The sequence below is a fragment of the Prunus avium genome, chromosome 6, assembly GCF_965620075.1.
Source record: "Prunus avium chromosome 6, drPruAviu1.hap1.1, whole genome shotgun sequence".
NCBI classification, from domain to species: domain Eukaryota; kingdom Viridiplantae; phylum Streptophyta; class Magnoliopsida; order Rosales; family Rosaceae; genus Prunus; species Prunus avium.
The window spans coordinates 11,970,165-12,039,937 of record NC_142289.1 but is presented as its reverse complement, the minus strand read 5'-3'; the positions used below and the strand labels follow the sequence as shown (position 1 = coordinate 12,039,937).

Below are 69,773 nucleotides of genomic sequence, written 5' to 3'. Positions count from 1 at the left end.
CTTATGACTAGTCAACTGTCAGACATGAATAATCACAACCAAGAACATACATAGAGCATATCAATATGTACCTGCAAGCCTAGAGAATTACTAGTGACAACCTAGGCACTCAGAAGGACCCGTTAATCTAGGCATCCCCTGTGCTAGCAACAACTATGGTGGAAGTGTGTGAAATCACCATAATCAAGTAAACACCAAACAGCTGATAATGATGACTAGTCAACCACCAAGAACACAAACCCAGAATTCATACGATGACTAGTCAACCACCAAGAACACAAACCCAGAAAAATTACAGATATGCAAACCAGATTTTGTTCACCCAGAAACCTACCATTGGGAAAAACTGGAGGTCATCAACCGACCAGGCAATCCACTAAGTAGAAAAAGATTCTTACAAAGGAATACAAGCAAGCTCAAGCAAAACCTAGATCTATTTAGGAAGATGAGCTATACCTCCTTTGTGCAATCTTCTTCTCCAACTTAGCAAAGCTTGAAGCTCAGTTCTTCATGGTAATGGCAGCTCCTTCTCCAGCTCGTTCATCCCATGGCACTAGCTTGCAAGCTCCAACTCAAACAGAAACCAAATTTGGATTCAAAGGAGAATGACCAATTTCTTCAAGAAACCATAGTCTTGAAGAAATCAATCTTGAATCTGACCTGGATATATATATATGAGAGAGTGTTTGATCTAGCAAGATGAGGTTTTCATATTTCAAATGCAGTTTTCAAAAAGAAACAATTTGGAAAACTCAAAGATGAAAAATATGAAGATGGCTCTTGAGGAAGAAGCAAAAGTTTACAAAGAAACTTTCCAAAACTTGCCTACCCAAGTGACGGCTGCCAATTGAGGAATGCATTGCCTTTTACACAAAAATTCCTAGGTTAGAATTGTACAAGGCAGCAGGGAATTTCACAGAATAGGACAAAATAGATGGGTAGAGTCCAGCTGGAAACAGTGAGCTGGAAATCTCACTGAGGCAGAGGTTGACTAGTCATACAAAGGAAAGATGACTAGTCATAATCTTCAGAAGTTAGAAAATGCAATGCAATGCAATGCAAGATTTACCTTTTGTTGAACCCATTTTTGTCCATCATAATGTAGCCAAATAAGCATACCTAGAGATGTAATTCTTAATCCAAACTAGAGCTTGAGAAAATACAATGATTGTCCTATTACAAAATTGTCGAGGGAAGCTAAAAGAAATACTCAAAATGCGTACATTAACAGGATGGAATTGATTCCAACCACACTAACATAGACAAGATGAAGTGGGAGTTATGGGTTGTATTAAAAGAGGAATGGTGGTGTTGGATTTCATCATGATGTTCCTCCCTCTTAGCCCTATAAATAGAGAAGTCTTCAAGCTACAAAATTCACTCCAGCCATCCTCCACACTTCCATCATTCCATCAACACATCCAGAAACCATCCTCATACATTTCCATCAACCCCATACACTCTAGCAATCAACCCAATACTCTAAACTGCCCCAAATCACCAAAACAGCTCCAGAAAACCTCCCTTCCATTTCCCTACGAATTTCCTCTTTCTTAGCCATCACCACTCACCCAAACTCATCCCAAATCACCTACTAGCTGTCATACATCATTCTAGACGTGGGGAAGCTCTTGGAGAAGCATTAGATGTGGAGAAGCACTTGAAGAAGTCTTGGGCACCACAAGAACTTCAGAAAATGGGTTTTTCTACTCTTATTGCATTCCTTATGTTTTCTCATTTCTATATAAGTTTCTTTTCCATTATGAGCAGCTAATTTCATAACTAGGGCTTCGATGTAACCTAACATGAATATTCTGGGTTTATAAGTTTCAAGTTTGGAGTTTCAAGTTGGATTCATGATTCATGTTCTTATTCATTATGCTTATCAGTTAATATGCTTGTTTGAATGATTGATCACCATTAGAACTTGTATGTTAGCTATTTTGGTTTGAATCAAGAGTAGACACCATGCTTTGATTCAAATTGAACTATGAATAGGAAGAGTATGTATGGACATTCGACAATAGGGATTAGATACATGCTTGATTGTTTAAAATGTTCTTTTATGCTTAATGGGTTCCTAATGCTTAATTTTAGGTTAGACAACAAATGATCAAATCAGGGAATTAGGAACACAAGGTTAGAACCATACACCATGGCCTAATCATACTTTAGCCAGAATCAATCTTTGAATATGAATTAGACTTGTTACTTGACTCCTTATAACCCAGAATTGAATTGTTATTGTGATTCGAATGCCCTAGTCTCCAAATCTGTTTTCCATCTCTTAAAACCACTCTTTGTTACATTTGTTTACTTGTTTTTGTTTGCAATTTCATTTTGCTTCTTTTGTTCAACAATCACAACCACTCTTGCTTTAAATTCTGTTTTAGACATAACCTCATACTTTCTTGAATTTGGTAATCTAAGTACATAATTAGTTTTAACTTCTCAGTCTTCGTGGGTACGACCTTGTACTTGTCTTGCTATACTACTAATTGCCCCGTACCATTGCGAGTTAACATAATATTAACAACAAAGCCCTAGCATTAGGACTTAGAATCTGGGGAACTTTGTTTGTTTTTTCTCTCAGACAACATGAATGTGCTTGTAGAATGTCTTTTCTATACAAAACAAATTAGGCCTCTTCTGATTTAAATAGACTTCTAAAACCCCATTAGAAGAGTTATAACTATTAAAAAAAGTTCTTTAAACTAATCTGAATTAATTAAAAAATTAATTTGAAACTAAAAAAATTTAATTTAAATTTGAAGTACCCAAGGCCCATCTTTTTTATAATTAAATATTAAATATTTAATGCCAAAATCGAATTTGAAGCCCAATTGGCTTTTACTTGGCCCAAATTTCAATTACTAAGTGTGGGACTACCACACTTACAAAAACTTCACTCTTTCTTCTTTCTACCAATGTGGGACAAAAGTCCTTTAATTTCATTCAAACTTCCAACAATACCCCACATTTAAATCGAAATTCAAGACTCCACATTTGTAATGTTATACTTACAATGCTAAATGAATGTACGTAATGCATATGAGAGGAAGCAAATGTTATATGCACCGCTATAGTAAATCTAGACAATATGTCTCACACATATAACATTTTAACAAATGCTAGTTCACGCTTTTTTGACCATTTTGGTCCTGAACATGTCTCGGGTTTCATGAGAGCTTTAGAGAACTTAGCCTTTTTTTTTCTTCTCATAAATGTGACCCCTTATTTACTCTCATATAGGTAACATTAATTAAGAGTTTTATGCATAAACTCCACTTAATAAGATATTAGTGTCATTAAATGCAAAACATAACCTACATATCAGCAGACAACACACTAACCATTGAATTGTGTGTTCAACTTTTTGAATCTCACCCAACCAGTTTGCCTATTGAACCTAGACCATGGGATCTCCAATCAACTAAGTTAGGTTTCCGCCAGGTTTGATTAATTGGATTCTCTTTAATCCCATTCCCCTCGATGTATTTGATTTGCTCAATTGGTAGGCCTTTTGTCAAAGGATTTGCAATATTGTCATTTGACTTCACATAGTCAATGGATATAATTCCATTTGAGAGAAATTGTATAATTGTATTATGCCTATGCCTATTATGTCTTGACTGCCATTGTATACACCACTTTTGGATCTTGCTTATGCTGCCATACTATCACAATGTATACAAATTGTTGTCACAGGCTTAGGCCACATTGGAATGTCCTTTAGGAAGTTTCTTAGCCATTCTGCTTCTTCAGCAGCTTTGTCTAATGCTACAAATTCTGATTCCATTGTAGAGCGTCCTATACAAATCTGTTTAGAGGATTTTGTGGCTGTAGTGTCTGAAACCAATATGGTTTATGATACTAAAGATTGGTGGATTGATACAAGTGCTACTAGGCACATTTGTGATAACATAAATACGTTCATTGATTACAAACAAAATTCTGGTGGTGAGAAACTGTACATGGGAATTGCCTCTGTATCTACAATTGAAGGCAGAGGCAGTGTTGTGCGGAAGCGTCAACCAACAGTGAGTGAAAAATAAACAACAACTGGCAAGAGATAAAAGGAACAAAACAACACCAACAAGAACACCAAGATTTATACTGGTTCGACAATGCCTACATCCATTATAATCAAATGAGAGAATACAATAGTGTTTAACACTCAGAAAACTCAAGCCCCAAATATACCCAAGCTCACACACTCAAGAATACAAAGGGAATACAAATTGAGTACAATTTGAACAATGAAAAAATTCACCAATGGCAGCCACAATTTTTCTGCTGCACAACTCTGATTTTTCCTTCTTCCTACCTTCTCTCTCAGTCTACCTCTGCTGGAGCAAATGGAACGGCAATATATAACCAAGGATTGTCAAGACAATATTATTATACGTTAATATAATAATCAAAATGGCTCACGCAGAAACCAAAACATAATGTAAACAATTCCTTTGGTTATTATCACAAAGTGATATTCATCATGTAGTTGTCGGCAAGTGCTCCATTCAATAATTATGATAGCAGCCTACTTACCATGCAACGACAAGCCACTAATCATGATAGTAAACAAAATCACCGAAAGTGATTTCCACTTTTGACTACTGTTTGAGCCACTAATCATCAATCTCCACCTTGGCTCAAACTATATCATCCTTTTGTGATAATACTCCTAATGGTCGTCTCCCAATCTCCCATTAGGCATTACAAATTCCAATCAAGTCTAAGCAATGCTTAAACTTGAGCAACGAAACTGGCTTCGTCAACATATCTGCAGGATTGTCGGCAGTCCCGATCCTCTCAAGAAGAATATCTCCCTCTTCAATAATCTCACGAAAAAAAAAGGAACCATGCGTCAATGTGTTTCATACGTGCATGATGAACTTAATTCTTTGCTAAATAAATAGCACTCTGACTGTCACAATGAACATCCACATGGTCCTGTTGAACCCCTGAGTCATCAAGCAATCCTTGAAGCCAGATGGATTCCTTTATAGCTTATGTTACAGCTATGTATTCCGCTTCAACAGTCGACAAAGCAAATATAGATTGCAAAATCGACCTCCAACTAACTGGACCTCCAGCAAGAGTGAATACAAAACCTGTAGTGGATCACGCTTGTCCAAATCACATGCGTAAGTCTGCCACTAAGATGTATCCAATCTTTAAATCCCTCATTTGCTAACTGACTTTTTTGTGGCCCTTTTATAAATAACTTACAACAAAAACAAAATACTTTGTTAAGATCCTTTGAATACACTAGCCAATCTCTATCATGTTGCTCTCCATTTGGCAAATGACAAGTGTAAAATGTTGAAGAGAAACGTCTATGTAAATGATCTTTAGGACCTTTTCCTATTAATAGATCTCTTACAGGACCTTTTTCCACTAATAGGTCAGGGAATTTGGGATCAATATTATCCCAATTTCTTGGATAATAAATATCCAATGGAATGGACTGGCTTGGTTATTCATTGAATGAATCAATGACGTTCTCATTGTTATCATTTTCTATGTCTAGATCTTCAACATCTTCATTGTGATCATCAATATCAGCATTTTCATTGTCATCATTCTCATTCTGCTCAGCATTACCCACACATTCATCCATATTGTTTTCAATATCTTGCAATTCCTCAACATCATCTTCTTGTTGTTCATTGAAAACATTTTCATCAATTGTAGCATGTGATTCTTTAACAATGAATCTATCAAGAGCTCCTCTTTGAGATTGAGTCAATTCCTCGATTTTTCTTTTTCTAAGCCGTTTTGTATATCCAGAAATGTATTTTCTAGTAGGTGCACTACTACAAAAAATGAAATAGACGACGGGGATCCAACGTCGCTGTAATGATTTGAAAACCGTCGTTAAATCGACCGCCATCTTTTTGGGTGTCAAACTACGACAGCTTTTCACCGTCGTTGTTTATTGTAAAGACGATGGTTTTTAAAGAAAACCGTCGTTGTTGTTATATAAAGACAACGGTTTTGAAGAGAAAACCGTCGTTATTTTCCTATAAAGACTACGGTTTTTCTTAAAAACCTTCGTTATTTTCCTATATAGACGATGTTTGTTTTATAAAAACCGTCGTTAATTATTTATAAAGACCACGATTTATTATAAAAACTATCATCTAATAAGTTCCCAAGCTATTACATTAGTTCTTTTTGGTTTCCTATGATGCTATACAACGATTTTAACTAGAAAACCAACCGTAATGCTTTATTAATGAATATATACACTCAAAAATAGTTTCTTTCAGAAAACTTGAAGATTCAATAGTTATTACATGGTTAACCAATCTTTAGTCTACAACAAACATACTTTCCCACCAATTAAATATAAATATTCAATTGATACATGGTAATTGAGCAGTACAAGCTTTTCCTAACAAGACCTATGTACTCCTAATCCAAGCCTTCCTCATCCAAACATACAAATGATGCACAATTGAAGTCTCCTCCATCATCCTTGTAAATAAATCAAAATGATAGAAAGAAAAAAAAAAGCTAAGATTATAAACAAATAAAATTAGTGAAAGAGAAATTTTACCCTTGAACTATATTTTCATCGAAAACTTGTAAAAATGAGCATAAAAAGGACCATAGAGAACCTGCAAAAGAAAAAAAATATAAATAAAATGATGGTGAAAAGATATAAATCTGCAAATAAAAAAAGAAGAGTTAGAGCATGATCTCACAAAAGAAGCACAACAATAATATACTTGGATAAGCTATTACCTTCATGTGTTCATCAAGAGAAGAAGAGCAATACATATGGCTGAAAGTTGTCCAGGCCAACAAGTTTTGCTCTCAAGTGAAAGACCATAATTGACGTTCAAAAAAACTGAAGAATAATTCAAACACACAAGGACTTGTGGGATGAAACAAATACATTTGGTGCTATAAACAGAAATCTATAGAACCCCGAACCTATTTCAATTAACCCAATAATTTCAATCAAAATGTACCAATGACAAGAAATCTACAGAAAGAACAAAACAAAATAAATAAACAACGCATGAAAATAGCACCACAACAACCAAATCAAGCAAAATGAAGGAACATGAGTAATTCTTAAAATATGAACAACAGTATTTCTTAAGGGAGAAGCCTTCCAATCTAACCAAACAAGCCAAAAAAACATATCTCTGACTCAGAAGAGGGAGAAGCCCAAACCCAAATTCGTGATTGACAAAGTAAAAGGCTTAGCGAAAGTACCTGAGAGTGTTGATGAAGGGTTGCGAACTTGAGGGAGCTCAATGACCTCCAATGGCATAAGCCCAGGGAATGAGAAATCAATGGCAGCGAGCGTCAATGTCAACGACAGCCAAGTGCAGGGCAGTGAACGCCAATGTCGACGGTAGCCACGGCAAGACAACCCCAAATAGACGGAACCCACAGTGAACACGAAAGAGATGACGACCTTAGAGATATGATAGAACGAGAGAGAGAGAGAGAGATGTGAACCAAGTGAGGTCCAGATAGGGAGAGGTCGAGAGAGATTGGAAATTTTCATTGAGAGCAACGAGAGGTAAACTTAGAAGAGCAAGCGCGAGTCGTGAAAATTTAGGTCACTTGAGTGAACAGTGTTTAGCGTGTTTTGAATCCACGTCGCTTTGTCTTGACAACTGACGTGGTTTTGAAATATGTTTTCATAAACCACCGTATTAGATATCCTAGGACGTCGCTTCTATAAACCCTGACGTGATTTGTAGCCAATTTTAAAACAACGTCGTGAAATTCACTTTTCGACGTCTTTTAGGTGACGTAGCTTTCAATTTTTGGCGTAGTGGTGGCATGTTTAGATTACAAAGAAAAATTCCAAAACCCTATAACCTGGAAGAAAACCCCAGCAAGAAATAGATAAATATTTCTACAAACTATATTCTCATATAACCAATCATCAACATGATAATAATTTAATAAAATAAGTCATGTAATATGTGGAATAGATTGAAATTTAGATACATACCTGAATTTGAATTGAGATTTGAATCTGACTATTTGATTTTGAGTGGTCTTTATGAATTTATGAATTTAGGAATTAGGGTTTTCTCTCTTTGGTGTTGAAATTCCTGAAATTGAAATAATAACAAAAATTGTCAAAGGATTGAAAAAAGAACCAAAGAGATATCGATGAATAATGATGATTACCAGAAAATCAGAGTTTAAGAGAAAGAAGAAGCTATGAAGTTTTTTTCGTTTTGTTTTGAATGAAGAAAGTACTTTTCTTAGAGGAGAAAACCTTTTTTAATTTTATTTTTAAGAACGATAGTTAGGGGGATATATACTCCTCCTGTGGTGTGGTTAAGCTTCGATGTTTCCTGTTTTTAATTATGTAAAGTTCGAATGCAAAAATAATATAAAGGAAGGCCAAAAGATCAACCTCACGAGAATCGAACTCTGGTATTGTTGTTAACGAGATACGTGCTCTAGCCAAGTCCCCTAGACACGCTGTTGTGCAAATATCCAGATGCTATACTATATATATGATGCCTACAATAATATATATATAATATAAAGAATTTTTTTTTTTGGGGCCCTTAAGAATTGGGGGCCCTGTGCGGTGGTGCCACTTGCACCTATGGGAAGGTTTTAACCCTTTGGATGTGCTGCATGTTCTTGAAATTAGGAAGAACTTAGTGTCTGACCCTATTCTTAGTAAGAAGGGTTTCAAACTTGTATTTGAATATGACAGGTTCATCCTCACCAAAGGAGGACTGTTTGTAGGGAAAGGTACCTTGCTGATAGCTTGTTCAAACTCAATGTAACTGACAATGTTGCTTTTAATAATATAAATAAGGTTTATGTTTACTTTGTTGAGTCTTTAAATATTTGACATGTTAGATTAGGTCATGTTTCTCGCATGACAAAAATAGAGTAAATCACTGACTCCATATTTTCTGATAGGTATTAATTTCCTCACAACTTCAAAAATGATCTTTTTGACACATGCGCCAATTCAATAATGAGGAAAATTTATCAACTCCTATTAAAGAAACTCAATTCAACATAATAGTAAGTATATATGGCATATGGCCAACAATTTATTGTTATCTAAACTAAAACTATATATGCAGCCACGACAGATTAGTTTCTTAAGGCAGATAACATTTGAAAGCATAGCTAGAGATTATGATGTAGAGCCCAAAGAGGAACATTATGCTTGCATGATAGATTTACTTGGAAGAGTTGGGCTGTTGGAATAAGCTTATGAGCTGATAAATAAAATGTCAATGGAAACAGGTCTGCTTTGGGGTTTCTTGGGACTCATATGAGACTCTAGTTATGATGCTTTTAGACCTCATTTTGACGGCCAAATTGACAGACTATCACAAGAGGACTCAATTGTAACTACTTGTCGAGTCAAATGATGTAATTGCCTCAAAAAATAGTTTCAGAATTCAATTGAAATTCGAGGTGAAGTTTAGGGACCTCTACAGTTAAAAATCCCTAAAAATAAAATATTTCTACATATCCCATGTGCATTGGATGGTACGACAATGGGGTTTAGCTGCAATGGTTGAGCGGCAACTTTCCCCCCTCCCCCAATTGCCACTCGGGTTCGAACTAGTATGAGTTATTGAAATATTGTGATACCCATTTACTGTACAGTCCCCCTCCCTTTCCTACCTATTGGCAACAACAAAAAAGTATATTGGATGGTAAACCTGTACCCGCAACATACAAAAATTTCCCCTTTTTGGTCCAATCTAAGCAATTTGAACTGTCGAATCATTGGTTTGCTTGGCGGTGGTTTTGGGCAACCAACCTTATGCAGCCACCTATTATGCTATGCTCTATGTACTGCTCCTCTCTTCTATACTCTTCCTTCTCTTTGCTTTCTTTCGCGGGCGTTTCTCTCTCTCTTAGAGACTGCTGAGCTTAAAGGAGCTTGACCTCAAGGCTTTGAATGAATGACTTCCATAATTATCAACCCCTATTGCTCCTCAATCTCTCGGTCCCATTCTCGGTAAGCTCTCTCTCTCTCTCTCTCTCTCTCTCTCTCTCTCTTGCCTGCTATAGAGTTCGTAGTCCTAGTTTGTTGGTATTGCTATTTCCTCAATTCAGATTAGCAGGTGTATGTGTTGATGCCTAACTAATTCTTATCTTCAGAGGGCGCAATGGTCTATATTGTGGGACTTCATTTGCGGCAAATGGGTGCTTATATGATTTTGTCACGCCAAGTTTGACTTGAAAACTGATGATGGCTTAGGTGCAACCTTGTTTCAAGGTACCAAGTAGGAAGAAGGTTGCCGATGGGGTGTGGGAGTTATTCATGGTTGAAAAGGCAAAGATAATAAGTATGATTGGTGAGCAAAAAGTTAGTATCACAACCGATACTTAGACATCGATCCAAAACATAAATTACATGGTTGTGACGATCCACTTCATGGATAGTGATTAGAACTTGCACAAAAGAATTATTAGCTTCACAAAGATAACTAGTCATACGAGCATTGACATAGGAAAAACCCTATATGCAAGTTTGACGGATTGGGGCATACACAAAGTGTTCACAATTACCATTGATAATGCTTCCGCCAATGATGGGGCGGTTGAGTACATGGCACAAAGCCTAAAGGCAATGAACACCTTAATGTTGGATGGGAAGTACTTGCACTTGAGGTGTGTTTGTCACATTCTTAATTTAATTGTTAAGAATGGGTTGAAGGAGCTTAGTGCCTCAATTGAGGGTGTAAGAAATTGTGCGAAGTTTATTCTGTGAAACCCCATATTTTTAATATTTCATAAAATTAAATATTTACAATTATTAATCTTCAAAAACTATATAATTAATAATATATATATATATATATATATATTATTAATTGTACAGCAAGTTACGTAAAGTTAACTATTAACTAGTATAGCCTATCAAATGTTATTGCATGGTTTTAATTATTTCAATTCATTTCAGCATTAATTATTATTATTATTATTATTTATATATATATATATATATATATATATATATATATATATATACTTTACAAAAACTATTAGAAAAACATTTATGCTTACTAGGCATTGTTGAAGACTGACGTGTTGCAATGTAGTGTCCTCAAAACCAATTAAAGCATGAGATGTAAGAATGATAGTTATTCCTATATATATAAACTTGATAGGAGAGTGCTCACTAAGCACTCTACAAAGCCAACACAAAAGGTTATTTGGGAGTCTAGGAACCTATAGACTAATTAGGTGGCACAACATTAAGCTTCATCTAACCGACTCTAGCTTACTATAAATAGGTCTACTCGATAGTTCTTTGATCATAGGTACTTCAAGTGTGTTAGTTTCCTTAAAAAAAGAAAGAGTGAAGTGTGGTGAGATTTTGGAGAAGCTCAAAGTGTTTGGACTTACAACTAGGAGTTATACAATAGCTTTGGATTTGAGGTAGGGGTTCTTTCTTGGGGAGGTTTTGCAAAAATTGATTTAATTAAATATTGTGAACACTATATTATGCTTGGTAATATTGTTTGATTATTATCCTTGATATTGGGTGTTTACATGATTGTCAATTATCATTATAATTCGATTAATGTTGACATGTTCATATGTTATCGGTGGTGGTTGGAATTTTTGGGTTGATAAAGAAATTATGGAAAAGAGGATAATGGGAAGAATCTTTTGTGTAGTTGAGTCTAATCATTGTAGGGACCAAGTTCAGGCGAGCCCGTGTGCACAGTAGATTAGGAAATCGGTGGTATAATTGTCGATTGGGTGATTTGGGCTTGGAGATCAATGGTATGGACAAGATGACTAGCAAAAGGGGAATTATGAGATGATTGAAATGGGTGTTAGTTTATATAATGGGGCATTCGGAATCACAGTGGTAAAATGCATGGTATGGGACATGCAGATTTGCTTGCCCTATTATATAGATTAACAGGTTGGGTAGAATTGAAGTTCATTCATACATTGCATAAATTGTACATTAAAAATCTCACTAATCATATAGGGCCCTTACTGAGCATGTAATGCTCACCCCTTAATGAATTTATTGCAGGTTTTGAATCTGAAGTTTAGTTGTGACAAGGAAACAAGAAGAATGAGTTGCAGATAGTTTTGGATGTTTTGTTAAGAGTCTGTACTTTATTGAAATTTTGCTTGTAAAATTACAATGTAAATTACTTTGGTTTAAATAGAAGTTTTATGTTTAATTCTCATGTTTCTTGCTATTTAAATTCTGTAATTTTAGTTTTTTTTATTTTTTTATTTTACCCCACACTCTCAATAAATAAGTAAATAAATTGGGGTGTGACATATTCACTCTTCTTCGGCAAGGTTGGATAAGTTTAGAGAGTTTGCCATTGCATGTAGGATGGACAAGATGGCAAATGTGCCAATGGATATGCCTACAAGGTGGAATGCAACCTATAAAATGCTTGAAAGTGCATTCAAATATAGGCAAGTCTTTGACAAGATGGCATATTCTTGTGAGGTGTTTCAAGCTTACTTTCTAAAGGAGGAAAAAGTTAAGAAAGTGATGGTTAAGAGAGTGGGACCTCCAAAACATGATGATTGAGAGAAGGCATTAGCTTTTATGCATTTTCTCAAAAAAATTTATGATGCTACATTGAAGCTTAGTGCAACCAAAACTTGTACATCCCCAATAATTTTCCTAGAATTGGTTGCTTTACAAGTTCAAATAGAAGCGAAAATGAAGGATCCTAGAAATCCTACCATGCAACGGGTAGCATCTTTAATGAAGTTGAAATTTGACAAATATTGGGGGAGCTTTGATGTTGTGAATAAGCTTATATTTTTGGGCAATATGCTAGACCCAAGGATGAAGCTTCAAATGCTCCAAATAAGCTTTGGCAATCTTGAGGCAGATGCTAGAAAGCAAGATGAGATTTTGAAGGAAGTTGTAAAATGTTTGAATGAATTGTATAATGAGTATAAAGGGGTTGTGAGTGTTGTGAGCCAAATTGATGAGGATGAGGTTGATGATGAGGTTGCACAAATTGATGACGATGTTGATGTCACATTTCAACTAATGCAACAACTTGTGCAAAAGAGGAAGGATGAGCAATCCGTTGAGATATCCAATGAAGTGGATAAGTACTTGACGGATCCTTTTGAGAGCCCTTTGAGCAAATAATTCAATCTCTTGAATTCGTGGAAATGGAACCAAACAATATATCCTATTCTTTCACAAGTTGCCAAGGATATCTTTGCAATTTCAAGTTCTACGGTTGCTAGTGAAAATGCTTTTAGCCTAGGCAAGAGGATTGTGGATCCTTTTAGAAGTTCCTTGCATCCTAAAATGGTAGAGGCATTAGTGTGTACTAGTGATTGGCTTAGGGCAGACGAATTTTCCTTTTACAAGGAACCAACGGATGATGAGGTTGAATTCTACAAGGAAATGGAACATATGACAACTTGTAAGTAATTTGTTTATTTATGCTCATGTTATTTATGCTTCTTCTTATAATAAAATGTACTAAACTTATGTTGTTTTATTTGTAGATAGCATTGGTGCTCAAACAACGCAACCTAGTCCTTCAAATCCACTCACCACCACCTACACTTGAGTTCTCCTTTTGGTTTGTAACTTTAATTAACTTTGAAATTGATTTTTCCTTTGGATTGTAACTTTAATTCATTTTTCATTGCATTTTCCTTTTGGTTTGTAACTTTAGTTAACTTTGAATTTGATTTTTCCTTTGGGTTGTAACTTTAATTCATTTTGCATTGCATTTTCCTTTTGGTTTGTAACTTTACTTAACTTTGAATTGGATTTTTCTTTAGGTTGAGAATGCTTGAGAAGTTGAGGTTGAGGTTGTGAATTTATATATGCTTGAGAAGTTGAGGTTATGAATTTATTTCTTTAGGTTGTGAATTTAACTTTTTGGGTTAAAGTATGCTTGAACTCAAAAGGCTTCAAAAGAAGCATCAAAACTAGGCTTAAAAGTGTGGAAGATTGGATTTTTATGACACAAAAAGACTACACTTGAAAGACCTAAAACTATCTAATTTAGGCTCAAGATATCCGCATCGGTTTAAACTGTTAATTCACGGTAACCAACTAAAGCGGTCGGTTTGCGGTTTCAAAAATCACCTTACCGCATATAGTTGGTCGGTTTGCGATTCGGGGAAAAATTCGCGGTTACCGAACCGCAACCACCCCTAGTTTTGTCAACTCCCATGCTGCCAAACCAATTGGGGTTGAAATACAACTTGATGCATTAGGTTTTGGAACACTTACAGTAGAAACAACCCCTATAATTAGAGATTTCTCTTCTGAAAATGATGAAAATGATCTGGATCATCCTGTAGTTGCACCGATATGGATACGGGTACGGCGATACGATATGATACGATACGATACACCGATACGACAAATCTCCAAAAAGTAGGATACGGATACGACACCGATAAGGCGATTAAAATAATATATATTTTTAAAAATAATATAAATTAAAAAATTGAAAATTGATATTTCATCCATAATAATTTCAAAACATTCACATAACTTCATTCAAATCTCCATATGTATATTTTTTAAAACAAATTTGAAATTAAAGTATAAAAATATAGTGTAGAATTTTGGAAACATATCATTACCCAAAACTCATTAATACTATTTTAACGGAGGGCAGAGCATTTCCTAATTCCTACCCTCAGTCAACGGCCAAGATTGGATCTGTGATGAATCTAACGGTCAGCTCATCTCTACCTGTCCTCTTGTGTAGACGAGAAGCTCAAAGCCCAGCTCTCCTATCCGATAAAACCAAAGAGCCTCAAACGGTCCCACAAAGTCTCTCTCTCTTTCACTCTCTGTCTATCTCTCTCAGCCATAGCCAGAACCACAGGGCAAAAACCATGACTTCGTCTACATCTGTGACTCTGTCTCAAGCCCTCTTGGCTCGCGCCATTTCTCACCATGGCTCGAGCTCAACCTCAGATCGGGTCTCTCTCTCTGCAACCCTCACTCTACCCACTTTCTCCGGCCTCAAATCCACTTCATCGTCACCATCATCGTCGTCTTCGAAGTCATCGCCCGGAGCAACGTATCGCGACCGTATCGATAGAGTATCGGAGCCGTATCGTATCGGCGCCGTATCGGATAGGCTTATACCCCCAAAATCCCACGTATCGGTGCAACAGAGTGCAGAAGGATTTTCATCCATACCAGAGGCGATTGAAGATATACGTCAAGGCAAGGTTTGTCGTTTTCTGAGCAAGTTATTTTGTGTTTATAATCGATACATTTACTCTCTTTTTTCTTGTGCTTTTCTTTTTTGGAGGTTGATGAGATAACAAATTATTAATTCAAGAAAATATTGCAGATGGTAATTGTTGTAGATGATGAAGACAGAGAAAATGAGGGAGATCTTATAATGGCAGCATCCTTGGCAACGCCAGAAGCTATGGCTTTTATTGTCAAGCGTGGAACTGGGATTGTTTGTGTGAGTATGAAAGGAGAAGACTTAAAGAGGTTGCAACTTCCACTTATGGTGACACAGAAGGAGAATGAAGAAAAACTTAGTACAGCATTCACTGTCTCAGTGGTACGTAGTTTAAACTTTCCCAAACTAAAGTCAAGTGGGCACATTTAGATGTGCTATTAGGTGGCAAACAATGACCTTATCAATGATCACAGGCCTCTTGTTCCATGTCTTTTTACATTTTGGTCGAGTCATGCTTTGTAACTGCATCCAAGTTTGTTGGATCTCTCTCAAAGGCTAGGGAAAGAGTGAAAAGGATATTGTAGATATGTGGCCGGAATCCAGATTTTGACGCAAGTATTTTGACTCAATATTTTTGTCTGTATCTTGGGGATTGATAGTGAAGATAAACATATGAATGTAATAATTTTAGAATGTTTAATGTGTTTCTTTCTAAATCGACCCATTTTATGACTTGTTGTAACTCTTATGTGGGTGACTTCAATTGTATTGGACTCTATAGGATGCAAAACGTGGTACAACAACTGGTGTTTCTGCTCGCGATAGAGCTGTGACAGTCTTGGCTCTTGCATCAAGGAATTCAAAACCTGAAGATTTCAACCGCCCAGGACATATCTTTCCCCTTAAGTACAGGGAGGGAGGAGTTCTAAAAAGAGCTGGTCACACTGAAGCTTCAGTTGATCTTGCTATGTTGGCTGGGCAAGATCCGGTAGCAGTTTTATGTGAAATTGTGGATGATGACGGTTCTATGGCTAGATTACCAAAGCTTCGTCAATTTGCACAGGCAGAAAACTTGAAAATTATTTCCATTGCTGATTTGATCAGGTACTGTGGATGGTTATGTCTTTCCAGTAGGAGTCCAAAGTGTCCTAGCTGTAGTTACCTAATAAATCCTTGGTAATTGACAAGGTTAAACAGTTTTTACCTTACACAACTGTTTCATTAATGGATGAATGTTATTACATACTGAAACACTAGTGGATAATCTGAAATCCACTAGCTAGCATGTGTGTGAGTGAAAAATGTTTATTTGACATCTTAAATGTGCTTTAAATAATTATAGCTTATATCGCTCTAAATCAGTTCAGAACTGTCCACAGCGGCCAATAAATCTGCCACTCATTTTTCTTAACAGAATTAACATTTTGTGAAGTAATGAATAAATCTTATTGTTACTTCTTGGTATACTTTGTTAAAACAAGTAATTACTAAATGTTGATTCTTGCCCTGCTCTTTGAATTAGTGGAAGAAATTCGAATTTTGATATTGGTTATCAATTAAAACTTTCAGATATAGGAGGAAAAGGGACAAGTTGGTGGAGCGGGCTGGAGTTGCACGGATACCCACAATGTGGGGGCCATTTGAGGCCTACTGTTATAAGTCATTGCTTGATGGGATTGAGCACATTGCTATGGTTAAAGTAAGCAAACCATTGATGTAGAGTATTCTCCTCTTAAAACTGTCTACCCTTTATTAAAGAACACCAATAATAAATGGCAGTTGAATAATTGTCAATTTGTGAATTGTTAAATTTTACTCATGATATTCGCAATGCTTTTGTCTGTAGGGAAGCCCTGCAATTATTCTACAATGTTGATGTTCAGGAACTTGCTTTGACTTTGTTACCTGCAATTGTTTTTATAGCTATTTTATTGCTCACTTCTTAGAGTTGATTTTTGAAGACGCATACCAGACATTGTTGTGTACTTGACTTGTTAGGATGAATTTTTTGAATCAGTTACTTGGAATCATTAGATGTGTCTATGGAAACTGCAAAAGAATTGACAGAGATGACATGAAAGGGCTTTAAGCTTATTTTAATAGAGTTTCAGACTTTGGCATATTGATCTGATGATAAAGAACTAGGTTACCGTACCCCTTCCCTCTCGTTCTCCAACTCTCCTTTTCAACCTCTATTTTACTTTTTTCTCTCCCCTTTTAACTGTAGCAATTTCTCTGCCTAAACTGATATCACAAAAATCTTTGTCCTACATCAATCTTTCCGTATTAGGTTGTCTGATAAATGAAAACAAATTTTGTGTTTGATCAATGTTATTCATGTAAGTAACTGTTTGCAGGGTTTTAATATGAACAGGGTGAAATTGAGGACGGGAAAGATATACTTGTGAGGGTACATTCTGAGTGTCTCACAGGTGACATATTTGGATCAGCCAGATGTGACTGTGGAGACCAGCTATCTCTTGCAATGATGCAAATTGAAGCAGCTGGTAGGGGTGTTTTGGTGTATCTCCGTGGACATGAAGGTAGAGGAATTGGTTTGGGCCACAAGCTCCGAGCTTATAACCTGCAGGATGATGGGAGTGACACGGTTGAAGCCAATGAAGAGCTAGGATTACCAGTTGATTCTCGTGAGTATGGCATAGGTGCACAGGTACTGGTTTCTTAAAAGTCAATCGTATCCTACATGCGTTGTCATTTTCAGCATGAAAGTATCTATTCTTGGCAATGTAATGTCCTACTGCTGAAGTGTTGTACACATGAGCCTCTCTGAACGTATGATTAATTATTTTGGCAGATACTACGAGATCTAGGTGTTCGAACAATGAGGCTGATGACGAACAATCCTGCAAAGTATATTGGACTCAAGGGTTATGGTTTGGCCATTGCTGGCAGGGTCCCATTATTGGCACCAATAACTAGGGAGAACCAGAGATACTTGGAGACCAAACGTGCAAAAATGGGGCATGTCTATGGTTCCAATTCTAATGGTAATGTAAATGGCACCACTGATTAAAGTAGTTCAAACATTGACAACCCATCTACCGGCATGTCGGAGACATGAGCACTTCAGGTGTGTAACCTGCTGTCAGAGTTATTCAGATATATAACTTTGGCTACAATCTTTTTGTGAGATTTCAAATGTGTGTGGTGCTTTATAGATACATCCAGTCCAGTCATAATGTGTTTGGCACACTGGATAGTAAAGGGCGGGATTGGATTGGATTGAATTATCTTGGGAGAATTATAAGGATATGGAAATCCTATTGGATTTTTATATTCGTCCATGTGAATAAATTGAAAAAGATTGGATTGGATTGAATTATCTTGGGAGAATTATAAGGATATGGAAATCCTATTGGATTTTTATATTCATCCATGTGAATAAATTGAAAATGATTGTACGAGGGCGAGATTATTATATTCATGGGTTTTACTTGTCTCTCTTCTCATCAACATTTATTACCACTGCTGTGCCTGTGTGTGACTAAAATGCCCCCTTTTTCTTATTGCGGCTACCACAGCAAGTACAAATAAATATCAAGTAAAATGTTTATTTATTTGTCAGACTGGATCACATGCTATCTAAAAAATAATAGTATCTAAAATCCGATTCCGTCAATCTAATATTGTCAGGATCAGACCAAATAAATATTGTGTCAGGTTTTTCATTTAGATTGAAATGTTTGCACGTGGTGGTTTAAGGAAGAAATAGAAAATGTTCCCTCCTATATAAAATTTATAAAAAAAAGAATTTATAAAAAAAAGAAAGAAAAAAAAAAAGAGAGGAAGATTGCTTTTTTAGGAAGCAATTTTAATAAAAGCGATTTTATTATAACAATATTGAAATTTTCATAAAAAATCAAAGTGCTTCTTGAAAGATTCCTTGGAGTGCTTTCTAAAAAAGCATATGGCAAGTGCTTTTTTAGAGAGTGCTTTTACGGCCTATAAGTACTTCTAAACTTATTGTCAGAAGCGCTTTTGATTCTTAGAAAGCACTTTCAGAAGCCCAAACGGCCTTGATGGTGCTGCGCGTTCCGATGCTGGTGCAGGTAGGTAGGTAGTAGATACTGCTTGAGTTGAGAGTCGCTTTCGTTTGTTTTCTTGTGATTTTCGAGGAAAGGGTTTCACGAGTCCCTAAACGAGATAAACATGGTGGTCCCCAGCTGACTTGGCGTTTTCTATTTCTTGGCCCCCGTGTAATACAAAAACAAAAATTGGAAAAGGAATCGAGTGCTCCCCTCCTTTAACAAAATTGGAATAGAAGCAGGATAAGGTGGAGCCAGCCACCCCTTTATTCTTTCTTTTTCTTTTCATCCTCAACAAATCCCAGAAGAAAGAAGCCATTTTTTGTCTCACATTACTTACTTCACCCCTCTTCTTGTCAACTTTGTTAATAATAAATCCGTTAACTTTACTAACCTGACATGCATGAAGCCTTTTTTTGTTTTTTTTTTCATATATAGAAAACTTCACTCTGGTTTTGTAAACGATAATTTATTTACAAAGATACTTTTATAACGAGACAACATACACATACTCATAACAAAGTTGCGTCATCATAATAATGTTAGCCATAATAAACATTGAACTCATTATAAATTTATATCGTTTTGCATCCATATGTGTCAAATCTTTGACCTACACAAACTAAATGAAACAATTATCGATAGAATGAAGACTTGTTCATATAGCAAATGTTTTTTTTATTCCAACTCATATTTAACTCTCTCTCCTATGAATGAGTCTATACTATTATGAGACTCGTTTCCTGTGAAAGATTTCTTCTTTTAATCTATTGGGAGATGGAAATCGAACTTAGAACCTCTTCCAATATTGTAGAACAAAAGTACCATTAAACAAATACCTAGTAGGTAATATGAAATAATTTAAAACATGTAAAAAAAAAATATTTTAGGTATACACTTGTCTTAATTTTGCAAATCACATGTTAAGAATCCTGTTTGCACTAAAACTAGACAGGTAGTACGTAGGCCAACTTAAAAATGAGGTGGATGTTGAAGATAAGGACTCTCAGTATGTAAGAGCATTTGGTAAATAAATGGACATGCATACAAAAGACAAATGTACGTGGTTCACCCGAATAATGGGCTACGTCCACGAAGAAGTATGTTCTCATTATGATAATGTGTGTATACATTGTACATAGGGTTAGACCCAAGGGGAAGAGGAAGAATGCCAAAGGCTGATGCCGAAGGCTGAAGGCTAATGGTCGAAGGCCGAGGATCTGGCTGAAGGCCAATGATCCGTGGGCTTATAAATGGGCCCATGGGTAAGCCCATGAGGCCCCAATAGCCTGCCCCAACTCCCTTTTTCTTGAAGGGGATATGTCTCCTTTTATAAAGAAGGGAGAGTCCCCTCCTCTTGTGTTTTGTCGATGTGGAACTCCCTTCCCTTTGGCTTTGGAGTGCTTGGCCAGATATTGTACAAACAAGAGTCCCTCAAGTTCCCGATTTAGGGAGGTACTTCTTGATTGGGGACTTGTAGTCATCAATGCACTGGCCAGGTAATGCTTCAGCTCATTCTTTGCTTTCTCTTGTATGCAACATCGGTGCGGAGTTATTGAATCAGTTGGCATAAGTGCTGGAAGTTTGGAGGATTCTCCATTAGTGCCGTTCGGCAGGTGGCATAGGCGTTGGAATGAAAATATGTCTCTTGGGAGGTGCCGTTTGGTAGGTGGCCTTGGCGCCATAAGGGAGAGGATTCTTCATGAGGTGCCGAATCATTTGGGGGGATGTGAAGACATCGCACACGCAGAATAATGCAAGGGTGCCGAAGGCCGATACCGAATAATTGGGGGGATGTGAAAACATCGCATACGCCGAATGATGTAAGGGTGCCGAAGGCCGAAGGCCGATGCCGAATCATTTGGGGGGATGTGAAGACATCGCACACGTCGAATGATGCAAGGGTGCCAAATCATTGGGGGGATGTGAAGACATCGCACACGCCGAATGATGTAAGGGTGCCGAAGGCTGATGCCGAATCATTGGGGGGATGTGAAGACATCGCACACGCCGAATGATGCAAGGGTGCCGAAGACAAATGCCGAATCATTTGGGGGGATGTGGAGACATCACGCGCGCCGAATGATGAAAGGGTGCCGAATCATTGGGGTGATGTGAAGATATCGCACACGCTGAATGATGCAAGGGTGCCGAAGGCCGATGCCGAATCATTGGGGGGATGTGAATGCATCGCACACGCCGAATGATGCGAGGGTGCCGAAGGCCGAAGGCCAATGGCGCCGTAAGGGAGAAGTAGCTCCAGAGGTACCGTACGACATGTGGTCTTTGAGAAGAGGCGCTGAAAAAGTGTTACCCGTGGGGTGCCGTTCGGCAATGCAAGTGTTGAGTAAGCTGGATGGAAGTTGATGCCGAATCATTGGGGGGATGTGAAGACATCGTGCGCGCCGAATAATGCAAGGGTGCCGAAGGCCGAAGGCTGATTGTAGGAGGTGCCGAGGGCATGGCTCACAAGGGTGCCGAGAGCACTCGAGAAGGAGAACGACATAGCGTTTTGTGTCGCTTCCCACAGACGGCACCAAACTGTTTGCACTAAAATTAGACAGGTAGTAAGTAGGCCAACTTAAAGATGAGGTGGATGTTGAAGGTGAGGACCCTCAGTATGTAAGAGCATTCGGTAAATAAATGGACATGCATACAAAAGACAAATGTACGTGGTTCACCTGAATAATGAGCTACGTCCACGAAGAAGTATGTTCTCATTATGATAATGTGTGGATACATTGTACATAGGGTTAGACCCGAGGGGAAGAGGAAGAATGCCGAAGGCTGAAGGCCGAAGGTTGATGGTCGAAGGCCGAGGATCTGGCTGAAGGCCAATGATCCGTGGCTTATAAATGAGCTCATGGGTAAGCCCATGAGGCTCCAGTAGCCTGACCCAACTCCCTTTTTCTTGAAGGAGATAGGTCTCCTTTTATAAAGAAGGGAGAGTCCCCTCCTCTTGTGTTTTGTCGATGTGGGACTCCCTTCCCTTTGGCTTGGGAGTGTTTGGGAGTGTTTGGCCAGATATTGTACAAACAAATCCTAACCTCGTATAGTAAATTGTTTTCATGATATTATTTTCCTAATATTATATATTTCTTGCATATTAGTTTGTGGACAATAATACTTTTCTGTATGCATAGATACACAGTTGTCTTTGTTTCACAAATCTCATGTTAGGAAATCTAACCTCATTTAGTAAGTAGTATGGACAATATTTTCTTAATATGATTTACTTTTTCTATACCAAATTAAAAGCCCTAAAAGAAATAAGTCATATTAAGAAAATAATATCCTAAAAGACTACTTATTTTTAAATTAAAAATAAAACAGGAAAATAAATCAAGACCTTGCCAAAATACTAATTTTTGGAATGCATTGTGATGTTTTATAGTAACTATGAGTATCTAAATTTTGTCTATGAGTATCTATGTGTGAAAAGAAATTAATAATGTTGCTCAATAAAGAATATAGAAATAAAGTTAATTAGTTACCAATCAAACCTTTAGTGACCAAACAGTTGGGTCAGTAATATAGACGCGTCACCCATGTTTTCAGAGACCAAATTGCATGTTTTAAGACTAAAAAAATGTTACAATATGAAAATCTCTTCCAAACTGGCACTTCTGACCATGATTGATAATGGTATATTTGGGGAGTTTATTTGTTGAGATATGAGTCGAGATTTGGTGCATAATCTTCAATACTAATATCTCTTATTTCAACTATTATTATTGATCAAATCGCCGATCAATTCACAACCATGAACAAGAAAATAAGTTTAAGACTTTTATACAACACCAAAGTTCTAATTTGACAATTCTTCAAAATTGTGATTTTTTAAATTTTTTATACAAGCGATATTAGGAAATGTTACTTATTATGACTTATTAGTTTGACATCCTGGTATTTTAAAACAATTATATTTCACCCATAAAAGATATGTGCACAACCAGTGGCGTACACACGACAGGACAAGAGGGGTCGTACGGCCCCTTGGAATGATGGAAAGTTGGATGTAGACTCCACCGGTGACCCCTCGGGTGCACGCCAAGTGCTTGAAGAAAGTCCCCTTCCCCTTTGGCCTTCGCTGTGCAATGCCTAGCTGCTCTCCCCTTTGGAGTCCACCACACCCCCAACCAAACCCTCATTCTCAAATCAAAAGCACAATTCACTCTCTCTCAAACCTTAAGCCCCAACCTCCACCACCACTTCCCCCGCGCCAACTACATCCTACCGGTAGTCGCCGCAAACTTTTATGGAATGAAATTTTTGATATGATATTGCTATGTTTCTGTTATCATATTGATATGAAGTTTATTGATTAGAGTTTGTAATTGTTATGTATTTTTATTGATACTGTTTTGTTTTTTTTGTTTTGATTAATAATATGATAATTTGTTCATTTACTAATAATGTTATGTTTTTTAGTCTTATTTTGTTCTTTAAAAAATTTCCTAATTTCTACACTATGACTCCTTGTCCAGAGAATCCTGGATCCGTCACTGCGCACAACCAACTTGCGCGTGGTCTAGTGATATTTATCTTTTCAATGTTAGAAGATGGAACGAATTTGAATCCTTAATGTCCTATTGAAAAGAAATTGCATGCAAATGATTAAATACGAAATTTTAGAAACTTTATTGGTTAAGAAAACCTATATTTTAAATATTTTCTTTTGTGGCTTATGTATGTTTACTTTAATTTTCAGTCTAGTTCCAACAATTAATTTTGTGCAGTCCCTTTCCATTAATTTTTTTGGGTTCTATATGGTCTCTTCCACTAGAATTCTCTCCTAATAATACACTAAACATTAACCCTATTACACAAGGAACCTAAATCAAATAAGAAAAGCATTGCAGTTACAACCCCAAAAAGTTGGAATGTAAAGTAAAATCGTATTTGATATAGTTTTATGTGGCAATTTGAAGTTTAGTTCTAAATTTCTCCACGAACAAACAGAGTTAATATGTCAATTTATTACTTTAGGGTACCAAGTTTGTTACTCTAGTTTTATACATTTGCACTACTTTCTCTTATGCTTTCTATATATCAAATAAATAGAATAAAAATGAAAGTCTAAAAATAAGGAGTAGGAGTGCATGTAAAAAATAGAAGTATGAAGCAAAAGACCTATTAGTGTAGTGGTTTGGAATAATTGTTCCCGCAGGTAAGGTCCTGAGTTCGAGTTCTAGCATCTATGTAGTGTGTGTAAGTTTAGTATATTATCGCACCTCTCAATAGGAAATGTCTTCAAAAAAAAAAAAAAAATAGAAGTATGAAAATCATCACCCTTATTTTATTAATGTGGAACCTACTAGTATAACATTTGTAAAGAGTTGGGTCCACCACCCATAGAAAATTTGAAAATAGAAAAAGTTAAAACGTATGCTTTAGTTGAATGAAACTATTTGCAAAATGATACTACTTGCCTCTTTACATGCTTCTCCTTCTTGCGAATTACAATTTGACACATATGCAAAAATAATTCATTAAAAACAGGCAAAAAAAACTTTAGCACACATGTCATACTGCTATTGGCAGGAATGTAGGAGCTCCTATTTACCTGATAAGAAGGAAAGTATTTTCTTTTGCAAAATCCTACCATATCTACAGTCTTTGATAGCCTAGTTAGATGCTAACACAACTAAAAATAGGTGTCAAGGCAGCTCAATTTGGATTAGCATCTCGATTGAAGCTTACCAAAATAGTTCAAGGACATATATTAGGAATATTAGTAGGTGAGTTCAGAAATAGAATTTTATACACAAAAAAAAATATAATGAGAAAGAGATAAACATAAATACGATGAGTATTATTAAATAAATAAAAAGTATAACTAAAGTATGTATCGTTCACGTGTGCATCATGCATGGGTGTATGGGCTACCAACCATTGATGCACGTAAAATTATGATCGTCGTTCACGTGTACATCATGCATGTGCATAAAATTTATCAACTATTAAGACGAGCTAAATTCTTTCTAAACTTCTCTACACACTTATGAATCATGCTTGCTACCCCACTCCTCGTATGTACTCAAGAGTACAAATTAGTAGATCATGAACAACTTTATTGATTCTCTACAAGAAAAAAGAAAAGAAGGGTTCTACAAACACCAAACTATTGGCAGGAATACCTGGTAAGAAGGAAACTTTGCAAAATCCTACCATATCTACATAACTTTTGATAGCCTGGTTAGATGCTAACACAACTAAAAATATGTGTCAGGGCAACTCAATTTGGATTGGCATCTCGATTGAAGCTACCAAAATAGTTCAGGGACATATATTAGGAATGTTAGTAGGTGAGTTTAGAAATAGAATTTTATACAAATAAAATTTAATGAGAACGAGATAAACATAAATACGATGAGTATTATTATAAAAAAATAAATAAAGTATGTGTCGTTCACGTGTGTATCATGCATGGGTGTATATGCTACCAACCATTGATGCACGTAAAATCATGATCATTGTTCACGTGTACATCATGCATGTGCATAAAATCTATAAACTATTAATACGAGATCAATCCTTTAAAAACTTCTCTACACACTCATAAATCATGCTCACTATCCCACTCCTCGTATGTACTCAAAAATACTTATTGGTGGATTGCGAACAACTTTATTGATTCTCTATAAGAAAAAAGAATAGAAGGCTCTACAAACACCAAACTTAGTCCCCAAGTCACAAAGACCCTTCAATTCCAATTGGTACAATACGGACCCTTAGATCTTCCATAATCTATGAAAAACCCGACAAAAAAGCAATTTGGTGTCAAGAGAGAGAGAGAGAGCATTAATTGACTAGCGCGGTGACTTCCACTCACCAAACCCCCACTCTCTCTCTCTACTCTCTTCTTCTTCTTCTCTGCTCTTATATAGTCTTTACCCGCCACGTCTGTAACATCTCAACCATTTCCAATTGCCCTCAAGATTGAAATTCTCATACACTCTTTTCTCAAGCCCCAACCTTTCTCCGTTTCCCTCTCTCACTCTCTCACTCTCTCTCTATCTCTCTCTCTCTCTCTCTCTCTAGGGTTTTGTCGTCGCTCTCGATGCCATGAGATCGTCGTGCGGCCCATACCCTCGCGCCACTTTCCGCCAACCTCAGCAGCCGGAAATTCCCCACCGGTACCGTCCCAGGCAACCCAATTACCCGCCGGACTACTGCTGCCGTCGACCCCCTCCCAGGCCCCCGAGCTTCATCGTCGAGCTCCTCTCCGACCAACGTAACCACCGGAGAGCCGACATCGACGCCGTGATCGCTAAATGCAAGTTCAAGCCCGAAAGAGTCGAGTTCTCTCCCTCTAATGTCATAGTGGTCTCCTTGTTCTACACACAATGGGTCCACGCGCTCGAGGCCATTGTTTGTCTTTGGGAATCGCGGCTCGACCGGGTTCATAATCTGTCACCGAAGTTGAACCGGTTTGTTTCTGTGCCGTCCGATCTCGAGGAGCTCCAGGACCGGCTCAGAGGCTTGTTCACCGAAAGAATTAAGAAATTGATCGACGGGGAAGCAGTGAAGAAGTGGGAGGCGAAGCGGGCCCTGTTGTCTAAGGAATTTGAGCGAGTTTCGAAGTTACTTCTGAGGCCAAACTCTGTTTGGACTCTGGATGACTTAGCTCAGAATAAGAGGAGGAGTAAATGCGAAATGGAATTGGTGGAGAGTAAGATTAGGGAGTTCAAGTCGGCGATGAACTGTTTGCTTGCTTATCTTGATGGGAACGGGTTGGAGGAGTGTGGTGAAGAAGGCGTTCAAGTGTTTAAATTTTCAAGTGAAGTTTATGATTGGGATCGAATTCAGAGCATAATGGCTCGGGAGTGCCAGAGACTCGAGGAAGGGTTGCCCATTTACGCTTATCGGCAGCAAATTCTTCAGCAAATTCTTACACAGCAGGTATAATGTGTTTAAATCTGGTTGTGTAGTTGTTTTCCAAGTTGGGTTTTATGTTTTCTTTTGGATTTGATTAGCAATCTTCTTCACTCCGGTTTTTGTCGACATTCTTGATTAGCAACCTTTTTTGTTTTTTTAAAGGCTCTTTGCATCTCTTGGGAGTGAACTTTATTACTTTAATTTTTTATTGTGTATACTGGAATGCCAGGTGAATGGGCCAGCTTTGTTAAACTACGCTTGATTTTTGTTTTTGTTTTTCTTGCTTCCGTATATATTATGCTTTAAGCACTTTATCCACGTGAAACATTGTATGATTTGAGGAAAAAAAATGCTAAAGCGGTATTGAGACCTGAATAATTTGATAATATGCTTTTCTTTCTGCCTTGTAGGCTATTTATTTATTGTTCAAGCACTTATTAATTATTTAAGCTCAAAACTAGGAGCTTCATTTTTGGTAGATATGCAATATAGGCATTTCAGATTTTCCTTTGTCTTCTTTTTAACTAGAATTTGCACAGGTCCTGGTGTTGATTGGAGAAACTGGTTCAGGAAAGAGTACACAGTTGGTGCAGTTTCTTGCCGATTCTGGAATTGCTGCTGAGCAGTCTATTGTATGCACTCAGCCTCGCAAGATTGCTGCCACGTCGTTGGCCGAAAGGGTTACACAAGAAAGTAGTGGGTGTTATAGAGAAAAATCAATAAAATTTAATCCGACATTTTTGTCAGGGCAGGAGTTGAATTCTAAGGTAATATTTATGACGGACCACTGTCTACTGCAGCACTACATGAATGATATGAATATGTCTGGGATTTCTTGCATCATAATTGATGAGGCTCATGAAAGGAGCTTGAATACTGATCTCCTTTTGGCATTGATCAAAGGTTTACTAGGTCGAAGACCTAGTTTACGACTTGTTATAATGTCTGCAACAGCTGATGCAGAAGTGCTTTCAAATTATTATTATGGCTGTGGAATCTTTTATGTGGTGGGGAGGAGCTTTCCTGTTGATGTTAGATATATACCATCTTTCAGTGAAGGAACTTCTAGTGATGCTACTTCCTATGTTTCTGATGTGCTGAGGGTAGCAACAGATGTACACAAAAAAGAGAAAGAAGGGACAATTCTTGCCTTTTTGACTTCCCAGATGGAAGTAGAATGGGCTTGTCAGAAGTTTATAGCACCTGGTGCAATTGCACTGCCACTGCATGGAAAACAAACTTTTGAAGACCAATATAATGTTTTCCAAAACTACCCTGGAAGAAGAAAAATTATATTCGCCACAAATCTGGCTGAGACATCTCTGACAATTCCTGGGGTAAAGTATGTGATTGATTCTGGTATGGCTAAAGAAAGCAAATTTGAACCTGGAAGTGGCATGAATGTTCTAAGAGTTTGCAGGATCAGCCGGAGTTCTGCTAATCAAAGAAGTGGCCGTGCTGGAAGAACGGAACCTGGGATATGTTATAGACTCTACTCAAAAAATGATTTTGAGGCGATGCCTCCTTGCCAGGAACCTGAGATCCATAGAGTTCACCTTGGTGTTGCAGTTCTGAAGATTTTGGCTTTGGGCATCAAGAATTTAAAAGATTTTGAATTTATTGATGCACCTTGTTCTGAAGCTATTGACATGGCCATGCGGAACCTTATTCAGTTAGGAGCTGTGAAGCAAACTGATGATGTTTTTGAATTAACTAAGGACGGTCGGTACTTGGTTAAATTGGGTGTTGAGCCTCGGCTTGGTAAATTAATCCTTGGTTGTTATAACCACAGCTTACGTAGGGAAGGCCTGGTTCTTGCAGCTGTAATGGCAAATTCCAGTAGTATATTTTGTAGAGTTGGTAATGATGAAGAAAAACTTAGATCAGACTGCCTTAAGGTGCAATTTTGCCATCGTGATGGGGATCTCTTCACCCTTCTCTCTGTGTACAAGACATGGGATAATTTGGCTCAAGAGAAGAAAAACACATGGTGTTGGGAAAACAGCATTAATGCCAAAACTATGAGGAGATGCCAAGAAATGGTAAAGGATTTGGAGTCTTGCCTTAAACATGAACTCAATATGATAATTCCTAGTACCTGGTGTTGGAGTCCACATGAATCAAATGATTGTGATAAATATTTGAAAAAGGTTATACTTTCTTCCCTTGTGGAAAATGTTGCTATGTTCTCGGGACATGATCAACTTGGTTATGAAGTGGCATTAAGTGGGCAACATGTTCGGTTGCATCCTTCGTGTTCATTGTTAGTATTTGGTGAGAAACCTAGTTGGGTAGTATTTGGTGAACTCCTGTCAATTTCTAATCAATATTTAGTCTGCGTCACTTCCATTGATTTCAACTCTTTGTCTACCCTATGTCCTCCTCCTTTGTTTGATGTATCTAAGATGGAAAGTCAAAAATTGCAACTGAAAGTTTTGACTGGTTTTGGCAGTACTCTGCTTAAAAGATTTTGTGGGAAGGGCAACAGTTATCTGCTTCATCTTGTTTCACGTGTTAGGTCAATTCGCAAGGACGAACGTATCAACATTAAAGTAGATTATTATCAGAATGAGATTACGTTGTTTGCCACCTTGCATGACATGGATAGGGTTTCAAGCTTTGTATATGATGCCTTGGAGTGTGAACGAAAATGGATGAGAAATGAATGTTTGGAGAAATGCTTGTATCATGGTTCTGGTGTCTTGCCCTCAATAGCATTGTTTGGAGCTGGTGCTGAGGTCAAGCATCTGGAGCTTCAAAAAAGGTGTTTGACTGTTGATGTAGTTCATTCAAAACTAGATTCCATGGATGATAAGGAGTTACTTAGTGAGCTTGAAAAGTATGCCTCTGGTAGTATATGTGCTATTCATAAGTTCACTGGCACTGGGCAGGAAAGTGTTGATAAAGGAAAGTCGGCCAGGATAACATTTTTGAGTCCTGATGTGGCTCAAAAAGCTGTTGAACTAAATGAATCTGAATTTAGTGGCTCCATACTGAAGGTTATTCCTTCTCAGGTTGGGGGTGATCGTAAAATGTTGTCGTTCCCTGCTGTTAGAGCTAAAGTTTATTGGCCTCGCAGGCTAAGCAGGGGGATTGCAATTGTCAAATGTGACGTGGATGATGTTGCTTACATGGTTAATGATTTTTTTAACCTTTTAGTAGGAGGAAGAATTGTTCGTTGTGAAATTAGCAAAAGATCCCAGGATTCTGTTGTGATCAGTGGACTTGAAAAAGATCTTTCTGAGGCTGAAATTTTGGATGTGTTGAGGACTGCTACAAGTAGGAGAATCCTGGATTTTTTTCTGCTGAGAGGAGATGCTGTAGAAAATCCGCCATGTGGTGCTTGTGAAGATGCTCTCCTAAAAGAAATATCAACCTTTATGCCTAAAAGGTACTCCCACAATAGCTGCAGCATTCAGGTTTTCGAGCCTGAACAAAAGAATGCTTTCATGAGAGCTTTGATTACATTTGATGGAAGATTACACTTGGAGGCGGCAAAAGCTTTGGAACAATTAGAAGGGAAAGTATTGCCTGGGTTCCTTTCATGGCAAAAGATGAAGTGCCAGCAGTTATTTCATAGCTCTCTATCGTGCCCTGCCCCTGTTTATCCTGTGATCAAGAAGCAGTTGGATTCATTACTTTCAAGTTTTTTTCAACTAAATGGTACTTCTAGTCGCATATAGTGATCTTGCTGCATTTTCTTTTCCAATTTTATGCAATATTTCTTTTCTCTGGCTAATCATCAATGAATTTCATTTGATCTTAACCTTTTCTGTGGTTATAAGTACTTGGATATTCTTCTGTCTCTGCTTCACTTTTTGTATTTTATTTCTCTGTGGTTACAACTTTTTCATTTTTATTCATCCTCCTTCATGTCTTGTTGGTTTGGAGTTGCTTTATCTTTGTTTGTTCTGTGAATTACCTTTTTTCCTTCTTTCATGGAAATGGTCTTGCACTTGATATGCATTTGGACTGAATTCTTTCCATCCTTGCGAAAGTGTGTCAACTTACATAATTGTCCTTTTGACGGAGCTTTTAAAAATATACTGCACTCTTTAGCTTTATTTGTTGATTCTTAGGAAGCATATAATACCCTATGCATTGCACCAGCTAATTCATTCTTATATTATTTTTATTTTTATTACTGATTGTATAATGCTTATGACTAAATTTGAGAACATCATGTATGTTTTCTTATAGATAGAAGTGCGTGTTTGACCATCTTGAGTTTTTTCTTGTTTACAGGTGTAGAATGGAGTTTAGATAGGAATGCTAATGGCTCCTACAGAGTGAAGATATCTGCCAATGCTACAAAAACAGTTGCAGACCTGAGAAGACGTGTGGAGGAGCTTGTGAAAGGGAAGACAATAGACCATGCCAGCCTCACTCCAACTATTTTACAGCTTCTGTTCTCCAGAGATGGCATCGCTCTAATGCACTCACTACAGAGAGAGACAGGAACCTATATTCTTTTTGACAGGCGTAACGTCAGTGTACAGGTCTTTGGTTCTTCAGACCAAGTTGGTGTGGTCCAGCAGAAATTGGTTGACTCCCTTTTAACACTCCATGAAAATAAGCTGATTGAGATCCGACTTCAAGGTAGTGCCTTACCTCCTGAGTTGATGAAAGAGGTTGTTAACAGGTTTGGGGCAGACCTCCGTGGGCTCAAAGAGAAGGTACCAGGGGCTGATTTTAGTCTAAATGTTCGCCGTCAAGTCATTTCCGTTCATGGAAACAAGGATTTGAAGCAGAAAGTAGAAGAGAATATTTATGAGATTGCACAGATGACAGGAAGTTCGACTGAGAGGTTTAATAGTGAAGCTGATTGCCCCATATGTTTGTGTGAGATTGAAGATGAATACCGGCTTGCGGTGTGTGGGCATTTATTTTGTCGTTTGTGTTTGGTGGAGCAGTGCGAGTCTGCAATAAAAAACCAAGATAGTTTCCCAATGTTCTGTGCACACGAGGGTTGCAGGTCTCTTATTGTGTTCAATGATCTGAGATATCTCTTATCAAGTGAGAAGCTGGAGGAGCTCTTTAGGGCCTCATTGGGGTCATTTATTGCGTCAAGTGGGGGAATCTACAGGTTTTGCCCTTCTCCTGACTGCTCGTCTGTGTATCAGGTAGCTGCTCCTGGGACAGATGGTGAACCATTCGTATGTGGTGCATGTTATGCCGAGACATGTACCCGGTGCCATTTAGAATATCATCCATACTTGTCGTGCGAGCAGTACCGGGAGTTCAAGGAAGATCCAGATTCATCATTGAAGGAGTGGTGCAAAGGAAAAGAACATGTGAAGAGCTGCCCGGTATGCAGGTATACAATTGAGAAGATAGATGGGTGCAACCATATAGAATGTAGGTGTGGGAAGCATATTTGCTGGGTGTGCTTGGCGTCTTACGGAACCAGCAATGAATGCTATGACCATTTGAGGAGTGTTCACATGGCCATCATTTGAATATCAAAGTGCTCATCATGTTTACTTTATATGCTGCTGCCTTTAGCTTTGTACTATTAATCTATACACAGTTTGTATAGTAGAAAAAAGATGGAATAGGTAAAGATATATAACAGCTGGTGTTGCTGGGGATGCTTAAGTTAAAGTAGTTGCTTAGTGTGCCCTTATTTTTTTCTTTAATTTATATTTTCTTCTCGTCACAGGGTTCCTCAATCCTCCTCACACATGTATAAATGGTAAGGCCTCTCTGTACGGTACTTTTAACTTGAGTGAATTCTAGCCAAGTTTCCGTTTCGCATCCAATTTGGATGTTATGAGTTGATCTACATTTTTAGTGCTTGGTTTTAACAGTAAACTGGCAAGTGCTCTCAACTCCAATAAGCTCTTGTATTCAGTATAGGAGTGCTAAGTTCAATCGCCCATAAGTGTGGGCTGTTCTTAGGACTCACAATTTATCAACAGTTGTGGGGCTCGTAATGTATAAATAGTCCATGAGACTCGGGCTGATCTTGACCGTTGATTCATATGGAGCTCACAATGTATTACAGTACCTAGAGGGTGCTTAAAACCCTTCTTATTTCTAACATGGAGACAGAAATTTGTCTGGTATCTGCTATATGGAGAAATGCAAAGTGGGTCCTAAACTCAATGGGACCTACTAAACCATAAACCTACATAATTCCACATAAACCTTTATTTTTTATTTTTTCCCCATAACACAATGTTGCAGAATTGCAGAATATTTCTCTAACATATGCTCTGCAGTTGGAAATATACAGATACAAGTCACCTTTTAAGCTTGAAATGTGTATTCATTTACCAAGTATGATCATATATGCACCTATTTTTCTCTTTCACTATGGCCTTTTACAAAAATGAAATTTCAACATAAATATCTGCAGCCAAATGCAAAGCCTACCCCGGCAATGCCAAAACAAAGAGCCAAAGCTACAATCCAAGAAATGCCATCCCCATTCTCACCCTCATCTCCTTCCTTCACCGACTTCTCCTCCAAACCCTTTGATCTGCCACCCCCAAAAGATCCCTCTTCCTCTTGCTCTGCCCATTGTGACTCCAACTTGGAAACTTTAAGCTCAAGCAACCTCACCCATTGCCTATATGCAAACAACTCCCTGGCCTCCGCAAGCAGAGCATCAGAAAGGCAGTCTTTCTCCTTTCCCAACTTCTCAGCCTTCTTTTCTGCCTCTCTTGCTCTTGTCTGCGACAGCCTCAGCGCCTTCAAAAGCTCCAACTTCTCATTCTCGTCGCCGTCACCTCTGTTTCCACACATGTCAAATTCATCCCTGTTATCATCTTCTTGGGTCATACTCATGCTGCAAGCCCTGTTCATGGATGACAAAACAGTCTTGTTATCGGAACCCGTAAAGATTTTCATCGGAGGAGGAAGATCGCAGTTCTGTATGAGGTCCAAACCAGAAGACTTCTGAGAAACAAGACCCTTCAACATTTCATTCCCATCCACTGCTTTGGGATTCGACTTTGGGTTATTAAATGTCCACCCAGCCATGGATATGGGACTGATCATCATGCATACAATGAATATAGGCTAAATCTGAACGATTTAGCCAAATGGGTTCGATCAGAAATGCAAAAAAGAAGCAGAAAAAAAAAAGGGTTCAATTTGTGAAAAGAAACTGATGAGGCGTGGAAAGGTAAGAGGAAGTTTGGTGGAGATGGGGGTGGTTGGGATAGCGTGGGCGAATGAAACGGGGTCGTGTAGGATTGGGCAAAGCTAAGCTACAATTTACAAAAGGGATTTTTATGACTTGAATTGTTTTGTTGGTTATTGCTTTTAGTGCAAGGTAAAGGTCGTTGCTTGTTGGGTTAAACAAACATATATACGTTATAAAATTTGGTGGTGGGGAGAGGGGAGAGGGGAGAGAGGGGGAAGGGAGATTCCCACCCACCAAGGCACTGACGTCTCCACCTTCGTTTTGTCTTAAACTCTTAATATTAAAAGGATTAATTAGGATTAAATTTAAAATGAATGGAGCAGATATGCGTCAACGGTTGTAATAAAGTCTAGGAGAGAACGATGAGAACAATATTTTACACACTAAAACTATGTTCTATATTTACCATTTTGTTTGTTCCTCTCGTACATGAAATGGATGGGGAGTGTACGGAGTAGACCTAACGCCGGCCACGAAGGTGACGTGGGTTGCGTGCCTGTCGGTTGTTATTTTTCAATTCTTTTTTAATCTTAGTTATTTTATTTTATTACACAGTAGGTAGCATCGGAGTTTTATGGGAAAATATTCAAGGAGGGCGGTTTCAAAAGATTGGAGGTTAGGCCATCCCCTCAGGCTCTAAATATGGTGGATAGAGCCCATATTTAGAGCTCCGATGGAATATTACGGGCTCTAAAGGTATCTTTCTTACAATGAGGGGCTCTATAAGTATTTTTAGTATTATGTAATTTATTTTACGCATTAATTTTTGTTGTTGTTAACTTATTTTGTTTAAATATATATTTATGTTATATTAGCTTATTTTTACAAGCATTTCTATTAAAAAAAAATCAAAATTTGGAAAAGATTAAAAAAACAAAATTTGAAAGTAAACACAATAAAATATAGTCCTAATGTTTCAAATTTGTATTTTAAAAAAGGAAGCATATTTAAATCTAGAAACATAGAACAATTGAAGTATGCCCATGAAAGAAAAAAAAAAAAAAAGCAAAGAGAAAAAAAAAACAAGAAGAATGAAACAGTACACGTAAGGGAAAAAAAGGACCGTTGCAACTGAAAAGTAATTTTTAATGCTTTTCAGTATGTAGGGCCTGCTGGTTTTTCATGCTTTTGCAGGTTCAGTTTTTCAAAATGTGGGGCCCGCTGGGGCTCTAAGGCTCTATACGAGTCCACAGATTTAGGATTATCTCCGGCCGGTTTTATGATATAGAGCCCAAAAATTCTGCCATCGGGGATGCCTTTTTGCACTTGGGCTCTATATTTAAGGCCCCGGTTGGAATGGCCTTATAATAAAATATCCCTTTCATTTTATGAATAACGCTACACTTGTTACATTTTTATCCCACATTTCTATACCACATGTGGCATGTACATATCATATGTCACATCAATTAAATCGATAAAGTATATTTTAATTAAGAAAATTAGAAAAATAAATTAGAATAAATCATAAACAAAAAAGAAAATTGTTAAATAATTTTAGTTGATGTGGATGTTCACCTCAACTGCCATATAAAGTGATATGAGAATGTGATATATAAATGTGATAAGAGTAACATTATTCTATTTGCATTTTTATCATTTCAATTTGAGTAATGTTACTCTTACAACATCTGTATATCACCTTATGTGGTAAATAAAGTGGACATGTAAAAAGGTTCTTCACTTTTTGGTGCAAAAGAAATTATTCAAAGCAATTGGCAATTTTGGCATTGCATAAAAATGCGAAAAAAGAAAAAAAAAATTGCAAATTATTTGATGAGTGATCTACAGAGAAATTGACAAGTTATTGCCAAGGTGAGTGGAAGTCCGATCAATCAATATAGTGGTAAAGTGTTGTCAAGACTTCTTCTCACCCTCCCCTTTTACAGAATCAACATCTGACCCAGTAATTAGTGCCTTCTCAATCTCTTCCTCCACTTCCTCTACCTGCAATTAAAATATATGAAAAGGGAAAAAGAATCCAAATTTAATTAATTAATTAATTAAAAATTGTAAAGTTAATTATGGAGTTACTAATTCACCTTGTGGATGACATCCTTGGCTTGCTCAGCTTTCTTGACTGCTTCTTCAGCTAGATGTTCAATGGAATCCATCGCTTGTTTGAGCTTAGCATCCTCAGGAAGCTTGTCTTCTATCTGCTCAGCCACCTTCTCTACTTCCTCAGCCAACTCTTCCACCACCTCTGTCACAGATTCCACTGTGTCTACTGCCATGTCCACCTTGCCTGATTTAATCATACTTAGGAATTAATAACTTTAGAGAATAATTTTAATCATAACAAATATTAAGAACTTGAAAGTGTACTTTTAAGGGCCAGCAAGGGTCCCCATTTGTGTCTCAAAGAAGGTATTATTATTGACAACATTAATCCCACAATCCAGTTTTTCCTGCACAGAAAGGCAAAAATCATAGTAAACTGATGATCAAAGAGCTGCTGATGATTTCTGTTGCCTGCCACTAACAATTAAACAGACTAAACACAAAAACAAAACAAAACAAAAAATAATAATTAACCTCACCATGTAGATAATGGAGATTTATCTGCAGGCCCTTGAGTTTCTGGTGGAGATTTTTCTGATGCCTGAGTCACCCTTCACTCCAGGAAAGTTTTGGGACAATTTAGATAACTTTCAACTGAAGGATTGATGCATATAAGGATCATACTGAATTATAATTAATGGTGTATTAAGGAAGCTTACTTGGTAATTAGCAGTCTGTGATGAGCTCTGATCAATTGATGAGCATATGGGAATTTGGTGAATGATGATCTTTGATAAGCCAACATGGGATGCTGCTGATGAGAAGTCAACTGCAGGCTGTGCAAAGTGGCATGGGGGACTTGGGGCTTGGTTGTTTGGCTATGGAGGGTAGACATGGGAGGGTGGAAGCCATTGATGGTTGCCATTAGATCAAATGGGAAGCAATTTCTACAACTTCAAGGCCGAAAACAGAACTGAAAAAAGAAAATAGAAATGAAAAAGGGAATTTTTTTCTTAAGGGATTTGCTTATTTGATGCCAGGCTCCTACTATTAAGACAAGGATGTGGTACTGTACTGTGAATTGGACCCATGTGCAGGTAGCTAAATAAATGAGGATGGAAAATTTAATTGCCTCTATCGACCAACAGGAAAACACATGTTCTAATCATTAACTTAGAGAAATAAAACAAACAAATAAAAAAGGGAGTTGATTTTCCCACTTCTCTTTTATCTATTTACACTCTCTTTTTTGTTAATAGTAAAAAGAATATTAAAAAAAATAAAAGAAAACGAAAAAATCACCACCCATAAAAATAAAAAATAAAAAATAAAAAAACATAGAAAACACATGTTAATAAACATCATCTTGTACTAGACAAGAAAATCTTATGTGAATGATAAGATAATCTAGAAAATCTTCGTGAATTATAAGATACCTTTAAGGCCCCGTTTGGTTCACGGAATGAATTTGATGGGAAATCATTTCCCATGTCATTTCCCAAGGGATGGTAATGCCGGGAAAGTGACCCGGAAATATCACTTTATTTCCTTTCCCATGTTTGTTTTGAGTAGGAATGGAAAACAAATTTTGTTTAGTTTCCCAATTGTATCCCTATTAAAATAATAAAAAAATACCAATAATTGTTGGATAAAAACTGTAATTATGAATTGTTAGTAAGGACAAATTAGTCATAAAAAAAAGTTAGTCTTACTTTCCCATGGGAAGGGAAAGTGAAACCCAAGTAGGAAGGAAGGATTCACTTTCCCTCCTACTTTCCCATGTGCTAGGCAACGCTTTTCCATGCCTGACTTACCAAACATGGGAAAGCAATTGGTTTCCCATCCCAAAGATTCCTTTCCCATGAACCAAACGCAGCCTTAAGGCCAATGGGGCTAGTTTAGTGAAAATAGTTTGACTTGCAGATTAATGGTCTTAAATTCAAACTTCTATGATACCTTGATTGCTTGTGTGAGAAAATCTCTCTTCATTTTCTTAACTTCTTTTGGGAAAAAAAAACTCTAAAGGCACATTATTTTAGGCCAGAAGTGTAAAACAACTAAATAAAATATAAATAAAATAAAATAATGGCAATGGGATAACCACTGTGTTTTTATTTTATTTTTGGGATAAACTAGTTCTGATTTGACTAATAGAAAAATTAAAAAAATAAAAATAAAAATTTGTAAGGTAGTGTTGCCATAATTGACCTCCAACTCCAATCATCGAATTTCATTATCTTTTCTACTTCGTTTATGTCGTGATGAATAAATCATAATCATATCCCATAGCATCTTCCACAAGATATGGATCTTTATTGTACCAGAGAGATGAATCGCAGTGTCCCTATATGACTTACAGCGCGGCAGAGAAAACTATGGATAGGGACCCATAAAGGCCCCATGTCCATAATAATATTTAGGTACACTGTATTTTCAGTCCAAAAAATGAAAAAGAAAGAAGTACACACTATATTTTTATTATTTTAATTGGTCAAAAATGGATTTGGTAAGTCATGTGTCATGTGGGAAATGATAAAGTAGTGCTAGTAAAGACGGTGCTCACATTTAAATGCACGATTTAGAATTTGGCCCAGGTGTCTTCCTCAATGAAAAAGAATCTTGATTTGCCGATGGTCTCATATTTATATCTTTATTTCACATTGATATTGTGCGCGAGAGAAAACCCCCCTCTATCAATATTTCTTGTATTAAAAAAATGGAGGATCTAGAAGCTTTGTTTTTGTTTCTTTTTTTATAATTTTTTTCATCTAAGGTATTTTGTGAACTGTGATAGGAATGAAAGTCAAGCAATACCAACACAAGTTTAAGTTGGTCTAATAACAAATAATGAATACATTCGTAAACACCAGTTCAGATTTCGTATCTGTTTTGTAAAAAATTGAATCCATTTTTTTTTTACAGTTGGATATAACAGAATGGTAAGTTAGTTCATCTCTGATTTGAACATCAAATATATATCACTGAAATTTCTTCTCTACTGGTACAATATTTGGTTCATCAGCAACAACTTTGGTCAAGTCTCCTGCTTTATCCATGGCTGACTCAAAAAAGTTTTCCACCCGATCTTCCACTTCTTCTGCCTGCATTTTTTTTATAACAGAAAACATAATTAGCTCCTAATTATATTTCACTAATTTCATATGTGTGTGTGGAGAAGATTAATTATCTAAGTTTTATATGTTATATGAACTTTCACTAACCTTCTCAATCAGCTGGTCTGCAAGATGAGCATCTTTGGCTGCTTCTCTGGCTAAGCTTTCAACTAAATCAGCTGCAACCTTAAGCTTTCCCTCGGGAAGACGATCACCTATTTCATCCGCCACTTCCTCCACTTTCTCAGCTACCTGTTCTACCACCTCCGCCACTGCTTCAACATTGTCTACAATCATGTCCACCTCCTCTACACAATCGAAACGAAATTCGATTTTTCTTATGAGAAGGAAGTCTTAAATATAGTCATGAAAGGTAATTTTTAGATTCAACGACACAAACATGTCTCGCACATGAGATTTGAACTCGGGACCTCCTCCACTATAACAAGAGTAAATTTGAAAACTTACTTTTCAATTGTAGCAAGGGCCCCCATTTGTGCCTCCAAAAGGGTATAATTACTGAGAATACCATCCCAATCATCCAGCTTCTCCTGTTTACATGACAGTTTTTTATTATACTACTTGAAGAAAAAGGGAAGAAGATCAAATGAATTCATTAAGGTCCGATTGCTAATTACAAAGAGTGTGAAGGGGCTCCAGAAGGACTTTGAGCTTCAGGTGATGCAGAACTATTGCAGACAATCTTATTCCGACATGGTTTGCTGCTAAGAGTTCTCCTCTGTCCTATTGTGAGAGACAACAATGCATCGTTGGTTCTGAAACCTTGTTGGCATTTCCACGTTGACGATGATGAAAAATGTTGAACTACTCCAGGTCCAGGATGCTTGGCAAAAAGGCGATGACTGCTCGTCCATCGGCTAAGATGAATCGATGATGCGATTGCCGACATTGGTTATTCTTGATCAAATCCTCCAATTGACAGTACTTCCAAAAGTGCCTTATATCAATCGCCAAATTTTTTCAAAAATGATGGATGTTTTGGTGATGAGAGGTTCTGCTGTTTTGGTGGTAGTATATATAGCCTACTGGGTTCAAATGTGAAGAATATAGTCTCGGAAAGTTCAAAGAAATTGTCCACATTTTCTTAATGGATTTGGTATGTGCATTTGCAAGAAGATGACTTGTTCTATGTACATTCCCCATGGTCAACTACGAGTTTTCTTTTTTCCTTTTCATTTCAAGCCAACTCGCTTAATTGTTATGGAAGATTTGAGCTTCAAATCCCTTTGGTTGAGTTGAAAACATCAGCTAAATTTTTTATCACAGTAAGCTACCCAATGACAACAATTTTTAAGAAGTAGCTCATCTGATTCTTGAAAATCCCGTTCACGGATCTACAACGAAAAAAAAAACCTTGTCATTTCTTTACTTCACAGCTGATTATTCTTACAACTAATTTATCTTATAACTTATAACTTTCACCTGCTATATGAAATATCTAGAGGTGTGTGACTATATATTTGTATGAAATTGAAAGGAAGGTAAGCATACTGCTGTTTGTGCAAATTTCCGCCGAGGAGAATATTTGCAGATGATTCTTTTCACACTCTTCTTCTATCCACGTGTCACAACTTGTCATTGATTGTCAAAATTCATGTTCGCATAACTGCTGGGATAGAGATGCTTTAAGATATGGAAATATGTTAAAAAAAACAAACACATTATTATTGTTTCTTTGAAAAGGAGCGGTGGCACATGCCCTATGAGGTTTCCAACACTAGGTATATTAATTAATTACAAATAATCCTTGGGTTGATCCTTTAATCCAATACAATATACCAAGGCCAGCTAGACGCTGACAGGGATGAAGCCTTGGAAGGGCCGGTAGAAACAATTTGATATTACGCAAGGACAAAACAACAAACAAAAGAAACACGATTTCTGGCCAACATATATATATATATGACCGTTGGCTTAAACTTTTCTAAAATGATAGTAAACTACAAAGTTTAATATGACATTAAAACATGTTGGGTGTAATGATGATGTTCATTTGTTGCACACCAATTGTTGAATTGATCCACTTTCTTTAATTAATACATGTTGGGAGTTCAGTTGAGAGAGAGAGAGAGAGAGAGAGAGAGAGGATGGGAATATATATTACAATAATATAGGAATAATTTGATTTCATTGGAGTGTCAAAATTGTCAATGAGAAAACAGGAACCTTGAATTCTTAGGGTGAAAATTTTCATATGCATATATGAGGGTAAGTCTAAGTTAAGAACGTTGAAACCAAGGGATAAAAAGAAAGAATCAACAAAATGAGAAATTATTGTAGGGTATTAGAATACGATCATCTGTTTGCGTGTTCTGTTTCCTCAAAGAGAATAAGGAGATTAATAAATAAACAAATAAAGGAGAGAAATTGAATGTAACCACTACCAAACTCTATTTCCTCATCCATTCTTTCACCAAAACTAGAAGAGAAATAAAATGTAATTACAATTTTATTCATATATGAAATAACGTAGAAGGACCATTTATACAGACAAAAAAAGTGAAAAAAATGTTTAATAAAATTAGAATTGCAGGAAGCTTACCATGAAAATGATTATTGTTTTCTTCTTGTCTTGTAGAGAAAAGATGTTTTGAGAATAATAGAGAGGAACTTAGGAATAGAAGGTGGCTGGAGAAATATTTGTTCTTTGCTCTTTTTTTTTTCTTGTTAAATTGAGAATATATGTTAATTTGGTGGTGCAAATAAGGTTGCCGATAAGATGCAGTAATTATTTCACCAATAGAACTTGATAATCTATTAGAAAAGAATGAATATTAATGAATACAATTTCACAGAAACAGTTAGAGATGACAGAATTATTGGTATCCTGTTCATCTCTGATTGGAAAATCTCATATATATTCACTGGATTTTCTTTTCTACTTGTACAATATTTTGTTCATCGCCAACATCTTTGGTGATTTCATTCCCTGCTTGATCCACGGCTGACTCAAAGAAGTCTTCTACCCGATCTTCCACTTCTTCTGCCTGCATTTTTGAGACAGAACTCTAATTAATTTTTTGCCACCTTCTAGTGTTTTGAAGAAAAAATTATCTGAATTCATTTTCATGTTTTACATATAATAATTTAAGTACCTTCTCAATTAGCTGGTCTGCAAGGTGAGCATCTTTGGCTGCTTCTTTGGCTATACTTTCAACTGCTTCAAGTGCATCCTTAAGCTTTCCATCAGGAAGATGATCACCTATATCATCTGCCACTTCCTCCACTTTCTCAGCTACCTGTTCTACCACCTCCACCACTGCCTCAACTGTGTCTACAATCATGTCCACCTCCTCTGCACAATCAAAACCCAATTCAATTTTTCTTATGAGAAAAAGCGAAAATACATTCACGACACGCAACAACACAACCACAATTCGAACCCAGAACCTCTTCCAACAGGGTAAACTAGAATATTACTCACTTTTTATTGCTAGCAAGGGCGTCCATTTGTGCCTCCAGAAGGGTAAAATTACTGATAATACTATCCCTATCATCCATCCTTTCCTGTTTATAATAATTTGCAAAAAGTTAAAAAAGAGTATAAATGAATATTCATTAATATAGATTATAGAGCATTGAAAGGTCTGATCTGATTGCTAATTACCAGGAGTGTGAAGGGCCTGGAGCTCCAGGTAATGGAGAACTATTGCACACAATCTTATTCCTACATGGCTGCCTGCTAAAAACATTCCTCTGCCCTACTGTGAGAGACAACAATTCATGGTTGGTTCTGAAACCTTGTTGGCATTTCAATGTTGCTGATGAGAAATGCTGAAACACTCCAGGATGCTTGACGAAAAGGCGGCAACTCGACCGGCAAAGATCAACCGATGTGATTGTTGACATGGGTTCTTCTTGATCAACTCCTCCAATATAACTGCCCAAAAATAATTTGAATTTTGTTAATGAGAGGTTTTCTTTTGATGGTAGTATATTTATAGACTATCTGTATCTGGGTCCAATGTGAAGATTAGTCAAGGAAGCACGTTCCATGAGGGGTTCAATGTGAATATTGTAATCGTAAGCATTTTCTTAATGGATTTGGTGCAATGGATAATTGCATATGCATGACAATAGGAAAGTACGAAACAGATGACTTGTTCTCCACGGTCAACTAGAAGTTTTTCTTTGTCAGTCTATTTTGTTTAAAGCAACGTGGGAAATTATATATTAATAATCTCTGATATAAATAATATTTCCTTCGTCATAGGTTCGAGTGATGTTGAAGACTTTATAGGAATTAATTACAATTAATGCTTGGCTTGAAGCATAATTAATCCAATCCAATACCAAGTCCAGCTAGAGGCTGACGGGGATGAATAATTCATCATGAATTGATAGCTTTTGGAAAGTCATGTTGAAACAACTTGCTTTTACTCAAGGACAAAACATTTGGTAAACCAACGTTTCCAACTTGTAAAAAAGAAAACACGTTTTATATAAAGCCCTAATATTCAACACAGAATTGTTAGGATATATGCTTGTTGGTTGCACCGATTATTGTTTAATTGGCTTTCCTTAATTAATCAAATGGCTCACATGTCGGATTCCAGTTGTGAGAGGGGGATGGGAATATTAAAAATATAGGAATAATTTGATTTACTTGGAGTGTCACTGTTGTCAATAATAATAATAAAACAGGAACCTTTAAATTATTGTTAAGTGAATTTCTTAGGGTTTATGTCTAAGTCAAGGAAGTATCAATGAGAAAAATCACGAGAAAGAACCAAGAGATGTGGGTAACATGCGGTGCATTGTATGCAGATTAACTACCGCGCTTCTTCAAACTCAAGATGTTTTAGGCAACATGTGGATTGGTAAATGGTCAATGAACAGGAACTGGAATTGGCAACTGGAGAAAAGATTGGAACAAGAACTTGGAGATGAACTAGAACAGGAATTGATTAAAACGATTAAATCAATTAATGGATGGCAATATGAGCAGATTAGGGAAATTGAGGGTAGAGCGGAACTAGAGACAATGATTGATGGTTGATGGCCACCGTCTCTTAGGGTGGTGGGGGCAAAATGACATAATTAAATTAAGGGGAAAGAATGAATTAAGAGTTATAACAAGTTAATTGGTTATATGAATTGACTTTGATGCCTGTTAAAACATTGAAAGTTAGATTCTCATCTAGTAAAATTTTATATAGTTTAGATTGGTACGATTAGGTAACATGTGGTGCATTGCAAGCATGCCCAACATCGTGAAGGACGTGAAAAACATGATTTCTCAGGGAGAAAAAGATGCATAATTGACAAGAAAATAGGGGGAAATATGGAGAAAAGATGTTCTGATGGGAATGATCTAATTGTTGGCATTAGTAGATTAAAGAATAATCTCTTTAATTAGGCTTTCCAAATAGATGTGTAAAATCCATGTTTAGGATCAAGACTTTCATATATGTAACGTCAAATGAGGGAGGAGGTCAAGGAAACTTGTAGGAAAAAACGTGGAAGTTGGCGAAGGTGAAATCTTTAGTTTAGTTAGTAAAGATTAGGTAACGAAAATGTCAATTTGGGAATAATAAAGGCAATGTGGGGTAGGTAGGGAAATATGTTTGGCGGTGACAATAGCACCATTTGTTTATTATTATGAAGATGCAAATTGCAATCCTGAATTGACTGTTTCGACCTTCTTCAATGTTAAATACCTAAATTACCCCTGGTGGTATTATGACCACAAAAAAAAAAAAATATTCCCCCAAACCATGCCAAGCCAACCGACACTCCCCTTTCTCTATAAGATTAAGATCACTTCTTGAAGGGAAAATACTTAGCTTCTCACGTGTATGGAGTCATTTTTCTTTATAGATAAATTTCAGTTAAATACGTGTATAGAAATATTTTTTATATATTTTTAATAAGTTATTTTTGCGTATATATGGCAGGGTCAGATTGTGAATTGTCTACAAAATAGAATGAATTTTTATATGTAAAGAGTAAAACAATGTGAAACGAACAACCTTAAAGAGATAACTTAAGGGGTGAACATCTCACTTGCGTAAGGTTTTGTCCCTAACAGTACAAGAACCTCCAATGATATTGGCATACAAAACGGAAATCAAATCAGTTGGGTTTTTTTTGGCTCATTAATTGATGGACAATTTCCATAGTAAAAGATAAAACAAAATGAAAAAGAAAACCCAGTTGATGTAGATATGGTACAGTGAACGCGGCAAGAGTCGATAAAGCTCATTGACTTTGTTGCACAGTGCCAAAAGAATAAGCAAACATCTAAGTAAATGCAAAAGTCTCTTTGAAAACCAACTCCCCCAATTGAGCAAAGAACAAGTTGTGGAAGAAAAAAAGGAACTGAGCCCATGTTGTCCATGACAATCAATTTCCAAGCTCAGTATGTGGCTGGAAATCTAATCCTTTGCCTTGACTCTGACTCTCTCTCTCTCTCTTCTGGCTCATAAACAAACAAAAGGTATGAATTTCTAATTTCTAACCCCTGTTTTAAATCTCCTCTGTTTTTCTTTTTCCTTTTTTCAATGGGATTTGATCACAGAAAACTCATCCTCCAAACCAATTTCAATGAGGAATATTTCTGTCCAATTCAGTGTAAGCAAGCTCCGATGAAAGGGGGTTTCTGTTTTCGTCCTTGTTGCGAAAAATGCCCTGGTGTATGTAAGAATGTTATAGTCATTGGTGGTAGTGAACTTCCTCCTCTACTTTTTCCAAACCCTACTCCACCACCACCACCACCACCACCACCATCACCATTACTACCACTGACTGATTATTATCAGCCCCCATCTGAACATAAACATATACTTGAAAAAAGCATGAAAATCACAGCTTGTATGATTGGGGTTGCTCTTCTTGTTGCCATTGTTTTCTCTATTGTAAGATTTTATTGGCGCCGCAGCAATTCCAGGAGGAGGAGTAGTTCTTTACCAATTTTGTTTGATACCCAACACGATTTTCTTGATGAAGATCATGGACCTGTTCTTGATCATCCCATTTGGTACATCCACACTGTTGGGCTCCCGCAATCTGTAATTGACTCCATAACAGTCTGCAAGTATAAAAAAGATGAGGGTTTGATTGAAGGAACAGATTGTTCTGTTTGCTTGAGTGAGTTTGAAGAAGATGAGAGTCTTAGGCTTTTGCCCAAGTGCAGTCATGCCTTCCACATCCCTTGTATTGATACCTGGTTGAGATCACATAAAAATTGCCCTCTTTGCCGCGCTCCAATTGTTTGTGACATTGCTAGGGCTCAAGAAAGTGTCCCTGAGCCTATTTCGAGGGATTCAGCTTCGAGGGAAAGCATTGAGGTAGAGAATTTGGAGAATAATGGAAGGGTTGGAAGCCTTGGAAGTGGGACAAGTGAGGTTGGGATTGCAGATGATGAGAATGTTTTTGCAATTCCAACTGAGGGAAGAACTGCTGAAAATTCAGGAAAGGTTTTGCCAAGTTCTACTGTGGCTGCTGGTAGTCGTGATCCAAGAGCATTAAGTGATTTGACTGACAATCGTCGTGTTACTGAAGAGGACATACAACCAATTAGGAGGTCAGTTTCGATGGATTCGTCATCTGCTTCGCGAATATACCGTGATGTGGCCAATGTCATTCCTGAAGAAGGAAGTTCAAAATCCCAATTAGTACATATTAAGAATCCGAATTCGGGGATTGTTTCCAAGTATGGCAGTTCAAGTTCTAGCCTAGCCAAGCTAATGAGGAGTTCTTCAATTGGGTTTTCTCTGCAGATGGGGCCAATATCAATGAAACGGCCTTTCTCATCTGGCAGGAAGTTTTTCTCATCCAAACATGGAAGGAGTCAAAGCTCAATCCTTCCCTCATGAAGATTTGGTTAGCCTTTTTTATGTCTCAAGTTTCAAGTCAGTTCCAAGTAAAATCAGGGAATATATATATATATATATAGGGTATGTCAATATGAAGGACCGAAGCTGGTTCTACATGAAATAAGGGTTTTGGTACTGCAATTTCAATTTTTTAGGTTTTCAAATGTAAGAACATACAGACTGCAAAAGTGTGGTCCTATTGCCTCGCTGATGGCCAATTTGCTTTTGTTGTGAAAAGTAAATGCCTTCAACAGGGGCTACATGAAATAGGGGGAAATATGGAGAAAAGATGTTTTGATGGGAATGATCTAATTGTTGGCATTAGTAGATTAAAGAATAATATCTTTAATTAGGCTTTCCAAATAGATGTGTAAAATCCATGTTGAAAGTATTGGATCAAGGCTTTCATATATGTAACATCAAAGGAGGGAAGAGGTCAAGGAAACTTGTAGGAAAAAACGTGAAAGTTGGCAAAGGTGAAATCTTTTTTTTTGTTTTTTTGGGTTACAAGGCAGGCCAAAGCCAGAAAAGAAAAAAAGCTAACAAGGCACATCCCTACTTTGGGCTCTTCCTAGTTCACCATCCAGCAGCAAGCTTGAGATGGAGATAGGAGCAGACTCGTAGTTATGAAGCCCTAAGGGTAACTCATACCCCGAGTTAGCAAAGTGATCAGCTGCTCTGTTTTGCTCCCTGTAGATTTGAGAGACATTGCATCTCCAATCAAACAAGGAATCACATTCAATATCAAGGGACCTAATGCCCTTGGCCCAAGCCATATGCAAATTATTAATATATCCAATCCCAATATTGGCAGAGAACCCATAGATCCATGCTCCATTAGAGTGTGCTCCGTTTGGATGAAGGAATTGCAAATTACATAGAATTCCCTGTAGATTTGAGAGACATTGCATCTCCAATCAAACAAGGAATCACATTCAATATCAAGGGACCTAATGTCCTTGGCCCAAGCCATATGCAAATTATTAATATATCCAATCCCAATATTGGCAGGGAACCCATAGATCCATGCTCCATTAGAGTGTGCTCCGTTTGGATGAAGGAATTGCAAATTACATAGAATTCCCTGTAGATTTGAGAGACATTGCATCTCCAATCAAACAAGGAATCACATTCAATATCAAGGGACCTAATGCCCTTGGCCCAAGCCATATGCAAATTATTAATATATCCAATCCCAATATTGGCAGAGAACCCATAGATCCATGCTCCATTAGAGTGTGCTCCGTTTGGATGAAGGAATTGCAAATTACATAGAATTCTAAAATGACGGAATTTAGATTTCCGTCATTTCAATTTCTGGCAATTGAATATTTCAGTGTTTGGATTTATGTATGTCGAATTTTGTAATTGACAGAAATTGAAATTTTCAATGTTTGGATAGCTCATGTAAATTGTAAATAACAGAAATTAAATATTTCAAAAGAACAAAAAAACTAATAACCAACATAGAAGGTATTCCTCGAAGTATAAAATAACATATCATTTGATGAACTAAATAACTCAACTTAAACAAATAGAGCATATTAGCAAACCACCAGCACAAATCTTCCAAGAATCTTTTTTACAATCTTTAGTTAGTAAAGATTAGGAAACGAAAATGTCAATTTGGGAATAATAAAGGCAATGGGGGGTAGGTAGGGAAATATGTTTGGCGGTGACAATAACACCATTTGTTTATTATGAGATGCAATCCTCAATTGACTATTTTGACTTTTGACTTTCTTCATTCTTCAATGTTAAATACCTAAATTACCCCTGGTGGTATTATGAACAAATAAAAAAACCCCTGGTGGCACATGTTTGTAATTTTGTTATTTCTATGTTGTTTTATGGTATCTCTAGCCTCTATTAGTGTGTTTGTGCACAAACACATGTGCCTTCTAGTCTCATTCTTAGTTTGGAGAGGGGAAAAAAATTGATGTGGCAAGGTAAATGTGAGTTGCCTTTCTATTTGTCTCATCTTAGAGATTGTTTAGATCGTTTATGTAAAAAACACTTGTATTTATAAGCGTTTTTACTATAAGCAAATTGATAGTTTTGTTCAAAATTTAAGTACTTACGAGAAAAGCAGATGAAGTGTTTCCTAAAGAAGTACCGTGTATAAAACGTTTTTATAAACTTCATCATCGGTAGTTTCAAAATTTTGATGTGGGTGTGCGGAGACATGTCTCGGGTGTCCAGAGAAACCCTCTTATAAGAAACTGTGAGGCCCTAGTCAGAGAGTATGAAGCCCATATTTACTTCACACACGGGCCCAATCTTTTGTTTCTAATAGCTCCTGGCAAGCATTCAATCTTTTCTATGATAGGGGAGATTTGCAGTGGCCGAGTCATCTCAAGTTCTCTTAAAAAAACCAAGACTTTTCTCTCAAGTCTGCATCCCACCCAAACCATGCCAAGCCAACCGACACTTTTTCTCTATAAGATTAAGATCACTTCTTTTAACAACTAATAAATGGGAAGGGAAAATAGTTAGCTTCTCAGTGTACGGAGTCATTTTTCTTTACAGATAATGAGTTATTTTTATATTTGTAATGAGTTATTTTTGCATATATATGGCAGGGTCAGATTGTGACTTGTCTAGAAAATAGAATGAATTTTTATATATAAAGAGCAAAACAATGTGTAACGAACAACCTTAAAGAGATAACTTAAGGGGTGAACATCTCACTTGCGTAAGGTTTTGTCCCTAACAGTACAAGAACTTCCAATGATATTGGCATACAAAACGGAAATCAAATCAGTTGGGTTTTTTTTGGCTCATTAATTGATGGACAATTTCCATAATAAAAGATAAAACAAAATGAAAAAGAAAACCCAGTTGATGTAGATATGGTACAGTGAACGCGGCAAGAGTCGATAAAGCTCATTGACTTTGTTGCACAGTGCCAAAAGAATAAGCAAACATCCAAGTAAATGCAAAAGTCTCTTTGAAAACCAACTCCCCCAGTTAAGCAAAGAACAAGTTGTGGAAGCAAAAAAGGAACTGAGCCCATGTTGTCTATGACAATCAATTTCCAAGCTCAGTATGTGGCTGGAAATCAAATCCTTTGCCTTGACTCTCTGACTCTCTCTCTCTCTCTCTCTCTCTTCTGGCTCATAAACAAACAAAAGGTATGAATTTCTAATTTCTAACCCCTGTTTTGAATCTCCTCTGTTTTTCTTTTTCCTTTTTTCAATGGGATTTGATCACAGAAAACTCATCCTCCAAACCAATTTCAATGAGGAATATTTCTGTCCAATTCAGTGTAATGAAGCTCCGATCAAAGGGGGTTTCTGTTTTCGTCCTTGTTGCAAAATATGCCCTGATGTATGTAAGAATGTTATAGTCTTTGGTGGTGATGAACTTGCACCTCCACCACCACCACCACCACCCCCACCACCACCATCTGAACAGAAACATATACTTGAAACAAGCATGAAAATTACAGCTTGTATGATTGGGGTTGCTCTTCTTGTTGCTATTGTTTTCTCCATTGTAAGATTTTATTGGCGCCGCAGCAATTCCAGGAGGAGGAGGAGTAGTTCTTTACCAATTTTGTTTGATACCCAACAAGATTTTCTTGATGAAGATCATGGACCTGTTCTTGATCATCCCATTCGGTACATCCACACTGTTGGGCTCCCGCAATCTGTAATTGACTCCATAACAGTATGCAAGTATAAAAAAGATGAGGGTTTGATTGAAGGAACAGATTGTTCTGTTTGCTTGAGTGAGTTTGAAGAAGATGAGAGTCTTAGGCTTTTGCCCAAGTGCAGTCATGCCTTCCACATCCCTTGTATTGATACCTGGTTGAGATCACATAAAAATTGCCCTCTTTGCCGCGCTCCAATTGTTTGTGACATTGCTAGGGCTCAAGAAAGTGTCCCTGAGCCTATTTCGAGGGGTTCAGGTTCGAGGGAAAGCATTGAGGTAGAGAATTTGGAGAATAATGGAGGGGTTGGAAGCCTTGGAAGTGGGACTAGTGAGGTTGGGATTACAGATGATGAGAATGTTTTTGCAATTCCAACTGAGGGAAGAACTGCTGAAAATTCAGGAAAGGTTTTGCCAAGTTCTACTGTGGCTGTTGGTAGTCGTGATCCAAGAGCATTAAGTGATTTGACTGACAATCGTCGTGTTACTGAAGACGACATGCAACCAATTAGGAGGTCAGTTTCGATGGATTCGTCATCTGCTTCGCGAATATACCGTGATGTGGCCAATGTCATTCCTGAAGAAGGAAGTTCAAAATCCCAATTAGTACATGTTAAGAATCCGAATTCGGGGATTGTTTCCAAGTATGGCAGTTCAAGTTCTAGCCTAGCCAAGCTAATGAGGAGTTCTTCAATTGGGTTTTCTCTGCAGATGGGGCCAATATCAATGAAAAGGCCTTTCTCATCTGGCAGGAAGTTTTTCTCACCCAAACATGGAAGGAGTCAGAGCTCAATCCTTCCCTCATGAAGATTTGGTTAGCCTTTTTTATGTCTCAAGTTTCAAGTCAGTTCCAAGTAAAATCATGGAATATATATATATATGGCCTTCTCAATGGCCTCTGCTGTATCTGTATTTTGTAGGATAAAACTTAAAAGTTAGTATAGAGGGTATGTCAATATGAAGGACAGAAGCTGGTTCTACATGAAATAAGGGTTTTGGTACTGCAATTTCAATTTTTTAGGTTTTCAATGTAAGAAAGAACATACAGACTGCAAAAGTGTGGTCCTATGGCCTCGCTGATGGCAAATTTGCTTTTGTTATGAAAAGTAAATGCCTTCAACCCACATGAAATAGGGGGAAATATGGAGAAAAGATGTTTTGATGGGAATGATCAAATTGTTGGCATTAGTAGATTAAAGAATAATCTCTTTAATTAGGCTTTCCGTAAAATCCATGTTGAAAGCATAAGATCAAGGCTTTCATATATGTAACGTCAAAGGAGGGAGGAGGTCAAGGAAACTTGTAGGAAAAAACGTGAAAGTTGGCAGAGGTGAAATCTTTTTTATTATTTTTTGGTTACAAGGCAGGCCAAAGCCAGAAAAGAAAAAAAGCTAACAAGGCACATCCCTACTTTGGGCTCTTCCTAGTTCATCATCCAGCAGCAAGCTTGAGAGGGAGATAGGAGCATACTTGTAGTTATGAAGCCCCAAGGGTAACTCATACCCCAAGTTAGCAAGGTGATCAGCTGCTCTGTTTTGCTCCCTGTAGATATGAGAGACATTGCATCTCCAATCACGGTTAAGTAACAACTTGCAGTCTTCAATCAGACAAAAGAGAGGATGTGAATGGTTACAAGCCTTAGCAATCAGAAAGACAACAGACAAGGAATCACATTCAATATCAAGGGACCTAATGCCCTTGGCCCAAGCCATATGCAAACCTCTAAAGAGACTCCATAGCTCAACCTCATTAATATTTCCAATCCCAATATTGGAAGATGTGTAGAGCTCTAGCTCGGATGCTTGCACCACCTTCTTCCAGGTTCTTGGTTCTTTTCTCCTTGGCTGTGGAATGGCTTTTCTCATTCTCCTTTTGTTGGCTGCTGTCTTTTGGATGTATTGGTTGGGTTAATTCGGGATCTGTTAGTTAATCTCGGGTGGGCTATGTTTTGAGGGATGTTTGGCTTGGTTTGCTGACCTACGGGTGTTTGGTTATTCATGGTAGTGATTGGTGGTTTGTCCATCTACAGTCGTGGAATTTCTCTTTGCTGGTGGTGGCGGCTTGGAGTTTCTCTTTGGCTGTGGCAACTAGGTTTCCTGTGTCTTATTTTATGTATTTTATGTTTAATGTGGGCTTTATGCTGAATGTGGGTGTAATGCCTCTTTGTGGGCTATATGCCTTTATGTGGGCTAAATGCATTTTTGTTGGCTTTTGACGTTTTAGTTTTTGGCTCGAGAACATGATCTTCTTGGTATACTATACTGGTTTTAGCTAGATTTGTTCATATTTGTTTTCTGTTAGTTTTCTGGTCGATGCTTCTGCTCGGCTTTGTTTGTACTGTTCTCTACCCCTTTGGGGGTTTGCAATGAATTGCAATTTCGACCAAAAAAAGAGTCCCTTAGCAAACCACCAGCACAAATCTTCCAAGAATATGTTTTACAATCTTTAGTTCGTAAAGATTAGGTAACGAAAATGTCAATTTGGGAAGGCTTAATATCGATATCACACAACATTCCTAAGGTTTACGAAATTATCAGATTGCATCTTTAATTTTTTTTTTTTGTGTCATTTGTGGTCCTCAAGCGTATGTGTGATCACAAATGGTCCTTACCGTTAGGTTCCGTCAAAAACTCCGTTAGTTTGCTGATGTGGCATATATATATCACAAAACATCCCTCAGGTTCACGCACCTATCACAAATGTCCCTGCAAATTTTTTTAATTTTTTAATTTAAAATTCATAAAATTTTGGTTTTCTTTTAAAAAAAATTTAAAAATATATATTGTATTTTAAATACACGTGAAACTATATTTTTGAAGGTGTGAGCTCCACATTTATGCCACATCAACAAACTAATGAAGTTTTTAAAAATAATTAAAATTTTAAAAATGAAAAAACCATTTATAGAAGATTTTAACCTTGAGGACCATTTATGAACCCTAAACTCTTGGTTTTTTCATTTTTTAAGTTTTATGAATTTTAAATTATTTTTTTAAAAAAACTCCATTAATTTGTTGATGCGGTATATATGTAGAGCCCACATCTCCAATAATATATGTCACGTGCATTTAAAATTCATAAAATTTTAAATTTTATGAATTTTAAATTAAAAAAATTCACAGGGGCCATTTATGATAGGTGTGTGAACCTCAGGGATATTTCACAGGGACCACGTCAGCAAACTAACGGAGTTTTTGACGGAACCTAACGGCAGGGACCATTTGTGACAAGACATACTAACCTTGAGGACCATGAATGACACAAAAAAACATCAAGGATGCAATCTAATAGTTTCGTAAACCTTAGGGACGTTTTGTGATATTAAGTCATTTGGGAATGATAAAGGCAATGGGGGGTAGGTAGGGAAATATGTTTGGCGGTGACAATAACACCATTTGTTTATTATGAGATGCAATCCTCAATTGACTGTTTTGACTTTTGACTTTCTTCATTCTTCAATGTTAAATACCTAAATTACCCTTGGTGGTATTATGACCAAACAAAAAAAACAAAAAAAAAACCCCTGGTGGCACGTGTTTGTAGTTTTGTTATTTCTATGTTGTTTTATGGTATCTCTAGCCTCTATTAGTGTGTTTGTGCACAAACACATGTGCCTTCTAGTCTCATTCTTAGTTTGGAGAGGGGAAAAAAAATTGATGTGGCAAGGTAAATGTGAGTTGCCTTTCTATTTGTCTCATCTTAGAGACCGTTTAGATCGTTTATGTAGAAAACATTTGTATTTATAAGCGTTTTTACTATATGCAAATTGAAAGTTTTGTTCAAAATTTAAGTACTTCCGAGAAAAGCAGATGAAGTGTTTCCTAAAAAAGTACCTTGTATAGAACGTTTTTATAAAGTTTATCATTGGTAATTTCAAAATTTTGATATGGGTATGGAGACATGTCTCGGGTGTCCATAGAAACCCTCTTATGAGAAACTGTGAGGCCTACTCAGAGAGTATCAAGCCCATATTCACTTCACACACAGAATGGAAAAGAAAACCCAGTTGATGTAGATATGGTACAGTGAACGCGGAAAGAGTCGTTAAAGCTCATTGACTTTGTTGCACAGTGCCAAAAGAATAAGCAAACATGTCCAAGTAAATGCAAAAGTCTCTTTGAAAACGAGTTGTGGAATAAAAAAAGGAACTCAGCCCGTGTTGTCCATGACAATCAATTTCCAAGCCCAGTATGTGGCTGGAAATCTAATCCTTTGCCTTGACTCTCTGACTCTCTGACTCTCTCTCTCTTTTCTGGCTCATAAACAAACAGAAGGTATGAATTTCTAATTTCTAACCCCTGTTTTGAATCTCCTCTGTTTTTCTTTTTCCTTTTTTCAATGGGATTTGATCACAGAAAACTCATCGCCCAAATCAATTCCAGTGAGAAAGTTGTGTCCATTTCAGTGTAACCCAGCTTTGAACAAAGGGGGTTTATGTTTTCTTCCTTGTTGCAAAATGGGCCCTGATGTATGTAAGAATCTTATACCACCACCACCAACACCACCACTACCACCACCACCACCACAACCACCATCACTATCACCACCATTACTACCACCACCACAACCACCATCACTACCACCACCATTACCACCACCATCTGAACCGAAACATATACTTGAAAGAAGCATAACAATTACAGCTTGTATGATTGGGGTTGCTCTTCTTGTTGCTATTGTTTTCTCCATTGTAAGATTTTATTGGCGCCGCAGCAATTCCAGGAGGAGGAGGAGTAGTTCTTTACCAATTTTGTTTGATACCCAACAAGATTTTCTTGATGAAGATCATGGACCTGTTCTTGATCATCCCATTTGGTACATCCACACTGTTGGGCTCCCGCAATCTGTAATTGATTCCATAACAGTCTGCAAGTATAAAAAAGATGAGGGGTTGATTGAAGGAACAGATTGTTCTGTTTGCTTGAGTGAGTTTGAAGAAGATGAGAGTCTTAGGCTTTTGCCCAAGTGCAGTCATGCCTTCCACATCCCTTGTATTGATACCTGGTTGAGATCACATAAAAATTGCCCTCTTTGCCGCGCTCCAATTGTTTGTGACATTGCTAGGGCTCAAGAAAGTGTCCCTGAGCCTATTTCGAGGGATTCAGGTTCGAGGGAAAGCATTGAGGTAGAGAATTTGGAGAATAATGGAGGGGTTGGAAGCCTTGGAAGTGGGACTAGTGAGGTTGGGATTACAGATGATGAGAATGTTTTTGCAATTCCAACTGAGGGAAGAACTGCTGAAAATTCAGGAAAGGTTTTGCCAAGTTCTACTGTGGCTGTTGGTAGTCGTGATCCAAGAGCATTAAGTGATTTGACTGACAATCGTCGTGTTACTGAAGAGGACATACAACCAATTAGGAGGTCAGTTTCGATGGATTCGTTATCTGCTTCGCGAATATACCGTGATGTGGCCAATGTCATTCCTGAAGAAGGAAGTTCAAATTCCCAATTAGCACATGTTAAGAATTCGAATTCAGGGATTGTTTCCAAGTATGGCAGTTCAAGTTCTAGCCTAGCCAAGCTAATGAGAAGTTCTTCAATTGGGTTTTCTCTGCAGATGGGGCCAATATCAATGAAAAGGCCTTTCTCATCTGGCAGGAAGTTTTTTTCATCCAAACATGGAAGGACTCAAAGCTCAATCCTTCCCTCATGAAGATTTGGTTAGCCTTTTTTATGTCTCAAGTTTCAAGTCAGTTCCAAGTAAAATCAGGGAATATATATATATAGAGGGTATGTCAATATGAAGGACAGAAGCTGGTTCTACATGAAATAAGGGTTTTGGTACTGCAATTTCAATTTTTTAGGTTTTCAAATTTAAGAACATACAGACTGCAAAAGTGTTGTCCTATTGCCTCGCTGATGGCAAATTTGCTTTTGTTGTGAAAAGTAAATGCCTTCAACAGGGGATACTTGAAATCTTCAAGACAATATATACTTTTTTTTTACCACAGAAATTTGCAATATAAGCACACTTCAGTTTTGATTTATCTTCTGTTTTCACCCCCTATTTTCCTGCATATTAGTCCAATGCCAGACTTAATAAGCATGGTTGAAACTTGTGAAACTGCTCTGAACATTCCAGCTCCTTTAATTGTTTTTAACGTTGATACTGATGGATTGAAGTTCTAGGATGCTGAGTTTATAAGTAAATGCAGCTTTAAAATTCTATGAGGATGCTTGTTTGTTGTGATTTTTGTCTCTGTTTAATTTTATTTAGAATGATGGGAAGCTGCTGGCATACATTTGCTGCCAGTGCACACAAACTCATTATTTGTTTGAATAGTTCTCTAGTCAGCAAAACACTTCTAAAGTCCGCCACAATTCAATGTGCAAATTTTCTATGGAAAACCGGTTCACATAAACAGGTTCCCAAGGCGGCAAGACAATAAGGAATTGCCCAGCAAGCCACCAAGTCTCTGGTCTCCGCTGTCTGTCTTTGGCATCCAGGACAATACTTTCCTCCTTCCCTTCTATTGTGACTCAACTACAAAGTGACATGTGTCTTCTCTTTTTTTTTTTTGGTCTGAATCACGAGGTGGTCCTAGATGGGCCCCAACTATGAGTGGCACCTTTAAGCCTTAACCACAACCCAGACTAATCCCCGATCACACCAAGTCGGCCCGTAAGGGGTAAAGTGCTAGCCATAGAAGAAAAAAAAAACCAAATTCCCATTTTTTTTTCACTCTGATTTTTCTCAACCATTTTCAAAAATAATAATTTTCCTTCCTCAGTCAAAATTTTAAGTCTTTGTGGCCCTTTCCAACTCTAACTTTAATAATCCCTCTACAACCAAAATTGCTACTAGGAACATTTGTAGACATAGTTCTTCATTGAGGTTTTTTCAATACAAGATCATGTTACCAAGTGGGAAAAAAAAACAATGGGAATTTTATTTTTATTTTTATTTTCCTGTTTTGGTAAAAAGCCCTAGATAATTAAAAAAGAGAGGACACATGTCACTTTGTGGTTGAATCACAATAGAAGGTAAGGAGGAGTTCCTCCTTATAGGTAAGGAGGGAAGTATTGTCCGTGTTTTACTTGAGGATAGTTGTTCTGAGCACTAAGTTGCTTTAATTATTGAAAGAAAAAAAAACATTGCTTCAATAAAATTACTGTTTTCCCGACAAGGAATTTTTAGTTTAAATGGTTAATAGCAGTTATTCCTGCCCGTCACATGAGTTTTTATGTATTTAAATTTTCCTCTCCAATATATATATACTCCTACGTGGACGTCCAGACCTTATAACCGTGCAGAAATCTAGATGTTATAACTGTGCAAACGCCATGTATTTTCTAACTTTCCTCCCTATTTACAATGGATCCACACGGTAATAACATACACACGTCTGCATAGGAGTATATTATTTTAGTTATTCTCTTATGCGTATGTCCGTTATTACCGTGCGGACCTATTGAATATAAGGAGGAAAATAGGGAGGGATAATAGAAAATACATGACATTTTCACAGTTAAAAATGTCCGAATGTCCACATAAGAAAAAAATTGTATATAATTTTCCCTCATAACCAAAAAAAACAAGATAAGCAAAGGCATTGAACATTTATGGATTACTTGGGCCTTCATTGGTGATAAAAAGTCATCTCAACAAGAAAACTGAACGAAGGAAAAGAAAAAGCAAAACAAAAAGTATTAGCGGATAATAGATACATACTATGTCTCCCACGAAGGAGCGGGCATGCTACGTACAACCATGGGCTTTAGCCCATTATACCTGTGGCTGGTCCAGGTAAAGACCCAATATGACACGATTTTGTACCAAAACAAAAATGATGTGTTTTTTTTTTTGGTTAAAAAAGAAAAAGAAAAGAAGTGTTTGGATCAAGCTTTATTGGGGTCGCATGCAACTGGTTGTAAACGTTTTTTAACTTTGATGGAGTCAAATATTCATTCACGAAACATGTGTAACACGTTCATAACGTGTTATCTTTTTTTTTTTTTTGTTGTTGTTGTGGCTTTCTTTTATTTTGAAAAACCTTTTAGATTGTATTCTTTTTGGTAACTTGTTTAGGCATTTGTATTAATGCGTTAGATATATGTTTTTATTGTATTATAAAATTTTATACTTGTGTTGTAATTACTATTTGTAACCTTATTTATTTTGTATACTATAAAAAAAAAGTGATCCCAGCATTAGTCATCAAATGTCACCAAATAATTGTAAATATTGACACTTTTTTATTTTAATGTGAGCATAATGGATAAACACGATAGGACACACTAAATTTGCATTATAAAATTTCCTGTACGGTTTTTGATCCGTTTTCTTTTGTTTCTTCCGGCCAAAGTTATTCCAAAAGATAAAAAGGGCATGACCTGAAAAAGCCAACACCAAGGAGATTCGGTTTTCACCAGAAGTTCAGTTGAGAGCAGGTATACATATATAGGGGAGAGAGAGAGAGCGAGCTATATAAAGTTGGAAAGAGAGAGCTTTTTAAAGTGTAAAGCCATTCATAAATTATACATACATATCATACGCGAGGTCAAGTACAACTTACAAGGCAGGCAGGGTTGCATGAAGCAGCCTTTGGAATGCCTAAAAAGCTTTCTACATGTTCATGAACACATGTATCAAAGATATCTCATATCATATCTGCACTGCACCAAAGCCGGCCACACCCAGAATTTACGCTTCAAAATAGAGAAAACAATAATTTGTAAATTGAAAGAATATCTTTGTCAGAGCCGATTGAATTAGTATAGCCATCAATAATTCGTAAATTGAAAGTGTGTTGACAGTCAGGACCCAACACATTTTGTTGGCGAGTAGAATATATCCTATTCTATTTGGGTTTTATTTATTTTTCCTTTTGTATAGATATTATGTAATTAGGATTCCACTTATTTCCTAATTAAACCCTACTAGGGTTTGTAACTTGTATTATAAATACCTCCTTTCGGAGAATGAAATATATCTGAAAATATTCTACCCATATTGTTTGACTCATTTCTCATGATGACAGCTGAACAAAGAATCTATCCTACCCTCCCCCTCTTTTTTTTTTTTTTTTCTCTTTTTTTATTTATTTAGAAAATTCAAATGAACCATTATGCATGCATGTTGTTTAGGGTGATTCCTTTATTTTCTTCGCTTCGCAGGATTAATTACTGAATCCGAATATTGCCAATATCTATGCATCCATTGATCTGTCAACTGTTCATGGAGATATGGTCTTGTAAGTACATAATGGTAGGAAAATGACCTCTTACTAGATAATCCAATTTGTTATGCTATTAGACTTTCACTTTAGACCATTAGTTATATAGATTCTTATTTGAATGCATGATCTAAATTAATGTATAGTTTAACATTTGTAAAGGGCTTCTAGCTCGAGTGGTTAAGAGTAATTATCCTTGCACTCAAGATCCTGTGATCAACAAAATAGACAAAAACTGTGCTTCAAGTAAGCACTAAAATGACAACCAATAATTAAGTGGTCAAATGAATTCGGACTCAAGTGATTTTTTTTTTGTTTTGTGTAGAAATGATCTTTGAAAGATATCTAAAAAATAGACGGTTCAGATTATAAAAGTACAATACGTGTGGGCCCAACAAGAATGTCCCTTAAATACAGTCAATATGCATGACAATGCTGACTAGCTCCCCTCCTATCCAAAATAGTATACTGTCACATTAATGGTCAAGTTTATTGTGCTTCTTTTTCTAATATTCCTGCCAAAGAGGCCTAGGAAAGAAAAACACCAAAAAAAAAATCTTAGCCGTTTCAAACAATGTGATAGCTAGATGCAAGCCCAGTAGCCCACCAATTAACACTGGATTAGTTAGCTGCTGATGATGCAACTAGCTATGGAGGGGATCAAATTTTAGGTAAACACTTTCAAAATCAAATCAACTGGAAAAGACAAGTTGCCATTTTCTGAAAACAAATATTAGATTATATGTGAAAGTGCTAGACATATAAAATATAATGGATTAGGTGCGTTGCATATATGACATAATTCCATGCAGATAAAGTGAATGGACTTGTTAAAGTCATCAAAAAGTTGCTTCCAAATCCGGGATTGGAATCTTTTATTTATTATATCTTGCTCGGCTATATGCAATCAAATTTTGCACTTGGGTCCCAAAGCTCTCTGGTCATGACTTTTGGGTTGTTTTTCCCTTTCAAAATCTGGCCCTCAAAGATTTAACGTTTTGTAATGCCTCCTCCTACTCTAAACATTCTGTTTTTGTTTGCACATTAATTATTCTTAAAGGCTAGAGCCTAGAGCTAAAAACAATTAAGCAGCTCTTTTGTCGTTGTCAATAGGGTATAACTCAATTGATTGAGTTTTTTCACTTTTACTCATGTGGGCAGAGATTCAAAACCGACACCCAATGAATATTTATGTAACCCCTCCTCCAATTGCTTTTACTACTAAAAAAAACAAACAAGTAAGCATATTCATGAGCTACAATATTGAAGACCTGTTAGTCTTTTTGCTTCCTATTCATTAGAAAGTTAGCGCAATAAATCAAATATATCGAATAATTTTCATATAAACTGAATCCAAGCTACAAAGTTGGCTTGCTTTGACAACTTATTCGACAAGTTTAATGGGACTTAGATAGCATACGGTTCGTTTAAGTTACATAATAAAATTGATGTAGTACTTTTTATATCTCTACGAAAGGAAAATACTTGGCTCTTTACACGTAAAGAGTTCTTCCTTATGTGCAAGCAAATTACAGTATCACACGTATATAAAAACTTTTCTTATTGTAATTTTAATGAGTTAATTTCGCATAGCCAAGCAGTATCCGGTATAAAAATGTTCAAAGTGTGGATATATCCACATACCAATCTGCAAGCAAGCACGCGTAGAGGCAACAACTTGGTTCATCTAAATTTTAGGCCATTAAAGTGCACATAAAAATACAAGGTAAGTTGTTTTCATCTACCGATTACATAAAAGCATAAAGCATATAATGCCAATAAGTAGACAAATAATTAAGAAGGGTTATTGAGCTAAATGCTGAGCTTCCTCTTGAATCCTACCCACCATTTCATACACATCAGCCGCAATCTCATTCATCGAGGTCAGCTGAGAGTTATCTTCAACCTGTCTCATCAATTCAAAGACAAAACTCTACGTTTCAATTATTTATCAAAACAAAAATAAATAAATATTTTTTTTTACTGAAAATTTTAAAAGAGAGACCTCTTATAGTTAATTAAAACTGAATTTGTTTTTGTTTTGTTTTTAAAAATTTTGAACTAACCTTGACGCTGAAAGTGTAGAGGATCATACTATCCGCAGTTGTGACATTAACGTGAAGAATCATAAGGCCCAGGGAGTGCAAACCAAGCACCATCTTCAAAAGCTGTCTGGGGTGCTTTTTCATAAGCACTTTAACATTGGCATGGCTTTCCACCATTGTCACTTCAACATCTGCAATGGCAGACCGTTTCTCGGCCATTAACTCATTTGAATGCACTGAGCTATTGTATAGGCCATGGCCATGGCTGTTCAAGCAGGTCGAATACTGAGGGAAGGTGAAGAAGCTTGAGAAGATTGAGGCCAAATTCAAGTGATCTGCTTGTTGCTCGGTTCCTCTATGGCCCTCTAGAGATTGCAAAAGTTGCTCAAGCTCCTTCACGAAATTAATAGCTCCACCTATGATTGAAGCTTGGTCCCCCTATATACCCAAATGAGCTACACATCAGTTATTAGAAAACATTAATTTTTAGTCTATGTATATAACATAATAATAATTTTATCTTTTTTCAGATGATTTGACATGATCAACTAGCTACCTGTTGCGTATGTAAAGATAAAAAAAATAATCTGACATGTTATGTTGTAAGACTTTGATGTATGAGAGATGGATGGAAAAGTTACTCTTTGGGCGTAGCAAGCAGGCATCATAGCTCGGAGTGCAGCAAGGTAGTCGTTCATTTGCCTCCTCCGGTTGCGTTCAACAGCAATGTGGGTCATCCTCTGAGTCTCCATATCTTCCTTGTTCTTGATGTTTTGGATGCGCCGTCTCTTTCTCCGGCCTGTCGAAGCTGCTGGAGCTTCCGTTGAAGAGAACACACGATTGAAAGCCGGCCCACTGTTGGTTTCAAAGTCGTTGACACTTTGCTGCATTGAAGCTTCCAAACTCACGTTATTGAAACCTTGTTGCCCTACATCATTGTTGAGCATAAGATGATCAGTGTACACTTTCTCTTCCTGATGATCTTCTCCAAAACCAAAGCCATGGCTCCAAGATCCTCCTCCTCCTCCTATGGCGTGGAAATCCTTGAAACCATAGCTATATCGGTCTGCTTGTAACACCACAGCTTCTAACGTCATTCTCTCTCTCTCTGCACGGACTAAAACCCAATTGGAAATTACAAAATTTGAGGCAAGAAAACTTTTTTCTGCTCCGTGTATGGAGATCTGGGATCACTATAATTTATAAGGAGAATAATCTTCCAACAAACACGAAGACTAAGTGACTGATTTGCTTTGCAAGTGGCAGAGAGAGAGAGAGATGAAATATTAATCTAGCCAACTTGTGGGCGTTGGAGAAAACTCTGTATATGTGTTCGATCAATTTTTCACTCTCTATTTTTTTCTTGGCTAGTTTGATCATGTATCTTAATTTATATATGCCAGTTTTGGCAAGGCTGATGCGCTTAGTGTGTTAAATAAATAAAGGTATATATTGTTTAAGTTTGTACACACACACATGTGAGCTTTTGTTTTGTGATTCTTTTGCTTCGAAAGTGGTGTGCATTTTCATTTGGTCATAATGACTGTTTGACGTAGGACTGACTCTGCAGGTAGAGTACGTGGCATACTGGGAGAAGCACAAAAGCAGGATAGGGTCAGTCAGTGTACAAAAGTTTCGTTGTCAGGGGAGAGAATCCATGGGAGTGACCAAACAATGAGAAAGGGAGACATGTTCTGCGATCATCCATGACAAAGACCAAAACACACCCAATTATTTACAACTCCCTTTTCCATTGACTGATTGAATGTTGTATAATTTTACAACATTTGCAAACACCATAAGGTAGTATTCATGCATTATCTTATGATTTGTATTTAACTTTCCATCACAATTTGTGTTCAACTTTCCATAACTATTTTGGAGAATATTATGTCAAGTGATATATTAGAAATATTATGTCAAGTGATAGATAAAATATATGATGTCGTCCTTTGTGCGTAGCATCCGTATCATATTGTCAGGGATGCCTTAATAACACATGGCTCGCATTCATATCAATCACATCACACAAACCTCCATGATCTCGAAGGCACGCTCCACCTCTACCAACAAATCAAGAAAATCTACAATATGTAGATGGCCATTGAAATATGAAATATCAACCTTAATTCGAAAGTCGTCTATGTGTTAGTTAAGATTATTCTGATTAGGTGGATTATGGGGCTGCTCACCTCCAAGAACACGGAAAACCTCCTCGAACTCCTCATTGCCAAAACATAGAGAATATTGAGAGTAGAGAGTGGAAAGTGTAGAGAGAATGAGAGTTGTAGAATATTTTCTGATTTTTCACTTATATTTCATTCCTTACAATCAACACATATATATACAAGTTCCTAAGACATTAGTCAAGCCCCCCAAGTTAGGCAACCAAACTAATTAGGCAACCAAACTAGTTAGGCAACCAACCTAGTCAAGCCCCCCAAATATTGTAGGTGCCAAACATTAATTGACTACATAATTAACACATTAATTTACTACATAATTAACACATTAATTGACTATTGCTAACACTCCCCCTCAAGTTGGTGCATAGATATCATCAATGACCAACTTGCCAAAAGAGAGACTGTCGTTATTAATATTTCCGCATCAAGCTTCTTCTTAATAGAATGTCGATCCACTTTAACATGCCCCCTCACGTGGGACCACTACATGGTGGGCCACACGTGGAGCAAAGGCCACATCGAAGTTAATCATTTCGGTCTGTCGGTGGCAACACCAAATCCAAGTGCAGCCGGTTGGTCGGTAGATCACATAAACCATGCGAACAAGGCAAAGGCAAAACAAAGAACACAGAAACCCTGTGAACACGGCAAAGGTAAGGTAAAGGACACAGAAACCCTGTGAACACGGCAAAGGTAAGGTAAAGGACACAGAAACCTTGTGAACACGGCAAAGGACACAACCAAACCTCTAAAATAGGGAAAGGCACGTCAAGGTAAAACCAAACCCTAAAAAGAAAGGGTAAGGCAAGGTAAGGCAAATAAAGGCCAAGCAAAGGCAAGGTGGCAAGGCATGGCAAAGAAAGCCCAGATAGGGCAACAAAACCTTAAAGATAAGGTAAGGCACGACAAAGGCAAGGGCAAGGCAAACCAAACCCAAGCAAAGGCAAAGGCAACCAAACCCTAAAAAATAGGATAAGGCAAGGTACGGAAAGTCAAGAGCAAAGGTAAGGTCAACGGGCATAACCACATTGGAAACACACCGGTAAAGGCAAGAACACGGTAGAAGCAACAACAACATTGTCCTCAACAAGAGACAACAACACTGGCAGCAGCAAGAGCAACACTGGCACCAGCAAGACAAGGCAGGGCAAACAACTGTGGCAGTAGCAACAGCAGAGGCAACTTCTCTTCACTCCCCCTCTCCCCCTGAAGAGAAGGGGTCGATGGAGCCATATGATCAGTGGCACTGGCACCAGTGAGAGAAATCTAAGACACTGGCACCAGCAAGAGCAATATAACTATCCCCAGCAACACTGTCCCCAACAAGAGTCATAACAGGTAGGAGCAACAACACTGTTAACAGCAAAGGGACACAAAAGGCAGCAGCTGGCAGCAGCAAAGGATATAGTAAGCAGCAGCAACAATACTAGCAGCGTCACAAATACTTCCATTATTGCAGACACAACTTCTCTTCACTCCTCATCTCCCCCTGAAGAGAAGGGGTTGTCAGAACCATAAGAGCAGTGGCACTTGAGAAACAGAAGCTGACTGAAGCTCAGATGTAGAAGAATCAGTCATGGCAGATAGGTAACTGAATTGCAGGCAGCGGAATAGATGAGCAGCAGTGTCACTCCCCCTCAAATCCGACGACGTATGAGATTCGAGATTTGGAGAAAGCAACACCGGTAATGACAATAAAGTTGCAGCACCCAAATAAAGTTGCATCTATCTCCCTCTCAAATCTGACACTGGTAGAGGGTCGAGATTTGGAAGAAGAGAAAATGAAATAATAGTAAAAAGACTCAAACGTGGCAGTCTCGTGGCAGAAACAAATGCAAGGAAAGGTGGAATGGAGATGGGCATCCGACAACTGGAGAAAAGGAATAAAAAATGGAAAAGAGTCTGCAACCCAAAAAGAAAGAAGGATTAAAAATGAATGAAGGTGGGTACATGTGTATGCACACATAGAGAGAAAGGGACAAATATTGTATAGATAGGGTAGGTGACGTTGACAAGTGTAAGAGTTGTTGAAAAAAGGAAGAGGCATATGGTGCAAAACAAGTCAATAAAATAAAGGGAAAAGGAAGCCAAGTTATTGGCGTGAAAGAGAAGAGGGAGCAAAGATTTTCATACATATATATATATATATATATGGGTAGACAGAAAACTTTGATACCCACCAAAACATTAAGCACAAATGTGGTGTGCATGAGAACGAAGAGATGAGGAGAAAACACTCGTGGGTAACACCGAGAAAAGTGAAAGGCAACAAGGGAGAAGAAATATACCAGACAAAAAATGGGATGGAAATAGAGTGGAAGAAATAATATAAGGAAATAAAAGGGAATAAAATAAGAAGTATGAGATTGGTGGTGAGAAAAGAAACCATAAAAAAGAGAATAGTAGTATTAAGAAAATGGAATGTAACAAGCAAGACACCTATCACGTGGGCACAAGAGGAAATGATGAAGAAAGGCAATATGTGATAAGAAACAAACAAACAAAAAAGGAACCCACCAAAAAAAGAGACAAAGAAAGGGTGCTAAAAAACGAGAAGGAGAAAGAGAGCTCAAGATAGCAGCAAAGAAGATAGAGACCAGCAGAAAAGTCAAAGAAAAAACATAAGGAAGCTCGTTAGAGCTTGAGAGATGATGCAAACACCAGAGTGGCTGTGCAAAGGGAACAACGGCAGTAGTGTAGCTCGGCATGACAGAGACAAGGCCGAGTAGGAAAAGGCTCAGCGAGCGGTGACGAGGCTCGCGGAGGAAGGGAAATGGCTCGGTGAGCGATGATGAGGCTCACGGAGGAAAGAGATCATGGTGATCAAGGAACGTACTGCCCATAGGAAACAAATTAGGCCATCGTGGCCAAGGGACTTATTGCCCATACAGATAAAAGAGAGGAAATTTAATGGAAAGAAGAGAATTTACAGCAACATGAAAAAACGCCAACGACTCTCAATTTGATAGATGATCTTAAGGATTAGCCATTAGGCTCTGATACCATGCCAAAACATAGAGAATATTGAGAGTAGAGAGTGGAAAGTGTAGAGAGAATGAGAGTTGTAGAATATTTTCTGATTTTTCACTTATATTTCATTCCTTACAATCAACACATATATATACAAGTTCCTAAGACATTAGTCAAGCCCCCCAAGTTAGGCAACCAAACTAATTAGGCAACCAAACTAGTTAGGCAACCAACCTAGTCAAGCCCCCCAAATATTGTAGGTGCCAAACATTAATTGACTACATAATTAACACATTAATTTACTACATAATTAACACATTAATTGACTATTGCTAACACTCATCACTCTCAATTACAGGATGCCGATTGCAAGCACTTCTATTAGGTTCAATAGCAGGTTGACATAATTGATTCCCAAACCCACCAAGAAACGACGAACCTCTTCTACTTGCATAGAAAGAGCTTCAAACTTGACATAAGTAACATGCTCCGCGGTGCCACGGGTCCTATCACTCACATCTTGGGTTGATCACCGGGCCGACCATAATTGCTCTGGTGCCAACTGACGCAGCGTAACAATTAATAGGCTAAAACTTAGCGAAGAAACAAGAACTCTAGAATCCACAAGGAAGAATGAGAGAATCTCAAGTTTATTCAAAGTCCGAAAATAACATCCACAAATCACGAATTAAAGTTTGTTTAAATACTCCTAAAAACCTTAGGAATTAAACAAGGAATTAAAAGGGAAAATAATAAAAATGATAAAATGCTGTTTTGGGCTGCTAAACGACGTCAAACGCCCAATTCCGAGCTCGGGGCCCCAAACCTACAACTTTCCAATTTTTCCTTTGCACAAGCAATGCTCCAACTCTTCCTCAATTGCTTCTACCATCTGTTCTACATCACTTTCCCAATTAATGATTTCCCCTCCACTTTAAGTAAGTAAACATACCATCATCAAATGAATTCCTTCTAGTCTATATCGAGATATGTGGTTTGACTCATTTCTATTCTCAATTTTACTGTATAATACCCTCAATTCCACTTAATCATTGCGTAATGAAATTTTGGAACAGTTCCATAGCTTTCCAGTTGAATGGATTCTATGGAAATCTGAAGTGATATATAGTTCTGTAGAAAATTCTGTCCACCAAGCTTGCCTACTTGTATTTCTATATATTCTTTGCAATCACCAAAATTGATGCGTTGTTGTTGTGACCCGCAAGTCGTTACAAAATCATCAGAGAAAGAATCACACGTAGCTTTGCTTCAAATGCATAAAGTCAATTATTGATGAAATACGTTTTCATTTACGTCTTAAGTAAAGCCTAGCTACACTCTATATTATAATATACTTCTGTTTCCCTTCCTCTTATATATCTAATCAAATCTGGACTTTTCTAAGGAAAGCGTCTTGTAGCATGTTTGCCTACACCAAATACTGTTTTTTTAGTGTTCAAGTTATTCTCCCAAACCAGAGTCTAATCAAAACTTCTGTAGCAGGAAATATGCTACGCCAGCTTAATTAAATTCCTTAGTCTGTTTTTTTATTTTTTTATTTTTTAGTAGAAGCAATTGGGGAGGGGAGTTTGCACACAAAATATTCATTGGGTGTGTAGGGGGTTTTGAACCTCTGCCCATATGAGTAGAGATGGAAGAGCTGATCAATCAACTGAGCTATACCCCACAGTGAGGTACATCGGTTCAAAACTAATACAATTTCAATCCATCCGCATCCGATCCAATATAGATTGGATAATCAGTTTTCTTAATGAAAAATGAAACATTTATCGTCAAGTTTAATATAATCAAACATTTTAATAGACGTAAATGTAAAATATAAATTAAATATTTGAGAAAAATTCTTTTGATTTTATAATATATTAAACATATTTCCATCAAATTACTTAAAATGTTTATAAATTTCTTAATGAAAATTACCTAATGAGCAAAATAAACATGAAACTAACTAGATTGGATTAGATTGGATCCTCACAAGCAAATTCGATCCAATCATATCAGTTTTGGAAATTAGGGATCCAATCCAATCCATCAAATCATCAAAATCAATTAAAATTGGATTTGATAGATTGATTTGGGCGGATTGAATTGAATCTTGCATACCCAATTCCGTAATCTTAAATCAACTTGATTTCAACCAATATAAATCTGATCAAATCCCACCAATGAGCTTTCAGTAATAGTACTTTATATTTAATTCAGATAAATGTTGGGTTGTTGAATCTGTTGTTTAAATTTGTGAGATAATGGTGTTGAATATAAGATCATGTATGTGCCTGTCGCCAGGTTGTGCCACAATGCATGTGTTTGAACTTTGAACTTTGCCCTTTTAATGGCCTCTAGCTACCTGGTTGTTTTGTTTGGACTTTAGTTTACACACCGTCCTACAGTTTTTGGGGTAGGGGCATTTTTTGTTCTAAATAATTGCCTGGAAACTTGTTTCCCTCCAAATTTATTTTGTTCGGTTGTGCCTAGGATAGACGCCAGGGGAAGTTGTGGGAGAGGCAGAGAAAAAGTCAAGTAGAATCTTA

General features: G+C 37.2%; 9 protein-coding genes and 1 pseudogene across 10 annotated transcripts; 5 read left to right on the top strand and 5 right to left on the bottom strand.

Moving 5' to 3' along the window:
* The first annotated feature begins 14,754 nt into the window (after positions 1-14,754).
* On the top strand, positions 14,755-18,599 carry LOC110773192 (bifunctional riboflavin biosynthesis protein RIBA 1, chloroplastic). 2 transcript variants are annotated; one of them, XM_088255363.1, is made up of 6 exons: positions 14,755-15,187; positions 15,318-15,539; positions 15,940-16,262; positions 16,728-16,857; positions 17,533-17,829; positions 17,974-18,599. In XM_088255363.1, exons 1-6 carry the CDS (start codon positions 14,912-14,914, stop codon positions 18,190-18,192), a joined length of 1,467 nt encoding a protein of 488 aa, XP_088111489.1. In that variant the 5' UTR covers positions 14,755-14,911; the 3' UTR covers positions 18,193-18,599. The 2 variants fall into 2 exon arrangements, with proteins under 2 accessions (XP_088111489.1, XP_088111488.1); XM_088255362.1 differs by having other exon boundaries at positions 14,755-15,192.
* A 7,390-nt stretch (positions 18,600-25,989) lies between these two features.
* LOC110773186 (ATP-dependent RNA helicase DEAH12, chloroplastic-like) lies at positions 25,990-32,870 on the top strand. Its single transcript, XM_021977690.2, has 3 exons — positions 25,990-27,109; positions 27,625-30,748; positions 31,331-32,870. The coding sequence occupies exons 1-3, from the start codon at positions 26,273-26,275 to the stop codon at positions 32,542-32,544; spliced, it is 5,175 nt and encodes a 1,724-aa protein (XP_021833382.2). The 5' UTR covers positions 25,990-26,272; the 3' UTR covers positions 32,545-32,870.
* A 346-nt stretch (positions 32,871-33,216) lies between these two features.
* On the bottom strand, positions 33,217-34,365 carry LOC110773188 (uncharacterized). Its single transcript, XM_021977692.2, has one exon. The coding sequence runs from the start codon at positions 34,091-34,093 to the stop codon at positions 33,428-33,430; it is 666 nt and encodes a 221-aa protein (XP_021833384.2). The 5' UTR covers positions 34,094-34,365; the 3' UTR covers positions 33,217-33,427.
* Positions 34,366-35,904: 1,539 nt separating this feature from the next.
* On the bottom strand, positions 35,905-37,311 carry LOC110773195 (uncharacterized). Its single transcript, XM_021977700.2, has 5 exons — positions 36,959-37,311; positions 36,779-36,850; positions 36,564-36,646; positions 36,281-36,483; positions 35,905-36,185 (listed from the first exon to the last, which is right to left on the bottom strand). Exons 1-5 carry the CDS (start codon positions 37,162-37,164, stop codon positions 36,096-36,098), a joined length of 654 nt encoding a protein of 217 aa, XP_021833392.2. The 5' UTR covers positions 37,165-37,311; the 3' UTR covers positions 35,905-36,095.
* Positions 37,312-38,905: 1,594 nt separating this feature from the next.
* LOC110773193 (uncharacterized) lies at positions 38,906-40,375 on the bottom strand. Its single transcript, XM_021977698.2, has 4 exons — positions 39,991-40,375; positions 39,821-39,903; positions 39,461-39,660; positions 38,906-39,340 (listed from the first exon to the last, which is right to left on the bottom strand). The coding sequence occupies exons 1-4, from the start codon at positions 40,260-40,262 to the stop codon at positions 39,218-39,220; spliced, it is 678 nt and encodes a 225-aa protein (XP_021833390.1). The 5' UTR covers positions 40,263-40,375; the 3' UTR covers positions 38,906-39,217.
* A 1,748-nt stretch (positions 40,376-42,123) lies between these two features.
* LOC110773194 (uncharacterized) lies at positions 42,124-43,294 on the bottom strand. Its single transcript, XM_021977699.2, has 4 exons — positions 42,981-43,294; positions 42,798-42,880; positions 42,469-42,668; positions 42,124-42,360 (listed from the first exon to the last, which is right to left on the bottom strand). Exons 1-4 carry the CDS (start codon positions 43,220-43,222, stop codon positions 42,235-42,237), a joined length of 651 nt encoding a protein of 216 aa, XP_021833391.2. The 5' UTR covers positions 43,223-43,294; the 3' UTR covers positions 42,124-42,234.
* Positions 43,295-45,602: 2,308 nt separating this feature from the next.
* On the top strand, positions 45,603-47,553 carry LOC110773190 (uncharacterized). The gene has a single exon (XM_021977694.2). The coding sequence runs from the start codon at positions 45,877-45,879 to the stop codon at positions 47,188-47,190; it is 1,314 nt and encodes a 437-aa protein (XP_021833386.2). The 5' UTR covers positions 45,603-45,876; the 3' UTR covers positions 47,191-47,553.
* Positions 47,554-50,106: 2,553 nt separating this feature from the next.
* LOC110746052 (RING-H2 finger protein ATL16-like) lies at positions 50,107-53,017 on the top strand. The gene has a single exon (XM_021946248.2). It carries the CDS (start codon positions 50,389-50,391, stop codon positions 51,649-51,651), a length of 1,263 nt encoding a protein of 420 aa, XP_021801940.2. The 5' UTR covers positions 50,107-50,388; the 3' UTR covers positions 51,652-53,017.
* Positions 53,018-54,990: 1,973 nt separating this feature from the next.
* Positions 54,991-56,831, top strand: LOC110773191 (RING-H2 finger protein ATL16-like; annotated as a pseudogene).
* Positions 56,832-61,702: 4,871 nt separating this feature from the next.
* Positions 61,703-63,532, bottom strand: LOC110746049 (transcription factor bHLH94-like). Its single transcript, XM_021946246.2, has 3 exons — positions 62,707-63,532; positions 62,087-62,503; positions 61,703-61,926 (listed from the first exon to the last, which is right to left on the bottom strand). Exons 1-3 carry the CDS (start codon positions 63,160-63,162, stop codon positions 61,825-61,827), a joined length of 975 nt encoding a protein of 324 aa, XP_021801938.1. The 5' UTR covers positions 63,163-63,532; the 3' UTR covers positions 61,703-61,824.
* Positions 63,533-69,773: the final 6,241 nt, after the last annotated feature.

Coding starts and splice junctions, on each gene's coding strand:
- LOC110773188 (XM_021977692.2), bottom strand. CDS start 34,093: ATGATGATCAGTCCCATATCCATGGCTGGGTGGACATTTAATAACCCA.
- LOC110773195 (XM_021977700.2), bottom strand. CDS start 37,164: ATGGCAACCATCAATGGCTTCCACCCTCCCATGTCTACCCTCCATAGC. Junction 36,851..36,958: donor CACAGACTGCTAATTACCAA/GTAAGCTTCCTT, acceptor CCTGGAGTGAAG/GGTGACTCAGGCATCAGAAA. Junction 36,484..36,563: donor ACCCTTGCTGGCCCTTAAAA/GTACACTTTCAA, acceptor TGATTAAATCAG/GCAAGGTGGACATGGCAGTA.
- LOC110773192 (XM_088255362.1), top strand. CDS start 14,851: ATGACTTCGTCTACATCTGTGACTCTGTCTCAAGCCCTCTTGGCTCGC. Junction 15,540..15,939: donor CAGCATTCACTGTCTCAGTG/GTACGTAGTTTA, acceptor TGGACTCTATAG/GATGCAAAACGTGGTACAAC. Junction 17,830..17,973: donor AGTATGGCATAGGTGCACAG/GTACTGGTTTCT, acceptor TTATTTTGGCAG/ATACTACGAGATCTAGGTGT.
- LOC110746049 (XM_021946246.2), bottom strand. CDS start 63,162: ATGACGTTAGAAGCTGTGGTGTTACAAGCAGACCGATATAGCTATGGT. Junction 62,504..62,706: donor CTGCTTGCTACGCCCAAAGA/GTAACTTTTCCA, acceptor TTGGGTATATAG/GGGGACCAAGCTTCAATCAT. Junction 61,927..62,086: donor TCTACACTTTCAGCGTCAAG/GTTAGTTCAAAA, acceptor TTGATGAGACAG/GTTGAAGATAACTCTCAGCT.
- LOC110746052 (XM_021946248.2), top strand. CDS start 50,389: ATGGGATTTGATCACAGAAAACTCATCCTCCAAACCAATTTCAATGAG.
- LOC110773190 (XM_021977694.2), top strand. CDS start 45,877: ATGGGATTTGATCACAGAAAACTCATCCTCCAAACCAATTTCAATGAG.
- LOC110773186 (XM_021977690.2), top strand. CDS start 26,273: ATGAGATCGTCGTGCGGCCCATACCCTCGCGCCACTTTCCGCCAACCT. Junction 27,110..27,624: donor AGCAAATTCTTACACAGCAG/GTATAATGTGTT, acceptor GAATTTGCACAG/GTCCTGGTGTTGATTGGAGA. Junction 30,749..31,330: donor AAGTTTTTTTCAACTAAATG/GTACTTCTAGTC, acceptor TCTTGTTTACAG/GTGTAGAATGGAGTTTAGAT.
- LOC110773193 (XM_021977698.2), bottom strand. CDS start 40,262: ATGTCGGCAATCGCATCATCGATTCATCTTAGCCGATGGACGAGCAGT. Junction 39,904..39,990: donor GGAGCCCCTTCACACTCTTT/GTAATTAGCAAT, acceptor TCATGTAAACAG/GAGAAGCTGGATGATTGGGA. Junction 39,661..39,820: donor GCCCTTGCTACAATTGAAAA/GTAAGTTTTCAA, acceptor TCGATTGTGTAG/AGGAGGTGGACATGATTGTA.
- LOC110773194 (XM_021977699.2), bottom strand. CDS start 43,222: ATGTCAACAATCACATCGGTTGATCTTTGCCGGTCGAGTTGCCGCCTT. Junction 42,881..42,980: donor CCAGGCCCTTCACACTCCTG/GTAATTAGCAAT, acceptor TATTATAAACAG/GAAAGGATGGATGATAGGGA. Junction 42,361..42,468: donor CAGACCAGCTAATTGAGAAG/GTACTTAAATTA, acceptor TCAAAAATGCAG/GCAGAAGAAGTGGAAGATCG.